Here is a 72,089-nt window from a genome sequence, read left to right on the forward strand (position 1 = left end):
TCAAGAACTGCTTTACTTTGAAAACTTCTAAGAGATGAGGAAAATATTAATATTCCACTATTCTAATACATGGAAATAAAAGGAATGACCAAGCAGTTACATCTCCATGTTCACATGGTCTGAAGTGTCATTTCCTGCCACACAGGTATGATATGTTTCGTCAGTCTAAGTAATAGTACAGTTACTAGTGAACTGGAGAGTTCTTAGCACATAGATGTTTTACAATTAGGCAGGATTGCTTTATCTTTTTTCTATTAATAGTTATCCAAAACAATGTGCGCTTTTTTATCCTGCAAGTTTGCATGGAATGCCGCTATGATTGTGTTGTAAGATTAGAGTACTGGGAAATAAAATATTTGAAAAAATATCTCTTAGGGACCTGAGAGCTGTCCCACATCATGTCACCTTCCTCCTCCTCTGTGAAGCAGAAAAGTCTTTCCTACCCTCCTTATGACTCAGTTTCCTCATCATTAAAAAATGAGGAGAGAAACTGTATCTACCCCAGAAGGTTGTCACAGGTATTAAATGAGAAGGGAGAGAAACAGACCAACAGACATAATGCACTTGGAACTATGCCTGGAACGTGTAGTGTAGCAAACACTATGTAAATATTAGCATTGTTATTATTATTTATTAATGGTATTTTGTACTCTAATAGCGATTTACTATTCTGGGTATTCTTATGCCAAAGCTTTTGTTTTATAGCTATAATGTTACTATTAGGATTTGAAGGCACTAAAGAATGTCACCCTTTTTTCACCACCCACATTTTAAACCACCTGGGAGAAAACATAAGGAGAAATGATTGATATGAAAATTATTTTTGTAATTGCATCAGGAAGAATAAGATACCTAGGAATAAACTTAACGAATGATGTGAAGGACCTATACACTGAATACTACAAGACATTATTAAAAGAAATCGAAGAAGACACAAAGAAATGGAAAGATATTCCATGTTCATGAATTGGAAGAAGCAACATAGTTCAAATGGCCATATTATGCAAAACAATACACAGATTTAATGCAATCTCTATCAAAATCCCAATGGCATTTTTTAAAGAAATAGAACAAAAAGATTTGTATGAGATCACACACACAAAAAAAAACAACCCTGAATAACCAAAGCAATACTGAGAAAATGAGAACAAAGCCAGAGGTATCACACACACTGACTTCAAATTATGCTACAAAGTGACATTAATCAAAACTACACGGTATTAGCAGAAAAACAGACATACAGACCAATGGAACAGAATTGAGATCCTGGAAATACCACATATATATGGGCAAATAATTTTCAACAGAGGAACCAAAAATATACAACGGTGAAATATGACAGGAAAAGTCAAGAACTATATGATTTCACTCATATGTGGGGTATGAAACAAAAGCAACAAACAAACAAAAACTCATAAATACAGACAACAGTTTAGTTGTTACCAGAGGTAAAAGGGGAAGGGGAAGGTAGAAAAGGATAAAGGGGGTCAAATATATGGTGACTGAAAGAGATTTGACTCTGAGTGGTGAACACACAATGCAATGTACTGATGATATATTATAAAATTGTATACTTGAAACCTATATAATTCTATTAACCAATGTCACCCCAACAAATTTAATTTTTTTAAGTGTTTTTATTATCATTAAGTTGACATTGAAAATCCGTGCTCAGCTTGCCCAGTGGACTTAACAGTCCTGGCCTTAGAGTTAGCCAGATGTACTATCATTAGTTACCATCACCAATTAGCTAGTTACCATCACTTGCAGGGCTGGACCACACAGAGTAATCTGGCAAGGACAGAACCTGTCCATGGACATTTGGGTTTTTTCTATATATTGACTACTGAGAATCATGCTGCAATGAGCATGAATGTGAACTTGGCTCATGGTTGAGAGAGGAGAGGACACAGGTCCTCAGGCATGGGATCTGAAAGAAGGGGATGGGCCACACCTGCTCCATAGGTCCTCACATTCATCAACCAACCTAAGGAGTTGCTCCCTTGCCCCTGGGTGCCTGAACACAGCACAGGTTCATTTTTCACTCATTTCACAATGTCCACTGCAAGTCCAGGCGACCATCCAGTACACCTCTCTTCTGCACAGAAGCTCACGGATCCCAGTGAAGGGAGGCTCCACCATTGTATGACTGCCCTGCCTGGAACATGCACTCTCCATAGTGGACTCAGCAGGAGAGGACACTGGAAGGTCAACTATCAAGTGCTGCAGCCCAGAAGTGACACATTAATTCCACCTCAGCCCAGTAGAAAGGACTAGAGATGTGGCCTGCACTACTGGGTCGAATAGCAGCCCCTCAAAATGTGTGTCCTGGAACCTGTCAATTCGATGTTATTTGGAAATGGGGTCTTGGCCTGTTTACAATTTTGGTGAAAGTGGACAAGTTTAGAGAATCCTTTGCTCAATTTCGCTTGGATCACATGGTAGTTCAATTTTTAATTGTTTGAGAAATCTCTATACTGTTTTTCATACTAGTTACACCAATTTACATTCCCACCAACAGTGTACAAGGGTTATAATTTCTCTACAATGTCATTAATATTTGTTATATTGTTTTTTTGTTTTGTTTTGTTTTGTTTTTAGTAATAGCTGTCCCAACAGGTCTGAGGTGATATCTTATTGTGACTTTGGTTTCCATTTCCCTGATAATTAATGCTGTTGAACACCTTTTCATATACCCATTGGCCTATTGTATGTCTTATTCACACAAGTGTTTATTCAAGAAATCAATGCCAAGCCCAATGTCATGAGGCTTTTTCCTACATTTTCTTCTAGGAATTTTACAGTTTCAGGCCTTACATTTAAATCTTTAATCCATTTTGAGTTGTTTTGAGTATGGTTTAAGATAAGGGTCTAATTTCATTCTTTTACATGTGGATATCCAGTCTTCCCAGCACCATTTTTTGAGGACACTCTGTCGTTTCCTCATTGTATATTCTTAGCACCCTTGAAAATGAGGTGACTGCATATGTGTGGGGTTTAGTTCTGGGTTCTCTATTCTGCTCTGTTGGTCTTCTAGGCAAATACCCAAAAGAATTGAAATCAGGATCTCAAAGAGATATCTGCACTCTGAAGTCCATGGCAGTATTATTCACAATAACCACGATATGAAAACAACCCAAATGTCCATGGACAAATGAATGGATAAAGAAAATGTAGTGTACATATACAATGGGATATTATTCAGCCTTAAAAAATGAAGTCCTGTAATTTGTGACAACATGGATGGAACTAGAGGATATTATGCTAAGTGAAATAAGCCAGTCACAAGACAAGTGCTTATATGAGGTATATGAAATAGTCAAAGAATATAACATTAATTATGAGGGTCTGGGTGTGAGGGAAACGGGGAGCTGTTCAACTGGTCCAGTTTCAGTTACACAAAAAAAAGTAAGCTCTAGAGACCTGCTGTACAACGTCGCACCTACCATCTCAAGAAAGGGGAACACACAAGAAAAATTTTGGAGGTGATGGGTATGTTTATTACCTTGACTTGTAACACGGGTATTATTTACACATGTCCTAACTCATCGAATGGTGTACGTTACATACGTGCAGTTTTTTGTCTTTCATTTATACTCAATAAAATTGTATTTATTTATTTGTTTGTTTGTTTGTTTGTTTGCTTGGAATCCTAACATTTCAACCTACAGCAGGGATAGGAGCAGAGAGTGTTAGCAGATGAATCAATGGGAGAGGAAAGTCACTGTAATCAAGGTAAGATAAGGTCATAGTGGGATAGAGGAGACCCTAATTCAATGACTATTGTTCTTATAAGAAATTTGGACACACAAACACACAGAGAGAAGAGCCTCAGAGGAAGCTTAGCCCCGCTGACTCCTTAATTTTGGACTTCTAGCCTCCAGAATTTGGGACAGCAAATTTCTGTGGTGTTAAGCCATCAAATTTGTGTTACTTTGTATGTCAGCCACAGGCAACTAAGCCACGTCTCTACCCAATGTCAAGGGGCTTAGACAGGCCACGTGCACGAAAAAGCTTATCAGTTACCTCTAACGGTGCCCTCTGTTGTACTCTTGGGGGTCCCCTGGCCATCTGGTCACTCTCCTTCTTCCTGGACTCACTGCAGTTCACCCCCCTTCATGTTCACAGGTGCACGTCGGTGCAGCTGGGATGTATGTTCTAAGGTTCAGACCAGTGACAATGACAGATGCTACTCATCCCCACACAGAGATGAGAGCATCACAAGAGTGTCATGGAAAATACAATGTCAAATTAAACATGAATCACAAGCTTTGTCATACACAGCACCAGTGCGCGCGCACACACACACACGCACACCTCCACCAAGTGTCACAGAGAGTGCAATTGCGTTTACACAGGACATGGCCATCAGGTGGGTGCAGAGTCCCCTGATCCAGGTTCACCGGGCATGCCACAAGCTAGTGGCCTCACCCAAAGTCTGCACCCCAGAGGTTGTCTGACCTTCGGGCTTTGGGATGCTGGGTCCACACTGTTGCCACCCGTTGAGCCACGCCTTGCCACAGCAAACTGTGCTGAACTAATGTTTAGTGTAAAGGCTTTATAATTGCAATTCATATTCTATGTCTTGCCATAGAATAATAATTTGAGAAATGCAGAGAAATACACTGTTAACGACTTAGCGTTCACTTTCAACAGATAGGAAGCATTTACAGGGAGCTGCAGCCTGGCATGGAAATCATAATTTGTGCTCTGTGTCAGGAAAAACGACAATGTATTCTCAAGTTTATTGCACTTCTGCCCAGCTACAAATACCCAAAACTCCCTTTGCATTATAGATTCTCATTATGGTACATTAACAAATCTAGCGTAGAAAAATCCTGTTGAACACAGCATGCACCATTTTAAACAAAGATGCCAAAACATGTCAGCCTTTCTTGCAGTGATGGCAGAACTCAAATTGCCCTTCATTTGTACGAGACAACTCTAAATGCTGAAATACAGGTTATGATACATACGAAATGATCCCGTCTGTGCACTTCCCCTGCTAACATATGCCTCCCACAGTTCCTGCTGCAGCTGTTCTCTTCTTCTGAACTTTTCAGAAAATACCAGTATCTGGATCTTGAAATTAAATTGCATAAAATCAACACCACAAATTCCGCACCTTTAAGATCGTCTCCAGCACACGTCTGACATGCATTTATGATCGCCTGCACAGATCTGTCATCTGCTTTGGAATTCAGGCCTAATAAGTCTTCTAAGGTACAGAGGCAGCAGCGGTCTCATTCATCTCATAGGTAAGCAGTAAAAAAAAAAGATGTCAGGTGACATAAATACCAGTATTTCAATGAATAAGAATTAGCGGTGAGGAATGAGTCAGCTGTTTATTTTGTTGGTTAAAGAAACGGCTTTTTCTTACATCCAAGTAAGAAGACATGTCCATGTACCAGCTTTCCATCCAGATAAGAAGTGATATTCAGATACCAGCTGTCACCCACAGAAAGAACAAGTGAATTAAATCTTTAAATGTATCATTGTGCCTACAAAGAAATTCCCAATCAAGTTACAAACACTCTACATTAATGAGGATCTAAAGCGCTTGGGACTTCCTTTCCGATCTTCCAGAGCATACTTTGAGAAATGAAATAAAAATATGTAAAAAACAATGAATTCCCTGTCGAGGAAAATAGTTATTTTACATTTCCTCACAGTTTAGAGATAAAAGGGTAATACGAGAGAAAACAGAAAAAGCTTCATTTATTTAATTCCCGAGTCAATAGGCACATAGCATTTCTGTACCTTGATATTGTAGTGAAAATACCATTTCATTTGTCAAATTCCCTTAAAAATGCGAAATTGAGGACTAGGGGTTTGTACGTCCTTGCTAATGTCTACACCATTAACTCATGATCAGGTGAATCTGTACACTTACTTCCTGTCACAGTTGAGATTGTGACGTCTTCCCCAGTGGGATGCAAAGAACAGCGCTAGAAAGTAAGAAGTGAAACAGGCACGGAACTTCGGAGGGTCTGGGCCAAGGGACGGGCCAGCAGGGGAGGCCAGGATAAGACTTTTTACTTCTTGGTTTAAAGATGATGACCTTGAATTTGGCTTTGTCCTCTTGAATCTGTACTCTCCTTCTGTGCTTACCATAAATTGAAATGACAGGACTCCAAGCAATTTTATACAAAGGCTACTCTCTCTTGTCCATGTTCACCAAAATTTTCTGAATTCACAGCTCCGTTGGAACGTTGGTCTGTCTGTTCAGCCCAGTTGATGAGCAATGGAGGAGAAAGCCTGAGGAAGGGGTCTCAAACCCTGTCACTAAAATCTGCCCAGCTGTTATGTAATGGGGAGTGGTATTATTCTGTGTGATTATAAAAGCCGAACAGCCATTGACAAGAGGCAATTACAGGCAGGACAAGGTCAGCTGGCCATGAAGGAGCTTCCTCATGCTGAGAGCTGCTGACCCTAGAGCTGTTGAAGGCGGAATTGGGTCCTCTGGCTTCAGATGCGTGGAGTGGAGGCTGGGTGATAGCATCCCCACGTTTGGTGTGACGTGAGTTCCAGGAACTTCTGAATGTTGACAAGCACTGTGGGGGTGGTGGGGATCCCAAGATGGCCTGAATCGGATGTTGGTTTACAAAGTTGGATGTACCAAGAAATGGAGCAGGAATATCCACTGGCAACAAATGGCGTCTCTTGGGTGAAAGAAAAAGGGAATTGTTCTTTTTGTTGTTTTTGGTTTATATACCACATATCAGTGAAATCACATGGTTCTCTGCTTTTTCTGTCTGACTTGTTTCGCTCAGCATTACTCTCTCAAGATCCATCCATGTTGTCACAAATGTTCCTATATCATCTTTTCTTACTGCCGAATAGTATTCCATTGTGTATATATACCACAACTTCTTTATCCATTCATCTATCGAAGGACATTTTGGTTGTTTCCATGTCTTGGCCACTGTAAACAAAGCTGCAATGAACATTGGAGCACACGTGTCTTTATCTCTAAATGTTTTCAGATTTTTTGGGTAGATACCCAGAAGAGGGATTGCTGGGTCATATGGCAATTCTATTCGTAATTTTTTGAGGAACCTCCACACTGCCTTCCATAACGGCTGCACCAGTCTGCATTCCCACCAACAGTGTATGAGGGTTCCTTTTTCTCCACAGCCTCTCCAACATTTGTTATTGTTTGTCTTGTTGATGATAGCCATTCTGACTGGGGTGAGGTGATATCTCATTGTGGTTTTGATTTGCATTTCTCTGATGATTAGTGATGAGGGTAAGGGGGATCGAATATATGGTGATGGAAGGAGAACTGACTCTGGGTGGTGAACACACAATGGGATTTATAGATGATGTAATACAGAATTGTACACCTGAAATCTATGTAATTTTACTAACAACTGTCACCCCAATAAATTTAATTTAAAAAAAAAAGGAATTGACTTTAACATTTGGCTCCATCCCCACTGTGTCATCACTGCACAGACTTCTAATTGCTCAAGCAGGCCCTTCTGGAAGATGGTCAATGAAATCTGCTGGGTGGCCTACCAAATGCTGGGTGTCTGGGCTGATATTTCCCCGTGCTGAGTCCAAACAGGGTGAAAACTACAGGAAACGCACTGAAAATAGCATTGGCCTTGAAGCCAGCCCAACGAGGATAGAAATCCCCATTTTTATTTGAGACCTTAGGAAAGTCACCCCGTCTTGCTGAGCACCCCTTCTTCATTTGTAAGAGTGGGGATGGTACTTTCCTGCAGAGTTGTTATAAAACTAAATCTCCCGCAAGCAGGAGGCATCCAGAACAGCCACTATAATGAGGTTAATTGAGAATGCTCTATATTCCATGTAATGGAAGTCTGCACAGAAAAATCTTTCTACGCACTTCCTGGGTGTCACGTGGTTTAATGTCAGCCACTCACAGCAATCACAGGAGAAACCATTCACTCCCCACCGAGAGAAGATTCCCCAGATGCACTCCCTTCTTAGAGTTTGAGATTTCACAGTCATCTTTCTTCAAAATCCTGCTGACCAGCCCAAGAACACTGTGTCGTCATCCGACCAGAGCACACATCCGCATTCTAGTTCGTCCAGCAGCCTCACAAGAGGGTAAGAGAAGCTGGCTGCCCAGTTCAGTCCCCACCCGCATGTGCATCCGTCTCACGCAGTGGGCAAAGCCTCCACTGGCTCTGTGCAAACAGCCACGAATTTGCAGCTATAGGTGATTAAAGGGAATGAGTCTCAATCATCTCAAAGTGTCCACTGTACTTTTGCTCGTTCGCATGCCTTTTCTCGTATGGATTATCTTTTTAATAAACAAATTTAGTTGTTAAGAGCAATTTTAGGTTCACAACAAAATTGTGTGGGATGCAGAGAGAGCTCCCATACATCCCCTGCCCCGACATGTGCACAGCCTCCCCGATCACCAAGCCCCCACCAGATGGTACAGTTGTTACAATAACAAACCTACAAAGACTCTGCATCATTAACACCCAGAGTCCATGGCTTACACGTGGTTCACTCTTGGTGTTGGACATTCCATGGGTTTGGACAAACATCTAATGACAGGTATCCACCATCATAGCCTCATACAGAGTAGTCTCACTGCCCTAAAACTTCTCTGTGCTTGCCTATTCCTCTCTCCCCGCCCTCAACACCTGGGAACCACTGATTTTACTGTCTCCATAATTTAACCTTTTCCAGAATGTCATATAGTTGGAATCACACAGTGTGTAGCCTTTTCAGATTGACTTCTTTCACTTAGCAATATGCATCTAAGTTTCCTGCATGTCTTTTCGTGGCTTGAGAGCTCATTTATTTTTAGTGCTGAATAATATGCTATTGTCTGGATGGACCACAGTTTAGTTATTCATTCACCTACTGAAGGACATTTCAGCTGCTTCCAACTTTTGGCAATTAGGAATAAAACTGCTATAAACATCTGTGTGCAGGTTTTATGGGGACATACATTTTCACCTTTTTTGGCTGGATCCCAAGGGCCATGAGTGCTGGAATGTATGTTAAGAGCATGTTTTGCTTTGTAAGAAATTGCAAACCGTGGCTGCATTCCCACCAGCGACGAGTGCAAGCTCCTGCTGCTCTGCAACCTTGTCAGCATGTGGTGCTGGCAGCGCTCTGGATTTGGGCCTTTCTGACAGGGTGTCGTGGTGTCTCAGGGTTGTTTCAGTTTATATTTTCCTGGTGACGTATGAGGTGGAGCATCTTTTCACATGCTTGTTAGCCATCTGTGTATCTTCTTTGGTGTGGTGTCTGTTCAGGTGTTTTGCCCATTTTTTAATGGAGCTGTTCACTTTCTTAGTGTTGAACTTTAAGAGTTCTTTGTATATTTTGGAGAGTAGTCCTTTATCAGATGTGTCTTCTGCAAATGTTTTCTCCTGTTATGTAGCTTTTCTTCTCATTCTCTTGACAGTTTCTTTCACAGAACAGAAGTTTGAAAATTTATCAGCCCTTCCCTTCAAGCAATACTGGCCCACTGGAAATTGTAAAATATGGCTTTGGTTTTCCACCTTCTACAGTCTTGACCAACTAGGGTCTTCAACTGTGACAATCACTGTCAAAGATGCTCCTGCCCCTTACATCCAGGGACTCTAGTGGAGAGGGCACCCAGACTGGCAGTGTCCTCAGGACCAGCAGATGCTCATTGAGAGTGGCTTCCTGCAGGTGCCCTGCTGACACCCAGCCCACATTCATCTGGATTTGGAGGATCCGACATGCTGATGGGAATGCAGCCTCCAGCTGTTAGACCACATTAGGCTGAGAGAAAGAACGGTAGTGTGTCATTACCAGCTCAGAACCTCAGTGATTACCCCTGTCCTCTAAATGACAGCACTGATTAAATAGTAATTAATTCCACAACAGCCTGAATTAAATAATCAAGTGAGCTGCAGGTAACACAATTACAGTAGTTATTTAATACTTAATGAATACTCTCATAAGTACCGACGTAGCAAGGCTTCCCTCTCCCTTGAAGTAGCCCCGTTACCATGGGACGACTTTCGCAGGGGGACCGAGGGACCCAAATGGCCATCTATGGTCCCCTCGTGGGACTAAATCATTAGGTGAAGCGGAGCCCGTCTCTCACCCCGGCCCAGACTTCACTACGTGTTGGCACAAGTCCAGCCCTGCCAACCAGCACCTGGTAGAACTCTGGGGACCCAAGACCCAAGTGACCTGAAGAGAGAGAAAGGTGCCAAAACCAGAGCAGTGCCGCTCTCTATAGAAACATGACCAGCAGGTGAACACACAGGACCCTGAAGAGGACCCATCTCAGGCTCAGTTGGACTGGGGAAAAAGGAACAAAAGACGAGGGCCAGAAGAGATGGTATCGTTAGCAACCATCTTGCTGGCTTCTGGGGCTTCAGGCTTCTGGGCTCAGGCTCCTGGGACAAAGTGCTCAAGACCACGTTCAAGTTGTACTTGAATTTTCCTGAGACCAGCACCCATTTCTCCTCTTCTGGAACTACCTGAAGAACGGGTGTCAGAGGCCTTTTTCATGGCCAGAGTGGCTACCCTCAGACGGGTTCATCCTGAAATGTCCTCACAAGAAGGTGTAAGCGTGTTCTTAAGGCCAGGATGGCCAACGCTACTGAGAAGAGTATTCATTACATGTTGATGGGTCTCGGGTTTTTAGTCACATTGCCTTGTGACCCAGTATTACTAAACAAATGGGTTGGGCAAGGCAATATTACCTGTTAGAAAACATATCCTATATTCCTTCTACTTCCAGGGGAAGGTTGATGTTGATGAGTCAAAACACAACGGTGAGGAGTGTTCACACTTCCCGGGGAATTTTTCTAGAGTTTGGTACTTTTGCTCCAGTTTTAGCCTTAAGATAAACAAGCTTTTCTTCTCTACCCCGCACAGCGTAATGCTGCCTGTGAATAATAAAACTCATTGACAATGCAGTTTCTAACCTCATGGTCTTATCATGAATATTTACTATCTGGCAGGAAGCTGGCACAGGCTGCCTGCCTCTCTGCTTCTCTCCTTCCTGCCGCCTAATCCATTGTTAGGAGAGTGTCACCATGGCAACAGAAGGCCTCAGAAAGCAAAGAAACTGATAGTCACCCACACAAAGCTCGCTGGATCTGTGGGCTAATTAAAAGGTTCTGTGCTCAGGGTCACCTTGTAAATGAGAAATGTCAGTCAGAAAGCTATGGTCACAAAGGACACTGCCGAGAAGCTCCGGGAACTCCCAACCCCGCTGCAGGTGCCGGCTATCCCCAAAGCCCTCCCAGCTGCTCTCTGGGTGAGGAACTCACAGGTCATCCTGATGCTTTGGCTGGGCCATCTTATTAAATGGATTGAATCTATTTTTTGCCAGTAGGCACATAAAGCAGTGAACTTGAGTGATTGATTAAAAGGACGCTGCTTCCTCAGATCCTGATTTAGATCTGATGTCATTTGTAATTGGATTGTTTTTGAAAGCTTATGGGCTGAAAGATGGTGTGTGGGGCATTGGGCCATTTGAAGCTGGCTCTCAGGGTCTTAGAATATGGTAGAATACCATCGGTCCAAACAAGGCTGGAATGGTGCTTTCCTTGGACTTTAGTCACATGCATTATAGTAGGTCTTTGGGACAGGTTGACTCTAGACATCTCCAGTACACCAAGCAGCTTCAAGAACATGGGGTCAGACATCCTGAGGTCCTGAGAGTTATGACTTCAACATATTTTTGTTGGGGGGTGGGGAGACACAGCTCAACCAGTAGCCATTGGTAATAAGACCTTGTAATTCTGTGTCATATACTATTTTCTTTCATTGGGTTCGGTTCTCCTCTGAACATAAATATGAAATTATTAAAATCTCAAAGATGACAAAGTTTGTAGTGTCCTTGCTATAGACTGGTGATAGTATAATAATGACCTGAGGCCTTAAAAAGCTTTGCCCATGTCTGCTGTTGAGAGTCCATGAGGCAGAGAACCTACAGAAACCAAGATGTTGTTACATTGATATTGTTACATGATTTCATTTCAAGGTAACTTGATGTAATAAAATGTGCATTTCTTAAAAAAAAAAAAAAAAACATGGGGTCAGAATCTTGCCCCAAAATGGCCTGTAGCCACCCATTGACCTTTGGCTGTTCGTCATCCAGCTCCAACATACTCTGCAGCCATAACCTCCCACTATGCCCCATATGGTGCACTCACCTCCAAATAAAATGGTTTCACTACCAACCTAGAAGAGCCTGGATTCCTACACAAAAGCTGAACTCTGGCCTTGTAGTAACGTGTAGACACGATGCAGGAACAGAAAGTGATGTCCCCAGAGAAACCAAGGCAGCCACAAGGAGGGGCCAGAATTTTACACAAGAATCCAACACTCGAAAAGTAAATCCCACAGTCACAGGAAGCAGTCAGACTCTGAAAACCAAAAAGTTCACTGTGACTTGTATGAGGCTCCCAAAATACTGACCCATGAAGTCCTGGTTCACCCACCTCTGTATAATCCTGATATTGGAATCTCCCAGTGGCCTTGCAGAGCAAAGCAGTTCCATGTCATAAGTCATCTGGGGAATATTTGGTGTGGCTAAGATCTCCCAGAGACAGCCCCATTCATGTGTTCCTCTTCTTCCCAATAGGGAATGCTTTTCTGAGAGATGGAAAAGACGGCAAGTTGCAGGTCTGGATTCAGACTTGTACATCTGGCTCACTCATAACACATGTCTGGTCTGGAGCAGATCCCCTCCTACTTCTGCACCCCTGTTTCATCACCCTAGGAAGAGACAGCAACAGTACCTCCTTCATAAAGCCACGGTGATAATTACATAAGGTAATCTATGTAAGTGCTTGGAAAGACGACTGGAGTACAGTAAGCCCTCAATAAACACTGGTGTGTGTTATGGGTTGAATTGTGTCTCCCAAAAACATATGTTTAAGTCTCAACCTCCAGCACCTCAGAACGTGACCTCATTTGGAAATAAGGTCTTTACAGAGGTAATCAAGTTAAGATGAGGTCATTAGGGTGGGTTCCAAATCAATATGACTAGTGTCCATATAAAAAGGGGAAATGTGGACACAGAGGCAGACTGTATAGAGAGAAGACAATGTGAAGACATAGAGGCAGCCCCGGAGATCGCCGGCAGACCACCAGAATCTGCAAAGAGGCAAGAAATTGTCCCCTACAGGTTTCAGAAAATCATGGCCATGCTGGCACTTTGATTTCAGATTTTTCACCTCCAGAACTATGAGATAATGAGACTCTGTTTAAGCCACCCATTTGGCGTTACTTTGTTACAGAAACCTTCAGAACTAATGCAGTGTGTTCATTAGAGTACATGTTATTAAGTTCAGTTCTAACCTGAGAAACCCAAAAATACAGTACCTTTGAAAAGAAGTTTCATATTAACCAGTCACATTGGGTTCAGTCCTAGGCAGGGAGAACCACTCTGCTCCATGAGCTGATGCAGGAACCCAGGATCTTTCTATCTATGGCTCCACCAGCTGCATTCCAGTCAGTGAGAAGGGACAGGACTGAGTCTGGGGCACGTGATGTTGGGGATTCAGAGCTCAGGACTTACGTCGGAGGTTCGGGCATCACTCCCACCCCCTTCCCAGTAGCACCATCTAAGTCACATGCCACACCTGGCTACATGGGGCCTGGGAAACGGCGTCTCCACTGCACCCTGTTGTGATTTTTCTATTACTGTTTAGCAAATGGGAAACCCGATAGTATATTTAATGAGAAAACAACACAAGGATTGGCTCATATCAAAACCAAGAGCATAGAAACGTACCACATAGTTAAGGTTATACAGAATCATCCCATTCAGAGGAAGGGGCCTCCCTATAGTAGCGGGGGCAGATGTCCCAAGAGAGACTCCCTGGGGACACTCATGACTGAGCAGGCGATGGCTACACTGGACTTTGGGTTCTCTATTAAAGAATTAGGCCTTCCAGCACTGGGTTTAATTGCTCCCTGCAGCCTCTAGCAGCTAAATTGTCATTTCTTTAGCTGCTACAAGGTTTGGGTCATCTGTCTGGTGGTTTTATTAGTATCCATTTTACTCTTAACCAAGAATAAAGGCAAAGATTTTATGATTGATGCAAACATCTGTGTTAAAAATAGCCATTCATCCCTGACTACCTTAGAAATTACAGCCGAACCATGCACCTTCTGAAATAATTTGAAGCATAAAGATGCAACCACTTACCAATTAATTTAAACTCCAGTGAGAGTTTTGCATACACAGGGACTTCAGGGTTTGCTCTAATGGATTGAATTTAGACTTCTCCGTAAATGAATTCTGCAATCTGGGTTATATATATTCACAAAGCTGAGACTTTGTGAAGTTTTCTTGGCAGAGTGAAAGCATATATTAAGATCTGGACTCCTTATGTGTTTCCCAGAAGAAATCAGCAGTCAGTTTCTTCTACCATAAAATTAATCCAGAAAGTAAATGAGTATAATGTAAGGAATAATTCTATTGGGACACGCAGGTACTTTAATGGCAACAATACCTAACAAAGCTTTGGCCCTGTCATTCTAGGACCTTTGAAAAATATGTCAAATCTTTTGGAATCGAATTTGAAACAGACCATACAGGATTTCCAGGAAGCTCTTGTGGGGATCGAAATGAAGATTTATAGCAACCAAAATAAATTTGATTTCTAAAATGACTTTTGGTAACATTGTGTTAATGACCTTTAGGGAAATTCTTCTCAGGAGGAATATTACATCACGGAGTATTCAATCAGTGAAGTAATGCTGAAGTAGGGAACTGGCAAATTAAAGATAGCTCTATTTGTCTCCAATCGATAAGCGGCAAGACTACAGGAATAAAGTTCCCAAAATATAAAGCAGAAAATCAAGACTGATTTGGTATGATTTATGTTACCCGGCCTCATGATAATCTAAATACCACGAGACCTTATTTTAAAGATTCTATAAGTGAATTAGTGGCTAGAGAAAAGAGGTAAATGATTCTACAGAAGGGGGGGGGAAGAAGGAGTGCAACCACTGAATTTGTCTCCCCCCTCCCCAAAAAAATGGTTAAAAATAGTCTCCAGTGACTTGGAAATTGGGTTTCGGTCAGGACTGGAAACTGGCAGAAATACTCATCCTGATTTGTACATAACAACCCTCAGCCCAGAAGCTGCAAAGGACCCTGGACACCTGCGCCAACAGCAGAGCTAGTGACTCACTGTCCCCGCCTGCAGTGACCTTGGGCTGCCAGACACGCACACTGCAGAGCCAGAAGCAGAGAGAGGGGTCTCCACCCAGAGGTGATCAGAGAGCACCCAGCCCAGAGACACGAGGCAGTAGGCTCCTCTGGCCCTGGAGGGACAGGTACCTCACCTTGGCACCTGAACTCCAGGTCTGCCCCAGAGTCCCTGCACCAGCCACACCTGAATAATGGGTCCCCTGGCCCAGGCACACAAAGAAGACTCCGGTAGGTTGTAGGTGCCAGTCTCATGACTGCTGTTCCATTCTTTTTAAAGGGAGACACTGAATGTGGGCTCATCACACCCGACAAGGTTACAGATCCGGAAATTGGCAGCCATCTGCTGGAATCCACAATCTAGTATGTGTCTGTGTAACGTACAAGGAGCCCAGCGTGGCTCCTGAGGGAGGATCAATGGTTACATCACAGCAGGAGGGAAAGCTGACATCCAGGAACCCAGCCATTAAAACGTGGCCAACTGCTGACCAGGGAGGTCACAGGCCGCTCCTGTCATCTCGGTTGTCCTGAGAGCTAAGAGGTATTTTACAATAAATATGGGTCGCAGTTATACAAGTAACTACAGGTAACCCCCGTATACCACGGCACTTCTATAACACAATTTCGCTCTAACACAGTTCGAGAAATTGGGGGGAAACCCTCGTACAACACGGCATCCTAGAACATGGCTTCATTCTAACATGGTTTGAGAATTAGAGCAAACGATATCTCATTTGAAATTAGGGAAATCCCCAAACAACACAGAACATAATAAAAGCTCAGTAGTGATGATGAAGAGAACATTATTTAATACATATTAATATGTTATACTTATTGATGAAAATTGGTTTAATAAAGATATTTCTCTTAATTATAAAATTATAATAGTATGTTTTTTTAATTTTTGGAAACTAACCCCCTTTTTTGTACTAGTCCTTTGTTTTGTATAACACGGCATTTTATGACTCTAACAACCATGCTTTATGGGGGTTACATGTACATGTGTGCCATGAAAACAGAAGGGAGGCAGCTTAGGGAACACACTGGCTGCCTCTAGGAATTTCCCCAAGCCTCGCTTACCTCGCAGGTCCTGTGGTAAAACCCAGAGGTCTCCACACAGAATCAGACAGCGTTAGGACAATATGGACCGAGTTGGGCGGTCCATCCAGAGAGGAGACTATTTCCTAAGATAACGGCAAAAAGGCTCGTTGGAGAAGCAGGTGGCCATGGCAGCCAAAGGCAGAATATTAATGGCATGAAAAGAGAGTCCTTTGGGCTACATCCAGCCAGTCTCAGTATTTCCCAAAGATCTAACAGCCTCTTTAGCAGTTAGGCAAGACCACTTGGGAGGCAGGGCTGGGGCACAGATCTCTAGCAGGAACTTTTTACTCCCTTGTGTGCTGATGTGTATAGCAAGACCAGGCATCTCCTCACTCTCACAGGCATTGGAAGGACAAAGGATGGAGGAACCAACAGAATTAATAGACACATCTGGGTCTCCTTTGCATTCATTTCAACCTCAGTTACCTGAATAATTATGTGTGGGTGCAGCCAGGAAGGAGGGAGACAGACCTGCAATCCAAGATGTCCTCCCGTGCTCCAAAGGCAGAGTAAATGAAGGTGACTTCAGCAACGGCATTCGAGTTTTGGGACCCTCTCCTTCCTTCAGATGTCCGCTGTGTCCCAGGCTGCCCACAGACTCCACCTCTCACCTCAGGAGCAGACGGACAGCCAGCCTCTCCTTGACATCTCCACTGGAGGTCGAGAGGGGCATCTCCTGTCCCAGGGGATCTCAAACATGGCACACCCCTCCCCAAAGCTTGCTGTTCCTCCAGTCCCCCCCACTTTGTGCATTGGAGCCCTGGAGTCCCAGCTGCTCAGACAAAATCATCTAAGAATCATTCTTGATTTCTATCTTTTTGTCACATCCCACGTCCAATACTTTAGCAAATCCCATTAACTCCATCTGCAAAACATAACCCAAAGCCATGCTCTTCTCACAATTGCCACTTTTGCCAAGGGTCCCAAACTACCCCATATATTACCTGGGTTATCAAATTGTATCATATCCAGTCTCCCGGCTCCAATGACACGCTCTCTGACCCACTCACTGCATAGCAGTCATAGTGACCTTCAAGAGACGCAAATTCACCTTTTCACTCTTCCCCTTAGGCTCTCATTCACATAAATGCTGGGTCCAATAGCACTGGTAACTAAAAACATTAATCTGGTGTTGATAAACGGCAGTGCCATCCTCCAAAGGTCCCCAGGTGTATTTTTAGGTGCAGACCTCCTACAGAGTTTTAGACCCTCATATCCAAGTGCTTACTCAGTGTCTTCACTTGGCTGTCTCAACACAATCTCGAGCTCTACACGTCAGACGATGAACTCATCTCCACCCACACCACTCCTACCACAAACATGGTCCCCAAATGCTCCCCTCCTCAGGAGCTGGCACCACCAGCCACCTCACTGCTCAAGTCATAGCCTTGGCATGATCCTTGCCTCTCGCTCTCCTCTCCCACGGTCAACTTAGCACCAACTCCTGTCGGTCTCACTCCTGAGTGTCTCTTGAATGAATGCACTCCTCACCGCTGCCACACACCCCCACTGGTCCATGAGAGCCTTATCTTTCACCTAATTGGTCTTTCTGAATCCACTGTGACCTCCCAGTTCAATCCATGTCCACAGTGGAGACATCTCAACAGGTGGACTTGCCCCTGGTCCCAGGGAACCCCAGTTCTGTGCTACATGTTTTCAGGGCAGTGTCTTCTGCTTCTTCAAGGAATGTATCTAATCTATTCTTCAATGAGATTCTTTTTAAGGACTGTCTCCTCACCAAAGTGTGAGCTCCAAGATGGCAAGGACCACCCCCAACCTGCTCATCGTTACATCCAAGGCCCAGCACAGTATCTGTCTCAATGACTGATTCTTGAATGAATGTCTTCTTATTGGCAATATGTGTTCCTAGAGAATCAAAAACCTGAGCCCAAGAACTCTTGCTAATCCTACAGGACTGGGGCAGCTTGGGAAGTTGACATTTTGGTGCAGGTGAGCCTTCTCTTTATGAAGAGGAGTTTGTGGTTCTGATACCAATAGCATCTGACAAAATTCCCCAATGGCCGCAGTCAGTTAGAATAATAGTGATAATAATTACTACTGGTGTTATTCCAGAGCTGTAGAGTCCCCAAGATATTTTTCAGCCATTACTGAATGCTGCTAAGATATCTGAGCGAAGGCACAGCCACCAGGCAGAGCTGACACAGCCCTACCCTCTAATATATTTGCAATACTGGTTGGGTGAGGAGTAGAGATGGCCCAAGGAATGCACTGAGCTGACACATGCTCAACACAGCCTCAGATGAGCAGAGAATGAACTGAAAAAGTTTTATGGTTCTGTGAAAGATGACACTACCCTCCAAAAATGGATTAGAGCCAATCCAGAGAATGGCAATAGCTTCTTCTCCACATAGTCTCACCTGCATTTGCATGCTCTTGTGTCCTATATCATCCAGATGTCACTGCCAGGACCCTCCTTATATCATTGTCCAAGTCCTAATCACGGCCCCTTTATAGATGGCCCCTGGATAAAGCATACATTACAGATGCACGTGCCTTGTGTCTGTGCGAGGAAGCAGAGTCGGGAGAGGTAAACTATTGCCAAGCAACACATCACATGCTGTGCATTGTGAATGACGTTCTGAACCCTCCACAGCCTTCATGCAAACATCGTCATAAAAACAGGGGACCTGACACAGAGGGCTACCTCCCAGCAAAGTCAGATAAAGTGTCCTCATTCCACCTGAACGCAGACCCTCCCCACGAGAGAGCCGTTTCTCTACCTCTTATAGAAATTAGGAAAAGGCTCTGACATGTGTCCTGCATGTCTGCTTTTAACGTTAGAAGACTATAAATTAGCCTTGCCGAAATGTCTTGTTAATCCAAACTGCTCTGCTATTCTTATTTTATTTGAGCTGGGTTTTTTTTTTTCTTTCATTTTTCTCCCCCTGTGAAGCAGTGTTGTTTTCATGTATCAGATGCTCAAGGGTTTCATAAGAAATGGTCTTATGCACGCACACATATACTAGAGCTATGGCATATAATCCTGCCCTGTGAAACAACTGAGGCATTGTTCTACTTAGAAAAAGGCCAAAAGCAACAAACAGCGAAAAAGAGACAGGGCAGGGGGGGTCTTTGCCAGCAGCTTCCACGTTATTCTCCAGCAGACACTTGATCAGCGGTTCCTAATACCCCGTGAGTCTCTGGATGGCTTGGAGAGCTTGTGAAAAGTTTACATTCCTAGATCCCACCCCAGAAAGTCTGATCTAGTAGGCTGTATGTGGCTATAAATCAGATTTTTAGCCAGCACCTCGTTTGATTCAGAGCTGTTGGTCCAAGGAGCTAACTGGGATCTGACCTTGAACTCACTATTCTACTTAATGCCTTTCAATCATCCTCTGAAAAGACAGATAAAACACTCAGACCAGGCCTTGGGTGTTCAGGCCCTGCCTGGTGTCTCTCCGCCTCCCACCCCACCCCCGACTCCCCAGGTGCATCTCATGTTCCAGGCACAGGGAACAGCATATGATGAGCGCCTTCTGCCTGCCCTTAAACCACCTCTAGACGGCCTCTCCCTCTAGGAAGTCACCCCCACCTCTCAGGAGACCATGTTGTGATCTGCTCACAGCTTCCTTTCCATCGGGGCCTTGTCCTGCATCCAGAATGATGCCTCCACATTCGCGTGGTTACCCCCGCACAGCCCTTCCTAACCTCCACCACTCAAGGTGAGTCAACACAGGCCCCACCCTAGAGAAATTCGAAACTTAATCCGGGTCAAGGATGTCAGTGTTTTCTCTGAGTGACTAAGGGTCCAGCTGCAAAGCCTGGGGCTTTCCAAAGACTGTTTCCTCTGTGTGACTAGAGAAGGGGAGCAAGGGGCTGAGGGCGAGAAGTGAAGGAGCTGGGTACCAGCGGACTCTACTCCTTCTTGTCCCCTACCCACGCCGGAGCCTGTGACTCTCTGAGGCCAGCTCGTTCTCATCTTCATGTCCCCATGGCACTGCCTGGTCTCATTTCCTAGAGCTGCCATAACTCAGAGCCACAGTCTGGGTGCTTCAGCAACAGAAATGTATTTGTTTTCTCACTATTCTGGAAGCTGAAGTCCCAGATCAAGGTGTCAGTGGGGTCGGTTCCCTCTCAGGGCTTTCTCCTCGACTTATAGATGAATATCAGCTCCCTGTGTCTTTACGCCACCTGTCCTCTGGACCTTTCTGTGTCCAAGTCTCCTTTTCAATATGACCCCAGTCATATTGGGTTAGGACCCATCCTAAGGACTTCACTGTAAATTAATTACCTCTGTAAAGACCCTACCTCCACTTACAGTCACATTCTGAGGTGCTGGGGGTTAGGATTTCAACATGTGAATTGTGGGGTGACACAATTCAGCCATCAACACATCTCAATATTGTATTAAGTCCTGCTTTTTGAATAAGACCCTCTAACTTAGAAGATCCTCTAACTTAACTGCAAACCACAGCCATCTTCACCTTCTCTCTATCTTACGTGTGTCCCCAAGTAGGGGACTGCTGATTTGGTGTCCTTTGCCTGCCCTCCGCCCTGGACCGGGAGAACCTTATCGCCTGGACTGACTCTCCCCAGGGAGGAAGCACTGACACACGCTCCGTGACATCCGGGAAAACACATGAATGCACAGCACACCCCCACCCTCCTGTCACAGGAAACACAGAGAAGAAATCCTTGCTCAGATATGCACATCCACTTTTGCATCTGGCCCAATTCCTGGTGTTCTTCAGCCAAGAAAAAGTACTGTTAAGAATGATCGCTCAGATATTTAGGGTTGTTGTTTTTTTTATTGGAGTTCTAGTGAGTCAGGGTTTACTGAGTAGCATGTGAGTCACGGGAAAGAAATTTGATTAAATCACAGGCAGGACTTGATGACGAATCAGTGTCATATGTCATGGTTTACGGCTTCCTTTGACGCTATTTCAGGGCTATTCAGGTGTGCCCTCGCCAGAGACGTGCATGGGTAGGGACGAGCATCCCCGCCTGTCTCTCTGTCTGGCCCTGAGCCTACATGCACTGTTTCCAGCAGCCCGAGCCCTGTAAGCACCCTGGCTTCCCGGGTGCGAGCACACCTAAAGAACTGTAATTACGGGAAGCCTCTCCTTTCCCTAATCGGATCAGTACAGACTAGTCTAATAGTGCCGAGCAGTGGCAAAGAGGTAAAAAGGGAGCAGTCACACTTCTGGTGGCACAGTCAGGTGGGCACAGTTTGGGGAGCGCTTTCTTCTGCCTGGCAAAGTGGAAGCCATACACACACCAGGGGGTCCTGCCAAGAAGGCATCAGAAGAACGTCATTGTAGTATTATTTGCACCATGAAAAAGAGGGAGCAACTTCAACGTTCATCCACAGAATACCACAAAAATCCAGTGAAGGAACCAGAGCTACGTGTATCAGATGGATGAATTTTAAAATCATAATGTTGCATGTACAAAGGTGTAATACGTACACTGTGCAGAAAAGAGTTAACATGGCAGGGCTGAGCCTGCCATCATTAGAATGGCCCACACTCAAGGTGGCCCTCGGCTGGCACCTTTGAACTTGGATTTCAGGAAGGTTTCCACCACTCCCTAAATGATGAAAGAGGCTCAATGTGACTAAACTATTTGTGCAATGTGGTTTATGTTTATGCTGAGCATGTGCTTTCCTCTTGGGAGTCCAGAGTTTTCGTGCCATACCAGGGAGAGGGAGCCTTCGTGACCAGCCCCCACTGAAAACCCTGACCTGAGTCTCTCTTGAGCTTGAGTGGACTATACGTCCCACTTGTTACCCCTGTGAGAGACTAAGAGCAATCTCTGTGACTCCAGGGGGAAGGGCTCCCGGAAGCGGGTGCCTGGCTTCCCTCTGACTCTGCCCCAAGATCCTGTGCCCCTTACTGGTCCTGTTCTGCAGCCTTCACTGTAATAAGTCACAGGTGTGTGTCCACCTGCGTGCCGAGCCCTGCAAGCCCTCCTGGGGAATCACTGAACCCAGGGGTGATTCTAGGAACCCCCACCATAGACACCAACAAAATGATATCATTTATTTTAAGTGTAAGAGCATGAAAAACAATATTATTCCCTGTTTATGGAGACACATGTGTGACGGTAAAATATAAAAGTCTGTCAGGAGAGGTAAGCAGTGGATGGGCTTATGGGGGTCCACAGACTCAGCTGTGATACTTATGCCTTTGAAGGAATGAAGCAAATATGGTGAAATATTAAGATCTGATGTAGCCTAGTCTTCATGGTGGTCTCTTATCTTTTTCCCTATTTTTCTGTCAATTTTAAATACTTTTATAATGAAAAACATGGGAAAGGGATGAACTGGAACTATAAAGAAGGCAGCTCCAAGGAAATTCATATGAGTGAGCTTTGATTGTAGTTCACCTTTCCCTGACATTGATTGTGGAGATTTCCTGCAAGCAGACCTGGGAGAGAAAGCCCAGAGACTGGAATTCAGGAAGTGGCCTGATGTCCTATTGTTTCCTGAGCAGGGATTTTGTTCTGGGAGAAGGGAGTAGGTGTCCGTACCCTTCATACCTGAGGAAGGTTTTGCAGGCAAATGGCACAGACAAAGGGAAAGGCTCAAGTCAGTAAGAGCAGGGCAAGGAGACCCAGGAGAAGGAAAAAGTTCTGTCCTTCATTCTGTCATCAGCAGCCACTCGTCATCTGAACATGTGCACTGGGCTCAGAGCGACCCTCACATGTGACAGGCAGATTCTCCTTTCCCTCAAAAGGATTCCCAGGGAGAAAGGATACAGGATGGACATTGGGCTTGGGGCCAATTGTGATGGCGAGAATGATAAGGATTACTATAATTTCTCAACATTTCCTCGTCTGCAACAATAACAAGTCTGCTAGGTGCCTACTGGTTACCGTGCACGGGAAACACAGAGAAATGGTGTCATTGTCACCGTCTTGTCTGAGCTGAAATTGGATAGGTCCAAAGGCACTTGAGTTTGTGTGTGGGAAGGACAGCAATGATGGCCCCACGTCTGTCTTGTTTACTCATGTCCTGACCCCGTCCCTTGGTGCTGGGACACCATATGCCCTCAACAAGCACATGCTGAGTTACACTGAAGCACTTGATTCTCAATAATGATCATGTACCGTTGCACCAACTCAGTCTCTTTACTGGTCAAGTATTAGTTCCACAAATCACACAAATGTGTGTTTCCCGCTGACTTACACGGGAACTCTGGAGGTGCCCCCATGGAGAATCCACACACTCTGCATCCCACACATGCTGCAAGTTTCCTAAAATTGCAGACTGGGTCTTGGTGGAGGTGATTGTGGCCACCAGGAAGGTGCAGGCTCTGCTGTCTTGCTATAGGGAGCGGTACTGACTGACGGGCCCAATGTCGGTCCCTCTGGACCCATGGCTGCACTCACACCGAGGCCACGCCTCCCCTGTACGCTTCTAGACAGTGCCTGAGCATGGCAGGTACACGTGCCTACCATTCCTGCTGAACCTGGGACTCTCCAGAGCAGCTTTGGTGAGCGGATGCCTCATGGGCCTGGCCAAATCCACCCGAGACGTGCACTGTGGTACAAAACTTTTCTAGCCAACCCTTCCTTCTCTCCGTATACAAGCGGCAGACCTGTCTCACAGTCTGAAAGCCATCCCTGCCTCCCTCTGCTCCCCTCTTGTCTCCTTCAGAGGAATTTCCCCGATAATCTCTCACATGTCTAACTCTACCTTAGTATCTGCTTCTCAGAGGGCCCAAGATGGCACAGTTATATTTCCAACACCAGCAAAGGACAAGCATGTAGTAGGAGCTACATCGTTACTTCTCAAGGAGTGTAAATTATATATGGAGAAAAAATAATGCTGATAAAAATTAAGACGTTCTCTACAAGGAAAATGTAAACTAGTCACTCGTGTCTATAGTTGAAAAACCACTTTAGTCTAAAATGTGTTTTGCAATCAGTGCATTGTGAATTATTTCTTGTCAGCAACATTCTTTTATTCATGAATGATCACCAAGCAACAAAAAATCAGACTTGAAACTCCCAAGTGATAGAAACAATTTATAACAACTTCTGCTTCCTTCATGTAGTCATTCTGGGTGCACCGGGGTCCTTTCTCACGCCAGCAGGGGCTGAAGGCTACCCTTCGAAAGCTCAGCTCTAAGAAAGAGACGGGCCACATTTTTGTCAGCCTGCGCTCAGAGTGGCATTATTTGGAAGCTACATGTTTTCACACATGCAATTGTCAGCCTCTGTGGGTTCCCAGTTTTCACCCTGCTCGTCCTGTGTGTGAACTTTCTAACCTCCAATGAGCACACTAGGTCAGTTCAGTGTTGGTGATGCCACAGTGGGTCTCGAGCACAGGAATTGCATCCTGCTCTCCAGGAAATCTTCAGGAAAGGACCCGGGGCAATAGGTAGCCACTTAGATAGTCCAACAAACCTACTGGTGTGACTCTGATTTTGTATTAGCCTGGTTTACCAGTTGTACACTATGCTAAGAAACAAAAACACTGAGCATGTTTTCTCTTCAATGCCATTGTCCAGCATTCTTTTCTGAAGCTAAGATTGTTCTCATTCTCTACCATAAAATATGACAATTACCACCAAAACATCTACTGAACCTTTGTAATGTGCTAATGTTAACTTTTATATTTCTCACAGGAACCAAATGAGGCAGGAACTATTGTTATTGCCATTTTCAGATGAAAAAATGGAGACTCAGAAGTGCTAAGTAACTTGCCCAAGGTCACACAGCAAAAACAGCCAAGACAGCACGTGAAACCAAGCAAACTACAGAGCATCTTAACAACTCTTCTGTTATTTCAAATTTATTTTTAAAAGGTCAGTAACCTGACACATTACTTCTAATTTAGTTTCATTATTTCACAGAGGAAAAAAAATGCTTTTTGGTATAATTCCAGTCTAGATGATGTCATCATGGAAAAAAGAGAGCTGCCAACACATGCCCTTTAAGCACGTTGATGCCTTCACAATAATGCTTTCGTCCTTTCACAGAGATTTTTTTCCTATAAGCAGACAGCCTGCTGCTCAGAATTTATTAAAAGCATATTTGTTATTCTGCTCAAATCCTTTTTCCAAATCCAAATGTGAAAATATTTTTATTGCCTTGTACGATTGCCCGATCGATGACCAAGCTTGAGGTCAGGGAGAAGTGATCAAGATTTACTTTCTTTTCTTGGCAACAATAAGTGACATTTGGAAAGCTTAGCAAAGCGAATAACTTGTATAATTCAATGTAGGACCTGTAACATGTAATCGATATGGTCATCAATCAACTCCTTATATCACAAATTGTAATGGGAGGAGGCGGTAATATTTTTAGGGATCTAAGGGTTTTTTTAATTAAATTATTTGACAGCACACCTATCGGTCATGGCGTATTTGTCCAGCTTGCCAGGGCTCTTGAGCTCTTCCTTCTATTTGCTCTTGCCTGCCCCAGCTGGGGAGCACTTCATCGGCAAGACACAGTGGAGAGAGAGGACTGTATCTCTCCAAAGGCGCCAGCTTCAATTAACTTTGGATTTCAATGTTTCGTCTTCATTAAGTGATCGAGCTTTGGAGAATGAGGTGCAGCAATGACTCAAACATCTCCACGTTGTGTCCCCAAAATCTCAGTCTAGGATTGATCCGGACTCTGTGAGTTGAGTCCTGGAAAGTCTTTTAAACTCCTAGAAAATCAGTTTACTCTTCTGTGAAATGGGACAACTGAATCCTAGGGGGTTAAACTAGGTAACAGATGTGACGTGAGTAACACAAAGCCTGGACAAGAACCCGTGTTTAAAAGACATCGGATCTGCCCATTGGAGAGCGGCTTGGGAGGATGCTTGGACGGTGTGACGGGCACACTGGTGGGCTGTTTCTGTTCCCTGTTTCTGAGGTAGTTGGCATTTCACAGTTTTTACTTAATGGGGAAAAAGAGTGTCCACTGATAATTATTCTGTTCTCAATGTTTTGGAAGAGGAATAGCTTGATAAGTAAGTTTATGTCTTTCTCAAAATGATATCTAAAAGTGAAGGCAAAAGCTTGGTGGGAGAAATAAAGATTCAGGAGCATCTGGTGAAGGCAGCAGCCATGGGCCGGGCCCCTGGGCTATTTCTGATGGTCCCGGACAGGGGCTCGCTGAGAAAGATGCTCAGGGTCCAGTACTCACTGTGGAGATGTTAAAAAAAAATCACTGAATTTCACGCTAAAGAATCACGAGTTAAAAAACACTCTTATTTTACAGATAAAGAGGCCAAAGTTCAGAGAAATCCAAAAGCTTTCTCAAGGTCATGCAGCCATTCGGAAAGGAAAATACACATCCCGTGCACTCCGTGCCAGGCTTCCTGCCGAACCCCACTAGTGACTTTATTGGGATACCCCACGCAGACTGGAGCAGGAAATTCTAAAACGGTGTATTAGCTTAGCCTAGATGTATTTTTTAATTAATTTTAAATACATCCAATTGAAAAAAGTGAAAATTATGATTTTCGCCAACAGAAATATTTGTGTAAATCAAATTCATTCTGCTGCTAAGCTTGCTTAACTACGTATGAGTTAGATACAGAGAAAACAATGTAAGCATTTTAACTGAATTGGCCAACTTTATATGAGATGTTAAAGCTGAGTCCAGAGGCAGCATTCAAAATACAGCGTCATGAAAAAGTACAGAAGACTTTGAAATGAGCAGATATAATTACCGTCCAGGGCGCGCTCCCAGGCAATCGCGGCCTTTCACTGTCTTTGAACCACCACACAACTGTGTCTGTTGTAGAATACTGACAGAATTCAAATGATTCTTGCCCGTAGAAAAGCAAAGCGTGTCTGGTGGAGACACATTTGATTGCTACTTTGTGGACATTGATCAATTTTTGTACCTATTTTTAAATGCATTTCTACATTCCTATATCCCTGATGGTCTATACGTGTGTGTGTGTGTTTTCATTTTCCTTTGAACCAGTTATAGCATCATACTGATTCCCTCATTAATTAAAAAGTTAAATAAAAGCTTTGATGTACGTTAATTTTATATGTTTATGAGAACCATTATTTTACTGTTTCTTAAAATTCTCATGTATTAGCACATACTAAAGAGAATGGACAGTTTTCACTCAAAAGCTAGAATCCAAGCCTTATCTCTCATACATAAATGACGCACCACCTTCCCCCATCACTTCCACGGCTTAAAGCTGTTTCAGGTGCTTCAGCTGTTTCATATGCTCCCCAAAGACGCAGCCTTCCACACACAGGGCAGGGGGCTCTGGACAAAGGGGCTGACGGGTCGGCATAGTTTGTGACATTCTAGTTGAGGGAATCTGGAATTGAAACATGCTACAATGCAAAGAAAACAAAACCCTGGGTAGAGTAGAGTAGCCCAGTTTCCGCTCAGGCCCCACTGGCTAGTGCCAGAGAAACTCAGGCCCCTAGACTGGCTCCCTTCCTGTTTTCTCCCCCATCGCTTCCTTCCTGCACAGCACAAAATGCCATCTTCATCACCAGAAAGGACTCTGCTGCATGTGAAACGCTGTATGAAACGGATGAAAATACAGTCGTGAGGTTGTGGGTGGTTGTTTAACCTCTCAAGTCCTTAAGTGCTCCGTCTTAAAAATAATCTCAAACAAAATGATCTCAAAGGTGACTGGCAACGCTAACCATTCATAATTATTTCTATGGTTATGTATAAATGGCCATGGTCATGCATGTGTTATTGTCTTGTTTCAAATCTTTTAAAAAAAGTGTCTGATGTGAACACAGATTAATCCAATTTCATTGCAATGCATGAATTCGTTCTAACAAGTAGTTGAAAAATGTACCTCTGCATGGAAGCTACATGAAATGATTTTTGATCTAACGTTCACTTTTGAGAGTATTTTTAATGGAAATAGAAGGTTAAGCTAAAATAATGAAATTCAGAGGATGGAAGTAATAATACTTCTGATTGGCATTTCCATGGAGCTTCACATCTCCCTGGGAGGCAGGTACACTCTCTCTTTCATCCCATGTTTAAAGGTGGTAAATGTCACTCGTTCAGATAGAGGAAACAGGAAGTTGACAGCAGAAGTTCCCTGAGAGCTGGCAAAGATAATGATTGTCTCGAACTGTGTTTATATATAGTGTTGGCTCTATGTTTAAACAATTAGGGTGTCATTTTGACCTCCCTTGAAATCTTATTGATACGTTTTATTTGGAATATGAAAATACTTTCTGGTTTTACCTTAGTCTGTTTGAGTGTGACTTGATGTGCTAAGCAGAAGGAATCAAGTCTGACAGCAAATTACTTATCTGAATCTAAATGAGGCTGGGTGTTCCTGCTGCAAGAGAGCTAGCTCGAGGATGGAGATTCCAAGACTCTTACTCTTGGGTTCCTGACTTGGGATCTTTAAGGTTACTGAAAAGACCCCAAGACCATCTTCCCCTTAAATACCTTCAATCCCCTTGTAGGACCTGAAACTCAGAGCCACCAGAACGGACTGACCTGACACGGTCACTGTTTCTAGGCACGTGGGGACCGAAATCTGGCAGAAGCAGAGGAGCTGATCTGCCCATAGGGGCACGTACTCGGGGACATGAAAGTCTACTGAAACTGAACTGGTGGGATGCCACTCCTTTAAGTTAAGCCATTGAACCTCTTTTAAAGGATAATGATTTTTAAGAGTGACAGCCTAACTTTGATTTGTCCGCCATTTTTACCTTAATGGACTGGTTGTTATTGTTGTTGTTACTTTCAAATTTCCAATTGTGACCCTGCCCTGAGTTAAACCTGCCCCCCCCAAACAAAAAATTCTAACCCCTGATATCTGTGAATGTGACCTTATTTAGAAATAGGGTCTTTGTAGACGTAGCCAGGTGACCCTGAAATCATTCGGGTGAGCTCTAATCCGGTATGACTGATGACCCCATAAGAAAGAAGAAAAGGCACACAGAGAGAAGGCCACGTGATGACAGACGCAGGGACTGGAATGGTGCATCCACAGCCCGAGGATTGCTGGACCTGCCTGAAGCTGGAAGAGTTAGGCAAGCGTTCTCCCCCACAGCCTTCAAAGAGATGGCGACCCAGGCCCCCACTTCCACCTGGGGAGTCACCCCAGCCTGTTTTCTGAGATGCCCCCTGTTAGATTTCTCTGGTCCTGTTTCACCCTTACTGATGTGACAAAAACCAGGAAACCTTATTTTAAATATTTTCCTTAAGAGAAGTTAGACTGGGTACATCTCATTCCCCTTTTATACCTGAAGGTGTTGGCACTTCTCCAGCTTTACCATCCCACCTCCCAGACCCCTGCTTGTGTCCACCAGCTCCTGCTCTGATTGTAAGTCTGAAAATGGGTTAAATGTCACTGCAGTTCCTCCCTGATTCCCAAGACAATGGACTATGGGCATGTCAGCAGTTTCCCAGCCTTTGCTTTCACTATAACTTTATTCCATTTTTTCCTCCATCTTCACCCAGGTTGATGGCATATTCTCTTTATAATCAGGACCCTATTTTTTTATTTGTACATTAAAATTTACCACCTTGTGTAGGTAAAGCCTTCATTTAAGTTTAAGGCTCTGAAACCCAAAGCCACAATCAAGGCTTGTGGAAGGTACAAAACTTGAGACACCCAGAGCATCGCTCCATCTGTACTTTCTCCGTGATCCCTTCTAGCCCGAGGCTTTAAACACCAGCCTCAGAGTGACAATGCTCAAATTAATATTTCACCTGAGCGGGAAACTAGGTCTGCCTCTCAACATCTCTACAAGGATTTCTAATCAGCATCGCAAAGTTAATACATCCAAGATCAACCCGCCACCCCCACTGCACACTGGGACCTCCCGTACCTCTCCCTCCTCAGTAAGCCATCCCCAACTCGGTGGATCAAGCCAAAAACTTCGATCTCGTACTTGATTTCTACCATTGTATAGCACCCCGTGTCATCAACAAATCCTACCATGTGCCTCCAAAATGTCTTCCATGCATGTCCCTTCTCTTCATACACCCCTCGACCGCCCTATTCCAACCCTCATCACCTCTCACCTGTTGACTTTCTGCTTCTGCTACTGCCTTTCTACAATCCTAAGGCCACAGAAGTTAAAGTGATTTTTTTTAAATCATCAATCATATCCTGTTTGTCCTCTAAGTGAAACTTCTAATGGCTTCCCATTCCAACTAAAACATAGCCCATCTTCCTATGGCTGACCAGTCCATCCATAATGTGGCCTTTAATCCCGCATTCTCCTCTCTCCCTCTCAATCCACCATTTTCAGCCACATGAATTCTCTCTCTGTTCCTAAAACCTGGACCCAAGTTCAGCCTCTTGTTGGTGATCAGGCACTATCCAGTCTTCTGTCTGGAATGTTCATTCCTCGGATCATTATAAGGCTAACTCTTTCAGTCAGATCTTCGCTCAGATGTCCCCTTTAATGGGACGTTCATTGTTCACTAAATCAAATTCACTCACTCCCCCATTCTCAGTCCCTTTTCATCACATCGACACAATTTATGTCCTGTATCACACTTACCCCACTAACTGGAATAATCTGGATTGTTTACTTATTCACTTGTTTTTTACATGTCCTAGGCTTACCAGCTTCATGAGAGTAGTTACTTTAACTGTGATATGCATCCCCCTATTCCTACAGTGGTACCTGGCGGAGCACGAAAGAACGTCATCCTTCTCAAAAGAAAGGGCTGCCCGAGCAGTGCCCCACGTGCAAGAAGTGAGGTGATTCACATACATCGGGGGTGTCCAAACTGCGGCCCGCGGGCCAACTGCGACCCGCGATCCATTATTAATTGGCCCGCAGCAAATTCCAAAATACATTTAGTTTACTTAAATAAACCAGGTGAGGCAATACGTACTTCACCTCTAGTGAGTGGCCCGGCTGTTTGTATATTTTACCACATATGGCCCTTGGTGAAAACTGTTGAAAAAGTTTGGATGCCCTTGACTTAAGTCCTGATAGGAAAGGAGGAGCCAGAGAACTAAGGAGACGGCACAGGAAGAAACCCGATTTCTCTCCACCAAACAACCCACAGGAAAAGAGCTGAGAGCTTGTCCAATAAAAATGTTTGCTGGAAGCCAAAATAGCTGAATGAAGCCAAGCCCCCTCCTGTGTTTCCAGTCCCACGGACGTCACATCCACCTGTCACCACAGAAACCTGCACATGGAACCCCACCCCTCCTTGCTGTCCAAACAGCAGTAACACCTATAGACATACTTCTTTAACCACCTACCCGTTCTGCCCTTTCCCCATCGCTGCTGCCATGGCCTTGGTTCTGTTTCAGCTTCTCCAGCTTGATCATGCAGCAGTGACCCCCTACACACCCATCCATCTTCCACAAAGTGGATTTTCCCAAACATGTCTCTTGGCATGCCTCTTTCTGTTTAAAAACAAGGTTAGCTAGAGGCAGGGAAATACAAGATGGGTCTGGAGCATTTTGTGGTGCCACAAAGTAAGGAAGGGCTCAAAAATAGAAGGGAAAGAGGAAAGAAGGAAGAAAAAAAGGAAGGAAAGACGGAAGGTCAAAAGGACACAAGCGCCAACCTAAAAGCTCTCAGTGGCCAAAGTTGAAAGGATTTGAGCAACACAATCCATAATGATGATGGTATTGTATTGTAACCCGAAGCATCAAATAAGTATTCATGAGTGCATACTGATATAAATAAATGATTGAATAATTAAAGTGGTAAATCTTCCTTCCAGGTAAATTCTAACTAATAAGTGTAGAAGGAGTGAGGGAAATAGGAAATCACCATTAGAAGAGTGGAATATAAATTCTTGTAGGTAAGGCCCACCAATGAATGCCCACATTTATGGGCAAAAAAAAAAAAAAAAAAAAAAGAAGAGAGAGAGAGAGAGAGAACAAGAACATTTACATAGCCTCAAAGTAGTTCCCTCAAAATGATAAAGGGGAAGATACACATGAAAAACCCACAGAAAACAGCTTAACGAAGTGACAAAGGTTAATACCAGCAGCCCAGTGCCCCGATTTCACACGCTGAGTACGGGGTCTGTGGCACTCACTCTCCCTAAAAACTTATGATCTAAACTTGATCATGAGAAAACATCACCATGGAAATCCACACTGAGGGGCATTTTACAAAATATCTGACCAGTAGTCTTCACACTTGTCAGAGCAATGAAAGATTTAGGAAATACGGAGAAACACATTGGCACAGGAGGACGAAGGAGACAGGAGGACGAAGTGCATCGTGGAACCTGGATTGGATCCTGGCACAGAAAAGGATATTAGTGGGAAGGTATGAAGTCTTAATCGTCTATAGTTTAGCTAATAATATGATACCAGTATTAATTTCCTAGTTCTGACAAACGCACCATGGTAATATGTTAATGTTGGAGGAAGTTGGATAAAGGGCATACAGGAACTGTCTGTGCTATCTTTGCAACTCCTCTGTAAATCTAAAATTATTTCAAAATAAACTGTAAAAAAATGTAAAAGGCCATTAACTAGCTTCCCATCGTCACTAAAATAAACTGTAAATTCTTCGCCGTGGCACTGAAATCCCTCATGATCTTAGCTCCTGTCACGACTTGTCTGTTCCATCTGTCACGGTCCTTGAGGAAAGGTGGCCTCCAGCCCCACACAGATCCACTCCCATGCCATCACTATCCAACCACAGTAAGCTGCTCACAGCCCCCAAAGGCAGCACACACTTCATTCCCGCGGTGCTGGTCCTTCATCACCCCTTCATCTTGGACTCTCTTTCTCAACCGACTTCTTTCTCAAAATTGGAACCAAAAGTCGCTTCTGCAAAACTTTCCTGATTCCCCACTTCCACCCCAGGCAGAATTAACTACTCCCTCTCTGTGCCCCCTCCCCACACGTGCCCTGTGCTTACCTCTATCTCGGCCCCTACTGCATTGTCTGCACAAGGCCCCCCACCAGCTAGACTCTGATGCCCAAGGACAGGTGTATATTATCTTCACAGCCCTCAGTCAGGGCAGACTCTGTGTGGGATTCTTCAGGAAGGAGGTATTCTGGTGCTGCATACAGCTGTCTGGTTAATGAAGGTCTGTGCACAGAGCCTACAGAGGGCCTGGCAGCATACATCCCGGGATGTACCTAGTGGTGTTCATCCATCACTGTCCTCACCGTCCACGGCGTGGGGCCTGCCAGCCGCCATCTGCAAAGGACAGCTGCCAAATGGCACTTCCTTGAGTTTTGTGAAAAAGCAGTATCTAAGCTAAAATGTATAACGAGTGTGAAGAAGAGGTGACTGCTCAAGAAAATGAACTGCTTTTAGCTGTATCTGGACTAACCTCAATGTAAGCAGGGCCACTGAACTGTGAGCAGGAACTGGAGGGATTCTTCACAAAATCAGGCATTCGATAGGCAGCACCTCTCATGACCAGCTTGAGTTTAACACACAATGTGATATACCGATGATGGATTACAGAATTGTACACTTGAAACCTATGTAATTTTACTAACCATTGTCACCCCAATCAACTTTAATTTAAAAAGAAAAGAAAAAGCTATAAAAAAAAGTAATAAACCTGCATTCTTTTATAAAAGTCTAAACTTCACGTTTTCAGAATGTTGCTCCTTCATGCGCCCGTGAACCCCTGTGAGTGCAGATTCTGGGCCGGTAGTGCTCACCCGCAGCTCCCTACTTGGGAATCCGGAAAGGAAGACGTCTGTCTTGCGATTTAGGGCAACTTCACTCTTCTGTGACATCGGCACTTCTCCTAGACCACGAATCAACCGATGTGAACCTTCTGAGACTTGCTTTTCTAAGTCAGTGGAGACATTGTTTTTTAAGTTGTTCCTGGCATATACTTTTCCATATTGATTTCTCACAGTTCCAAAATAGAGTTCAAATAGCAGTGCCTCAATAGGGCCAGGATTTCAAACCCGCTCTTGATGTGTGGTACTTAATGTTTCATTCATGGGGCTCTTACACGACTCTGCATGTCCACCTTGGTATTGATTGCCCTACATTCACCTTCAATATTTGATCACAAGGGTGGGAACAACCCAATATGTAACAGCAGCTTTTGGAGCTAGACTCCAACTTAATTCTTTTTCCTGTTAGTGCAGAAAAAAAGAGAAAGAAAGAAAGAAAGAAAGAAAGAAAGAAAGAAAGAAAGAAAGAAAGAAAGAAAGAAAGAAAGAAAGAAAGAAAGAAAGAAAGAAAGAAAGAGAGAAAGAAAGAAGCATTTATTTCTCAGAAGAGAAGCCTACTTTTTTTTAATGATGATTTTATTGAGTTTCTTTTCGAAGCAAAGCACTGAAAGGAGTTCTATGAACAATCCTCGTTGTTTCTTTCCATCTCCTTATGTGCCTCAGGAATAGGCTGAGAGGGCAGCAACATGAGGCTGTCTGCTCTAGCTCTCTGCCAGGAGAAGTGGGACAAGAGAAGCCTGGCGTCTTTCTGCCCTTAAAATATCTCCCCGTGACCTACCATGATGGGTCCTTTTCCTACCCTCCCAAGCTCCCACTGCAAAAGCACAGAGATGATCCAGCAAAATTTCTATTTTAGCTGCAGTGGCCCTTGTGATTTTTCCATCATCATGGTAAGATCTATCCATTTTTGAAATATGTTCAGACCATACTTATTCAATGATTAATCCACCCAGTCAACCAGCTTAAAAATTGTGAAATCCTGACTCTCACCTCCATTTACGTCACCCCTGCCCCACCAATCCTCATCCCACCCCCCAGTCACCACGTCCTGTGGCTGCTCCTCAGGAAGACCTCTTTGATGCATTCCCTTTTTCCATCTTCAGTACATTAGGGAAGGATCAGCTTTGATATTTGTACCCTGGACCTACAGCTAAGAATGCCTTTCACATACCCTTCCAAGGCTACAAGGGAGAAGGGACTACAGAGAGGAAACAGATAAGCCCCAGTCCCCGAAGCAGAAGTGAGCCAGTGGGAGATTCATATCAAGGATGAATGGGAGCACGAGACACACAGGCTGGCCTCATTGCCATCACACCTAAGATCCAGTGTAAAAAGTAGCCCAGATTTGCTAAATGGACAACTCTCTCCATTGTTGACTACTGAGCTATGCTTTTTGCTTCTTTGTACTGAAAAAGTAGTTGGCCCTTAGAACTTCGCAGAAGGTTTTGTGCTGTTGTACCTGTGTTGGAATGCAGCAAGGAATGGAGTGAATGGGGGCAAAGGGACAGGGGATGTTAAGAAGGAAACATTGCAAATATACGTGTATCTTTTTTCCATATTGGACTACGTAGAAAATCTACTAAGTAGAAAATCTTAAATATGGGAAGCAATTTTTAAGTTAATGATACTTAAACATGTACAAACATATTAATAAAACTAAATATGAAACTTTTATGCTTGTAATTTTTACACAGCTATAAAACAAATAAGTTGAAAAATTGTCATTTTTAGCTTTAATTTATTAGTTATATACTTTTGTTGAATTTAATACTATGAATTAGGTTATTTTACCAAAACTACATTGTTGTTCACCCCATGAGTTTGGTATATAGCTGCTACAGTGCAGATTCTAACTCACTTGACAAGTTCCAGAGTGTAAATTACCATGTGTCCTGTGGTAACGTTGGTCCTGATGGCTATGAAGCCACAGAGAACAGGACGTGCACAGACGGGTTTGGAATAACAAGAAATGGAGAAAGCACAATATTTGACAAGACAATGGTTCGGAACTTTATTACACTGATGAAGGACATTGCCAAAAGATACACAAATCCCTAAAATCCAAAGTAAGATGAATTGTTAAAAAAAGGTATTTCTCGATTGAGAAATGGTACAGAAGCTTATATCTATTTATCTCTCAAGATGATAAAAATTACCAACTCTATGGGGAAAAAACAACTTTTAAGGGCACTGGAGATCAACCTATGGAAGAAGGAAACTGAAGGTGATACCATCCTTGTAAAAGGGAAGCAAACACATAAGGCTGGTAACCCTTGTGAGGGGCTGTGCAGGGTGATTTCCTCCCAAGGAGTACGGTACAAAAAGGGGAGGGGGAACGTACAGTAAAGAGACTGACAGGCATGGCTTCACACAGGTGTTGTTTCAGGTTACCACCCACAGCAGTAAGTCACGTTGATGGTGTGTACCCTCGGTACGACATGATGAGAAAGGCACTTTATACCTGTCGTCTTTCTCCCCAAAACCTATAACCCCAGAATAATCATGAGAAACACATCAGACAAATCCCAATCGAAGGACATTCTACAAAATACCTGAACATTATTCCTCGAAACTGCCAAGGTCATCAAAACAAAGAAAGTGTGAAAAAACAAAAAACAAAGTGTGAAAAAGCAGCACTGCCTAGCAGAGCCTAAGGAAACAAGATGACTAAATGTAATGTGGTATCCTGGATGGAATCTTAGAACAGAAAAACTAGGTCAAATCTAAGGCAACCTGAGTAAAGTATGGCCTCTTGTTAATAATAATGTATCAAGACTGATTCATTAATCATGAGAAATATACCATATTAGCATAAGATGTTAATAATAGGGAAACTGCATGTGGGGGTACATGGAATTCTCTGTATTATCTTCACAACTTTTCTGTAAATCTAAAACTATTTTACAATTAAAGTTTATTTTAAAAAAATAAATTATAAAATGACATACAATCAATGAATTCCTTAATTCTTCATTTGCTTAATTTACTTAATTCTTAACTGAATTTCTTAAGTTCTTCTTTTAACTTGTTCAATTCTGGAACATTATAAAGAAAACCAAAACTGTCAGAATGCTTCTCAATCTAGTCAAATCCCTCTTCAGTTGAGACCCTACCTTGATTCACAATGGATGCGATGAGTTCCACAAACAGTGATGCACAATCTTCTACATAGTCATGCGAGTGTTGTCATTTCCTGGTTCTAAGTTTTCAAATTTGATTGGTATGTCACCTTCCATGCAAGTTTCACATGAGCAGCACCCACTTCTCTCTAAAAAAAAAAAATTCAAAATTATTTGAATCCTAAAGCAAAATACCTAGACTTATGAGTAGGTTTGGTTTCTTTGTAAGTTTTTTGCTACATGTTATTAGCATACAGTAGTTCAGACCCCCATAATTGTGTACAGTACAAATTCAACATTATTTCATTGGCATACTAAAGACCATATTAACCTTTAATTCGAGGATCATTTGCTGATTTACTTCACTCTTCTAGTACATTTTTTATCCTGTCTAACAAACCTAATTTCTCTAACAGCATCTATTTGGTACTCCCTTTCATGTGTTTGGCAATGGTTTAAAGGTCAAACTTGATATGAGATTCTATCTTTGGGAAGATCCAGAAAATAGCATGTATAACTATTGCATTCATTGCTCCAAAAATGTTACCACTATGGGTAATAATGGAGTTGTGACTTAGTAACAAGTGGATTTTCAGCCAAAATTCTGGCTCATACGCTCTTCTCGTCACGAGCCTTTACGGTGGACACTCAACTATCTTTTAAATCGATGCCTAAATCTGAAAGTTGTTCATCCTATCTTTATTTAAGCCAAAACCTATACATTTTACACGAAATTTGAAACCAATGGTATATAGCCACTAATTTTGATGGTCCTGTGTTCTTTCTTTTGGTAGCTAACATTACATATCATAAGTGTTAGTTGTTCAACACAATATTTGTCCTTGGTACAATCTACTAGAAATAGGTACTATTTACTTTTTAAACATTTAATATAATTTCTTTAGTATTCATTAAAATATGGGTCTAATTTGAATATCCAGTCCCTGGTAATGTTCATATGCTTCGTTTTTTGTCTATATTCCAAGTTCAGTCATTCTAGCATCTAATTTTGAATTCATTTCTATAAAACTAGGAAATTTCTATTATTTTCTCTAAATATTGTACTAGTGGCATCACATACAAAAAAAACCACACATCATCTTGCTTGCTAAATATTGGACATATAATATCACTCTTTGAAAACATTACATTCACATGCTTTCATGTTCATGTGCCTTTCTTGAACACTATTGATTGTTTGCTATTTATTCAGACTTTTCCCCACAGTATTAGTTACACAGGTGTGATTTTTATGTTCCAGGGATGTTTTATGTCCTTACAATTAAGTACTTGGATGTTTTCAGCCATAGATACCATCTTAGCCAAAACTAAGTTATAAAATATGAAAAACACAGTTACAAAATACTTTGCCTTTAAACTTAAAATATAAAAGTTGGTTTCTGTAATCTTTTTCCACTTGAAATAATTTTGATGTAAGATACTAAATTTTCTGTCGGGTTTGCCAAGGGAAAATCAGACTCATCAATTTGAATCAGAGTGCATTTGCTAGAAACAGGCCCACACTATCAAAACGATGTGATGAGGTTTCATCTTTCTTGCCCAATTTACCAATTCCATGAATATCATTTCCTTCATCTTCTAACAGCAGGCCGGAGCGGTGTCAGTTGCTTCTTGTTGTGGGTTTAATAAGAATGATTCTTTCCATTCTTATTGTTTGATCAAAAATTCAATCTTCCATTAGTAATTAATATGAAGAGATTTTATCTAACCTGTTTACGTTTTACATTTGGTGAGAAAAATTTTCTTGCACACTGTCATTATTTTTTTCAGTAACTAAATCTGACTAATTACGAAATGTATAATATCCTGTTTGCAAAGTTCATCATTCACAATTGACAGAAGTCTGCTCAATTTCATTGTTTCCAGATTATTTTTTAATTTAAGCAGAACTCCCTCTTTGAAGATGGTCTTATTTCCTTTCCAGCTTTTCATTTATGAGTTCTACTTCCATATTTTCTATTTCTACCAAAAAATTGACTTACATTTATTCTCCTTGATTAAAAACAGTCCTTTAGTGTATAATATATATTTCAGATTAAAATATACAATGAAACATTAGAACTGCATCAATTTAAATATGTTTCTATCAAAAATATAAGTTATGTACCTGAAATATAGAAGTCTATAAATATATAAATTAAAATAATATTTAAAATTGACAACTTAAAAAAACTTTTCATGATTTTCTTTTAAAAAGTTATTTTTCTTCTAAAAGAAACTATTTTTTAAAATTAAAAGTCAAACACAAATTATAATTCATATATTCAAAATTGAATCAAAGTTATATAAAAAAAGCTGTATTAAGAAATTTTTGAAAAACTATAACTTAATCTAATTAAATATTTTCATAGAAATGAAGCTATTCACTGTTTTCATGCTGAAACCCTTCTAGATGCCAATGTGAAGAATAAGCGTCATGCTTCACGTCATGGCTCAGCACATCTAGACTCCACAAGCACCTCTGCTCCTCGCAGCCCCCACACTGTAAAGTCCGGGTGACCTGCACCCCTCCCAGCATTCAGAGCTGTTTCCTCCACTGTGGGAACATGGGGCAGGTGTGGAGAAGTTTGTCTTGGGGCCTGAATGGTGTCAGCCACAAGGTAAGAGGCCAAGGGTTAAGAGCCATGCTGTGTCCGTGCAAGTGACAGGTGTTAAGTGGTCCCTAAATACCTAACTACATGTGTGTTTGCCTGTTGCTGTATGCACAGCCCGAGGCAGGGCCCTCCTGCCGGCCCCAGGCGCAGCACAGCCTCCGTGGACCTCCCCACAGAGCCACATGCACAGGTGAAAAGGGGCCACGTACAGCGATGCTCAGGAGGCTTCTCCGTAAGCACGTCCACGGCCCAGATGTCCACTACTGGCAGAACAGTCAGATAAAGCGGGTACATTCACACAATGGAGCTAAACTGCCAAGACAATTATAGCACTACAGCAACACGCAGCAATGCAAGCGAACGTCACACACAGAGAAGCGGGGCCTGAAAGCAAACATAGTGAGTAGTTCCATTTGCACAAACCAGCTCTTGGGTTAGGGCTAGTGCCTGCCAGGTGTGGTTGTAAAGAGCAGCCAGGGAGGGGTCGTTATGAAAGTTGGGAGGCTGGTGGCCTTTAAGGGGACAGTGACTGGGAGGGACCTAGGGGGCTTCTAGAGTGCCGGAAATGTTCTTGTCACGGTCTGCATGTTTGTATCCCCCCAAATTCGCACAGGGAAAACCTAATGTCAAGGTGGTGGTATTAAGAGGCGAGGCCTTTGGGATGTGCCTAGGTCATGAGGGTGGTGCTCTCGTGAGTGAGGTGAGTTTCTTCTAAAAGAGGCCCCGAGAACTCCCTCCCCCTTCCCACCAGGTGAGGGCACAGAGAGACCTGTCACCTGGAAGAGGGCCCTCTCCTGATCACGCTGGCACTCTGCTGTCAGACTTCCAACCTCCAGAAGTGTGAGAAATAAATCTTTTTTTAAAGCAGCCCAAAGGGTCCTCTGTTACAGCAGGCTGAGTGAGCTAAGACAGTTCCCTTTCCGAATTTGATGGGCAGTTACGTGGTGTTTCATTGTTATGTTTCACAGTATAATGTACTAAACTTTATATGTGTGCTTGTGTGCTTTTCTATGTGCACATTATACTCCAAAAGAAAAAGGTTATAAGTGAATGGAGGGTAAGAAAAAAGCAAACGGAGCAATGCTAGACAATGTATTTAATTATTTATCCAGCAAATATTTATCAACACTGTGAACCAGGCTCCTCACAAAACGTTCAGAAGCAAATTCAATATTTGAGACTCCATGTTGTCCTCTCAGCAGGTGTCCGTAAATGGTCCCATCACTTCCTCTCAGTTTGTGGGCAGAAATACTACAAAGAATAAGACACGTGAGTATATTGTCTGTCACCTGGCCCCTGCCCTTCCTGAGATCATGTCAGATTCAGCGCTCTTTTCTAATGATAACCCTGAAAAGAAAATGTAGGCATGTTTCATGGACATTCATCAACATCCTTTATTAAATAACCTTCAACCTCCCTCTGCTCCACTTGCCGTAGGGCCACCCTAGCACTGGCCTTGGTCCTGAAGCTCACAGAGGAAGGAGCACTGGATCTTTCAAAACTCCCTGATTCTTAAAAGTCTATCAGCTTAAATGTAAGACCTGAAACCATAAAACTCCTAGAAGAAAACATGTGCATAAAACTCTGACATCACTCTTAGCGTTTGGGGCAGGGGGTGGGGATGAATGTGTCTCCCTGGGCAACAGCAGTGAAAACAAAAATAAACAAATGGCACTACATCAAACTAAAAACCTTTTGCACAGCTAAGAAAATCATAAACCAAATGAAGAGACAACATACTGAATGGGAGAAGATACTTGCAAATGATATACCCAATAAAGGGCTATTATCCAAAATATACAAAGAATCCATACAACACAACATCAAAAAAATGATCCAATTAAAAAATGGGCAGAGGCCCTCAACACACATTTCTTCCAAAGAAAACACACAGATGGTCAATGGACATATGAAAAGATGCTCAATATCGGTAACCATTAGGGAAATGCACATCAAAACCACAATGAGATATCACCTCACACCTGTCGGAATGGCTGTCACCAATAAATAAACAAACAGCAAGTGCTGGAGAGGATGTGGAAAAAAGGAAATCTTCACGCACTGTTGTTAGGAGTGTAAATAGGTACAGCCACTATGGAAAACAGTATGGAGGGTTCTCAAAAAATTAAAAATAGAACTACCATATGACTCAGCAATTCTACTTCTGGATATTTATCCAAAGAAAATGAAAACACTAATTCAAAAAGATATCTGCACCCCTGTGTTCAATGTAGCACTATTTACAATAGCAGAGATATGGAAGCAATCTAGGTATCCGCTGATAGGTGAATGGATAAAGATAGATAGATAGATAGATAGATAGATAGATAGATAGATAGATAGATAGATAGATAGATATAGATAGATAGATAATTCTGAATATTACTCAGAAAAAAAAGAATGAATTGCCATTTCTGACAATATGGATGGGCTTAGATGGTATTATACTAAGTGAAATAAGTCAGACAGAGAAATACAAATACTGTATGATTTTCTTGTATGTGGAATCAAAACAAAATAAAGAGAAAAAAACAGAGTCTCATAGATACAGGGTATAAACAAACTGGTAGTTGCCAGAGGGGAGGTAGGTGAGGGATGGGTGAAAAAGATGAAAGGAAAAAGAGGTACAAACTTCCAGTTATAAAATAAATAAGCCGTGGGGATGTAACGTGCAGCACAGGGAATGCAGTCAATAATATCATAATAGCTTTGTATGGTGGCAGATGAGTGACTAGACTTATTAAGTGATCGCATTATAATGTATATCATTGTCAAATTCCTGTTATACACCTAAAACTAATAGAATATTTATGTCAACTGTATTTTAATAAAGAAAAACTGTCAGCTTTGGGTTGGTTTTCTACCATCTTACTTTTGAATTTATTGTTAACAAGTGATCATGGTGCAGGAATTTAAAACACAAATATAAAAAATTCTTCCTTACATTACATTTTCTAGTGGGACAAAACATCACACATCAATTATTCTTAAATCAATATGATGGACAGCTTATTTCCTAATGGACCAAGCTTCTTGATAATCCCAAATGGACACTAATGACCAGGCTCAAATGCGTGTTTAGCTGGTAATTCCCACAATCCTATCACAGTCAGGAAATACTGTTTCTTGAAATAGATACTGTTTGTAGACTATGTGTAGCAGAAATTCATAGACCAGCATCCCAGCAAGGGTGGACAGAGGCCAGACTGCCTCTGAGAAACAGATGAGATGGATTCAAATTCCCCAAAGTGCCACGGGCCAGTCAGCTCTGCACTCCTGATAAGCAACCGCAGTCGTGAACAACTGTCTTTGGGGTTGGAGCAGTGAAATCATGTACATACAGTACTTCCACTCAGGAAATTCCAAATAAGTAGAGAATTAACATAAACGAACCACATTTGAATCTTAGTAGACTGTCTGGTGTTACGAATTTTTTTCTTGTAATGCTCAATTACAAGAAAGCTTTCTCAATTTCTCAAAATCTTTTTATGGGATTTGGAGAACACTTTCAAAGCCCCCTTGTAGCTAATTTAGTACTATGAATTCCCCAAGGATATTATAGAAAGATTGTGCAGCCTGGGGGATTAAGTACTTTACATTATATTACAAAGGTACAGGCTCAAAATATATAAAGGAGTTATTATCTGGCAAATACTTTTCATGTGTAAAACTCAGTACATATAATGGGTTATTTTAGAAGAGAAAATTATTATGTTAAAGCATGTCACCATCAATAAAATAATGTGTTTAAATACAATTGAAAGATTTAAAAGTCAAGAAAATTCAGAGGAAAGTTCTACTTCCAGGATAATACTACCCTGTAGTTACAGAAAAACCCTTTTTGTGGAATTATTATCCACATAATCTTGAAATTCTTTCATTACTGTTCACTAATATTATCCCAATTGCGAGCACTGCTCTTGCTCTTTCATATTAGTTAAAGCCACTCTTCAGAGGAACTCAAAGTAAGTAAGTTTAATTAAAACTAATCCTCACAATCCCCAAAGTGGCCATTATGCCTCACTTGTGTGTGACGATGTGCACCCACGTCCACGAGAGGAAGGCCAGGTGAAGATGGTGACGTCAGCTGGGTGAGCATGCCGACGTGTTTGTGACTAATGTCGCTGGGTGCTGCGTTAATGCTCCCTGTTTCCGTGTCTGCAGTCCACGGGCAAGCACACCTTAACCCCGGGATGACACTTAGATCAGCACTTCCTCTCACACGTCACCTCCCAGAGCCATGCACTAGACCAGCCCAGCTCACGGGTGTCCAGGGGGAGGAGGGCAGGAGGGGAGGGGAGGGCGAGAGATGGAGGGGGAGGAGGAGGAGTGGAGGAGAGAGAAGCTGTCCTTCCATCCTGCTCGTTTCCAGCGGTTCCAAAAGCCCAATCCAAGAAAATAGTCCGCTTAACGGGCAGCAAGCCAGTCTCATAGAAACGCAGAAATGTTCCGTGTCAGTGGTTTCTGTTTCTTCACCAATCCATCATTTACTTAAGTGACAAACAGGACCCATTTTTAAGAGCCAAGGAACATTTAGAGCTTTCAAAATGCAAAGTGGCCATGCTTGATATCTTAAGTCATCTCTTTTAAAAGTCCTGTTTATGGTATATGATACCTAAAGCGAGTGCAAAAGAAAATCAAAACCTTAGTAAAACACCATGAATTGAACACCAAGGGAACCACCAAAGAGGTTAAGAAATTGCCAGTCCCTCAGGACCTTCTCAAAGCTCATAGAAAGTTGAATATTCAAAGGAAAAAGCTGTTCACACCTTCTTTTTCATGAGCGTCTTGGCATAACATTCTGTATTAATTTTAGAATCAGCTTTTCAGGTTCACACACACACACACACACACACACACACACTCGTTATCGTTTTGACTGGGATTCACTGAACCTGTAGATCAGTTTGGAAGAGCTCACGCCCTTAATACTGAGTCTTTGCACCTACAAATGTGATATATACTTTCACTTAAGTTTTCAATTCCTCTCATTAATAGAGCTCTGCATAAAGTTTTGCATGTTTCGTGTTATTTATTCTTAGATATTTGATGCTTTAAGTTATTTAAAATATTTCTGAATTTAATTTTCTACATGTATGTTGCTTATACACAATATATAGAGCAATGGTTTTAATTTGTATACGTTAATTTAACAACCTGGCTTTCCTTATTATAAATTCCTACTCATGCACACTGTGATCACGTAATCTGTGAGGAAAGTATTGTTTTCCCAATCTTTATACTTTTAAATGTCTCATTATGAATGCTACTTTTAATACCGTTGTTATTAAAATTCAAATGCAACGGTGTATATAAAATCTCTAATGTGGTCCTTGGTGGAAGGCGTTCAATGTTGATGAACGAATTGTCAGTGAGTGGCGGATTCACTTGGTCAGTCAGGGCCAGTCACTCGTCCCCTGGAGACCCAGTGAGTTTCACGATGCTCCATAGCCAGTGGCTGTTCTCCCAACCCCAGGAAGTTACAACACAAAGGTGATCCCCGAGGACCAGGTAATGCTGGGGAGCACTTATCTAACGTTATGCACTTACCCGGTACATTATAATTTGAGAAGGCTCCACGGAGTTACCACTTCTAGTCACAGAAAAGAGGTGCCACCGCATACCAATAGCATGACTTGGCACTGTAGGAAATAGGGTTTATGAGGAAAACTGACTACAGGGGAGTGATGGAACACACGTGACCCTCCAAGCTCTCCTTACCTGCAGAGAAGTATGCCCTTGCCACGCAGTAGGCAGCGACCGTGTCTCTAGAAGCCTCCAGGTACTTGCCAGAGAGGGCCTGGGGACGTTGATGCCACTGTAACGTTGGAAGCAACCTGCTCAAGGAAGCGTGAACCCTCCCAGGACGCAAAGGCTTGTGGGAAGGCTTTACAGACACACCTGCCACAGCGGCTCTCTGTAAGCTCCCAAAGCAGGAGGCCCCAGCTCACCCAGATTTAATGGGTGAGAGGTGGTAAAGAGAGACAAATGTTTTCCATCAACAATGCTTTCTCCTAAGTGGAGTTTCTTCCTGCAGCTTAAGGCATGATGTCTCCCAATGTCCTGTTTGGAAAAACAAAATGCCCCTTGGAGCACTGACGTGGTGACCAGAAACACTTGGAAAAGAACCTTCCCAGGATTCTGTGCCAAGGAAATAGTCAAAAATGCAGACAAACATTTAGTACAAAGATGATTACAATGGGATTGCTTATGAAAGGGACAGATTAGAAAAAGTTGGAATGTGTAAGGCTGGGTGTGAAGCACTGCAATTTATCCTCAGGATGGGTCAGGCAGCCATGGTATTCTCAAACATGGATGGATCTTGAGAGTGTAATGCTGAGCGAAATAAGTCAAACAGAAAAAGCAGAGAACCATGTGATTTCACTGATATGTGGTATATAAACCAAAAGCAACAAAAGAACAAGACAAACAAATGAGAAACAGAAACTCATAGACACAGACAATGGTTTGGTGGTTGCCAGAGGGTAACGGGGGTCGGGGGTGGGGGGTGGGAGATGAGGGTAAGGGGGATCGAATATATGGTGATGGAAGGAGAACTGACTCTCGGTGATGAACACACAATGGGATTTATAGATGATGTAATACAGAATTGTACACCTGAAATCTATGTAATTTTACTAACAATTGTCACCCCAATAAATTTAATTAAAAAAAAATGAACAGTGCTCGTAATGAATTAAGTGGGAAAATGGAAAACAAAATAAACTCGTGTGAAATGATCTCGCATACACTTTGGCAAGGTATACTGAGACGTTTAGGAGAAACAATCTATCAATAATGATTTCAGGGGTGGGAAATAGTTGGTGTTTACATTCTTTTATGTACCCTTGCATGTTTTCCAAATTTTCAATAATGGGCATTATAATTTTATTACCAAGAAAGTGTTATTTCTCAAAGGCTATGTGAGGTAATGAACTAACTGCTCCACGTGAAGGGAGAAGGCAATTACCCTGGATCCAGTCTCTGTCGACCCGGGCTCAAATCCTGGTCCAGTCCCTCAGCGGGAGTCTTAGCCCCACACGAACCCACTGTGCTGCAGACGATAAAGCAGGAAAGAAATCATTCCACCCCCAGCATGCTAAGAGGGGTACGAAGTGATGTACAGGAATGCGGTGGGCACTCAGCCGTGTACTCTGAGTATGAGTGAATTCTTTTTACAAAGAAGAATAAGTCTTTTTTTTTCCAGCAACACCTTAACAATGGAACCCAATCAATAATTCTAAACACATAATGTTTTACTGAATGTGCATGGGACCATCAAGTTTTCCTGAGGATGTGAAGAGGAGCCAGGGCAAGAAGAGTCCTGGGGCCTCGGGCACTTCATGGAAAGAAGGGAGAAGCAAGTCCTAGAGAGGGGACTAGAGAGGGGCAAACCTCCACCCAGTTTGTCCTGAGTCAGATCCCAGTGGGGCTGTGAGCCTTTCAGGAGTTGTACGCAGTGTCAAGTGTGTCCTGTTGATAACGCGTGGCATTTCTCCTCCTCTCCTGCTCCCCTTGGGTTCTTGGATGGAAATGCCAATCCCTGGAGGAGCAGCCAGAGGGAGAACCTCAGGGAAGGAGAGTCAGTTCTCAACCACCACTCTGAGAATGCCACCCAGGACCTTGCCATCTGGAAGCTCTGCCCCCTCTGTGCGGGTCACTTCAAGAAACTTTTATTTCCTGCAAGTCTTCCGATGTCTGTGTGTGAATGTCTGCTTGGATACGACTTTGCTTATAAGTTGAGAAGGGTCTGGATTTAGTCAGCAGGTATCTTTGAGTGTTCAGGTGTTCAGTCACTTCTTGATATTTTGTCCACTTTATGTGTGAATGAAGAAGCAATTTCGCATGGTGCGCCGCCGTAATACTTTGGGGAGAGATGGGTGTGTTCTTCACCCAGGGCTGGTCACTGGGTGGTCAGCCCCAAGCTGGTGCCACACCTGGGAGGGAGGAATGGGTGGTGGGCACAAGAGGGAGCCAGGAGCCCGTGAGGTGTGTGCACCCCGTCCCTCAGCTTCCGCCCCTCCTCCATCCATGCAGCTCAGATGATGCATCTCATCCCTGTGAACACACACCTGCTCAGACCACCAGCCCAGCTAAAATGCTCCGTGTCCCGCATCAAGGCACCCCTCACTCTCAAGCTTCTAGGGTAGGGAGGGCACAGCCGCCCCCAGACCTGCTCAGGGAGAATCAGTTCCAGGCCTCCCTCCCAGCTTCCGGTGGCAATCATTGTGGATCCATCACTTTATTCTCTGTGTCCATCTTCACATGGACTTCATTCCCTCTCTGTGTCTCTGGCTCTTCTCTCTCTTATGAGGGTCATGTCATTGGTGTCAGGGTCCATTCTAATTCACATGATCTCATTTTGAGACTCTTATTTTAATGACATTGTCAAAGACCTTTATTCCAAATAAGGTCACATTCTGAGGTTCCATTTGGCCAAGAATTTTTTTATTTTTTTTTTTGGTGGGGGACTACATTTAACTCACTGCACCTGAGAAACACTAGTGCTTTAAGTGAAGGCAGACAAGTGCTGGCCATGAAGACCCTTGGAAGTAGAGACAGGGACATGTCATTCACTGCCTGCTCTGCATGTCTGCACTGACCTCCAGCACATCTGCACTGGCCCTTGACCACTGGCCACTGTACCTGGCCTTGATTCTGCTCTCACACCCCTCCTCCAGTGCAGCTCAAGCGGGCCATCCCAGCCCTGACCTCAGCCCCAGCCCCGACAGCTTCCCTCTTCTTCTGGGCCGAGCTCCACATGAACATTCCAGCTAATCCTTCCATTTATTGATCTAGCCTCCGGAACCCTCCTTGCATACTGTTCTCCCGAAGACAGCTCCCAGGCCCTAAATTCGCCCCAGACTCATCCATCTGGGGCAGAGGAGGAGAGCTGAAGCCAGCGAGAGAGAGTACAGCATGGAGGCAGGACATATCTTGCTTCCTGGGCAGTGCGGTTCACCTTTCCTGTGTCTCACCTGTGTCTGTCACACAGGCTGAACAGCATTTACTGAAAATGCAGGGCCAGAGTTGACTTCACTGTAACTCTATCTACTGTGCAGCCAAGTTGGGGAATGGCACAGCTTCCCGAATTAAAGCATTTTACCCCATAAGGGCCTTTTGTTAACTTTTCTGGATTCCTTTGGCTTTATCTCCAAGCACAATGTTAGAATCCTATTCTTCAAGGTCAAAATATTAAATAATGAAGTTTGGAAACCTCTGTTGACCCAAAGGTGTATTCTCTCATCATCATAAATGCAATTATTTTTCCTGGACATACTTCTGCAAAATGGGGGATGGTTCCAAGGCGTTAAAATGAACGATTTTAGTGTTGGAGCTTCAAGAACATGGCTGAGGGAGCTTGTGCTGCAGGAAGCTGAAATCATCCAAACAGATCGATGAGGCTCAGTGCCAGGGACCCAAACCCTCACTGCTCCCTCAGAAGCAAACCCAATCTCCAACAATAACGCTGATATCCAAGCCTCAGGACTGAATCACAGGAAAGCTTCCAGGCAGCACTTCCAGCTGCTGCTTCTATGCAGGGCAGGCCATCCTCAGAGGTTGGCTTCAGTCTGGCTTCTCACCAGGCACACATGTCTTTCAAAAATCTTTTGATTTTCCCAACTGTATGTTAAAAAGGATTTTTTAAAATAGAATTTTTTCTATGGTTACTCTTCATTCATTAAGGGTAAATAAAAATATATGACAATAATTAATAATTAGTGATGACACACCGTTGGTAATCGAACTGAGCATATTAGGGAAAGATGTTTTTTGGAGTCTTCTTTTAAGAGGTCGCTGCCTTTCTGAGATGAAAGTGACTTGATGCCACATGTTGAAAGCAAAAGTTGAATAGATTTGATATTTCATGCTAAAAAGTAGCAGGTGCTCTAAAGGAAAGTAGGTCAGCCTGCCCCCTGCACCTTTCGAATTAATTGTAGTTGAATAAAAATTTTATAATTTGAATAGCTTGCACCAGACTCTTTTCAAAAGGGAAGTGTGTTTAGGAAAACGTGCTGATAAGGTACTTGGAAGAAATGTAAGACTTTGAGGACAAAAGGCATTAGGGGACACAGCAGACATAAGCAGGAAGTTGGGGCTCAGAGCAAGAGGATGACGGGAAGAAAGAAGAAAAAGCGAAGATTGGAGACAACATGGTAGAAAGATGGCGAATGAGGTGAAGAACTGGAGAGGAGCCCTGGTGACGAGCATTATCTAAAATTAAGTTTGCATTGATGCGATATTAACTCTATCATGTCCCTACAGGTTTCCATAAAGTCTTCTCCATATTTAAATGCTTGTATAAATGGTAAATTCCATGTCAGGATCAAAGCCATGCAGACTGAGGATCACACATACTGACTTGTAGGATAATTACTACGCTCACCTAAGTCAGTAGAAGCAGGTTCTTACTGGTCCAAAGGCAACCTGAAGATGTACACCACTAGAAAATTTATCAAAGTTTTGGCGAAAGCACTGCACTTCCACAAGGGTGAAATAAGGATGGACACAAGTCAATCCAGGTTTTAAGGGTCAAGGACATTCTAGCAGATATATTTGGCAAAATGATGGTGATAGCGATGATGGTCGTCATGATGGTGAAAATGGTGATGATAATGAGGAGATGTTGGTGATGAGGATGGAAACAGTGATGATGATGATAATGGTGACGGTGAAAGTGACTGTGGAGGTGAAGGTGATGATGAGGAGGGGGAGGATATGATGACGGAGAGGGGAGATGATGATGGTGATGATGACCGTGATAAAGATGATGATGATGGTGGTGGTGATTTTGACAATGACGATAAAATGATGGAGACGTTGGTGATAATGATGGTTATGATGAAGACGATGATGATGGTGATGGAGACGATCATGATGATGGTGGAGACGGGAGATAATGATGACGACTGTGATGATGGTGACGTCATTGATGATGGTGGTGGTGATGAAGATGATGATAATTACAGCTAACATCTTGGAATGCTAATTGTATACTGTATTCATGGCACCTTGGTTAATTTATTCAATTTAATCCTTAAAATGTATGAAGTTGACCTATTTCTAGTGCCATTTTGTAGGTAAGAATTACAATAGGCTTAGTCACCCAGTTAGAGACAGAGGATATTCAAACCCTGATTGGCCTTGAGTCTGGAGAATTTGCAGTCTTCCACAAACAATGAGAGGTCAGTCACAGTGGAAACATGCCTTGGGAGTCACAGGGTGAGCCCTGGGCCTCGGACGTGCGGCCAGTTACCTGCAGAAAGAGGTTGCTGCAGAAAACGCTGCAACTTTTAAGGCAGCATTTAGTATAAGCACTGTGTACGCATGCACTGTTTACTGTCTAAGGAAGACTCCTGCCTTACAGGAAGCAAAGGAGAGGCAGAAAGAGAGGAAATGGTATAAAAGGAGAGGGGTAGGGGCAAGTGGATCTGTCGGAACCTAAGTAAGAGGAGCTGAGTGAAAGACAGAAAATAGCCGCAACACCCCTACCGGGAGCTGGTCTCGCCTCTCCTCAGAGTCCCCTGCTCGTCAACCTCCAGAGAAAGGTGCCTGCAACTTTCAGTAATCTAGTGCACCAGAGTCAGGTTGCCAGACAAAATACAGAGTCTCAGTTAAGTTTGTGTTTCAGGTAAACTATACATAGTTGTAAGTATGTCCCATGAGGTATTTGGGAAATTCACATTTAGCTAGGCTTTCTGTATTTTCATTTGCTAAATCTGCAAACCTACTGTTTACTAAGACAAAGCTCTTTCTATTGTCCCACCTATCTCTACTATTCATTAATCTGGCAGAGAGGAGGGAAGATAATAGCAAATTCACTACATATTTCCACAAACTTGAATTCTCAAACATTGGAAGTAGAAAATAAAAGCAGGACAGACTGGTGATCTGCTTGATTCTTGTGTGGTTGGGGCCATCTCAAGATACCTGTGAGCAGTTGTTATTGTAAAGGCTGTCACACGTGCATGAGAACAGGGTAAACTGAGAACATTGTAAAGGCTGTCACACGTGCATGAGAACAGGGTAAACTGAGAACATTGTAAAGGCTGTCACATGTGCATGAGAAGGTAAACTGATCTTAGATACTCAACTTTCATTCATTCATTCAACAATAGTCATTATGCCCTCCCTCTGGGCCAGGCAGCATGCTAGGCTTGGCGGTTACCCTGAAAGTGACAATAAACAAGTTCTCTGCCTTCATGGAGGTGACACACTATCAGTTGACTTGTGTCCTCTAAAAGTTCATATGTTGACATCCTAACCCCCGTACCTCAGAACGTGGTAATGAAGTTAAAATGAATCCATTGGGTTTAGGCCCTAATTCAATATGACTAGTGTCCCTATAAAAAGGGGGAAATTGGACCAAGAGACAGACAAGCATGCAAAGAAGTCCATGTGAAGACACAGGCAGTGTCATGTGAAGACAACGGGTGGCATGACACATCTACAAGTCCCACAGAACACCTGAAGTTTCTAGAAGTTAAGAGAGAGGCTGGAACAGATCCTTCCCTAGTGCCTTCGGAGGGACGGCAGCCCTGCTGAGACCTTGATTTCACACTTCTGGCCTCCATAACCAGGAGACAATACATTTCTGCAGCCACCCGGTGATACTGTGTTATAACAGCCCTGGGAAATTAATATGCACGTTAATCAAATAAAACCCCAAATGTGGATGGAATGATCACTCTGATGTGTGGGCGACAACAGCAGGGGGACTTTCCTGGTCAGAAACTACCTCAGAGACCACCTCCCTAAGGAAGCTCCACTTGCCTGGGCAGCTGACAGGCAGAGGGGCCGGGGCTGGGGGGCCTGTGACCCCAGAGGCAACAGATGACTTGACCCCAACCAGGCTGTGAAATGGGGTCAGCAATTGTCACTTGCCATTGGAAAATTCAGGTGGTCAGATTCACTCATGAGCAAAAATCTTCCGAGAAGCAATCTGTGAGGTGATAAGATCTGTAACTGCATCTCTGGTGAGATTAAGCCCCCCCAAAAAAATCTCATCAGGAAGCAAGTGATGCAAATGGAACTAATGAAAGATGAGATGCAACCTTGAAGCCTGTAACGCATGGTGCTGTAATCGCTGCAGCCTTTGGTGAATGACAGGAATATTTTTAAAGAAGGAGGAGAGGGAGATGTGCATTCATGCCCTTCCAGCCCCATCGGGGAGGATGGATGCCCCAATTTCAGGTGTCTCCTCCCAGGTCTTTTTCTGGAAATAGCCCCAGAGTTGAAAAGGACACTGTATCTTGCTACCACAGCACATCGGAAACATCCCTTAAGACTATCCAGCTCTCCTTGCTCCAATTTTATGCTCACTAAGCAGCCTTCTGAGTTGTAATTTGCTGTTCTGACTAGGTGACTTTTTTCCAGGCCCAGAGCCAGAACTATTCTCAGAACCAGGGTTCAGGCTGCAAAGCAGATGCAGGCCTCTGACACCAGACAGGGCCGTGCGAGCCAGAAAAGGAGGAGAGGAGAACTGGTCAATTTTGAAGAGCGGAGGAGCCAGAGGAACTCCCCGACACAGAGGTCCTGTCAGCCCAGCCAGCAGCCACAAGGGAGGCTTGGACGATATGCCTGGCCATGGGAAGGGGCCTATGGAGTCCAGAGGAAGCAGGTAGAGTGGCCCCAGGAGACGGGAAGGCTGACAGAAGGCAAGGCATTGTCTTCAATCAAGGAGGATGTACCCCTTCAAAAAAAGAAACAGAGAAGGATGCGGCCCTATGGTAACAGGGCCCTGAAGACAACCTGGGCACCTGCCAAGCCCTGCCAGGCTGCTTCCAGAAGACTCATGGACGTCCCCGCTCCCCACTTCCAAAGCCCCTCCTCCTTCAGTACCCGAGACTTCGGGCTGTAATACCAGGTACAGTGCATTTCTGTAGCATACAGTTTGGGTACGTTGTACAACCATGGAGGATTGGATAAAAGGTGAAATCTGTTTTGGGTTACTTTCCCCTACATGTGTTTCTTTTCCTTAAGCCAAGTCCCATCGATGTCCATATTAAGTACTCTTGATGCACAATATGTCATAAATCAAAGCTAGTTAAGAATTGCCCTGCAATACTCAGTTGGGAGACTCTCTGATTTATTGAAAATCTTGTCCAATGGCAAATAAGGTAGTTGTGACAATTAGCAACATGGTAAGTTTAAAATGTGTGGTCACAAACTTAGAAGCTCACAAACGGATGGTTCTAGGTCTAAGATGGACTTGAATTTACGTTTTCCCAATCCACTTATGTAGCCCATTCTATCCATCCCTTTCCACCCACATCGCCTTCCTTCCCATGTGAGTGACACCTGGGCTCAGGGAAACTGATGTAATAACATCATGGCATCAAGGAAAAGGGACGACTTGGCCAGTGGCTCCTTTGTGTCGTGCTGGTGTCTGTGGAGGAGTTCTCATCCCACGTGTGCCTTCTGCAACAATGGCAGAAGTGCCCCGTGCTATTGCCATGACCACTGGTCCTCCCTCTTCAGCATTCCCACAGCCTCTGGTTGTGAGACCCACACGCCTGACATGGACCGTTCTCCGTCAGCACCTGCGTCTCCCCAGGATGGGGATGCTCTTGGTGAACTTGCAGATGCTCCTCTGTGCCCTATCTGAGGTCTTGAGAGCCGGGTTCGGAGGAAGGTGTGACATCATCTGTCTCTGCTTAGACCTGCCTGTTCAGTGGTGGTTGCCACCCATCGATGAGGGACCCCTCCAGCTCTCTGTGGGCTCCTTGTGCCCCCTCTCCATCCAGGATTCCCCCTTGAGGAGGTGAGAGCATGGTGCCCTCATTCCAGCCCAGCTCTCTTTTCCTAGTCCCCTCCAATCTCCCCTCGGCCCTGAGTGGCAACTGCTCTTGCACCCTCCACATGCCTGCCCCAATGTGGTTACAGTGTAGCCGGAATGATAAATCTTCTGGACTGTGCTCCTAATACTAAAGACCAAGATTTGCAATTTAAAACCCCAAATGCAATAATGAGTGAGCACATGAGATGTTTCCCTCTCCTCACGATCTCTTGTGATCTAAAGCTAGAGCTCTGAAGACCATTTTGGAGCACAACACCAAGCTCGGCAAAGGATGGAAACACAGGTACATGACGTAAATCTGCTCCCTCCGTTCCAGGCAATGAGCCCCAGCGTCCAGGCTAATGGTGGGAGAGTCACAGGGAGGAAGGGAGGGCATTTCACAGACAACCGCACCGAGGTCTGAGGTCTCAGGGCGGGTGTTCATGTCCAACACGAATGAAGGCCGGGCTTCAGGAAGACCTGGGTTTTATTCTTTTTGACAAGGGCTGGTGGGACAGCAGATTGTCTGAGCCTGAGACAGAAGGCCTGCAGCTGCTACAGGTGGCGTCACATCTGCCCCCCACCTCTTCGTCCCCCTCAGGATGGGAAAAAGGGCACCTAAAGACTGTCCCCTAAGAAGGCTGGCTGCCGCTGCCTCCATCCACCCAGAAACAGACCCCTGGCCCCCTGGGCACAGTGGAACCGCCTCTTTGCTCACACTTCCCTCTAACTGATTCCTTCATAATTTGTCCCCACTGCGGCGGCGACAAGGAGAGTGAACCAAATCTTCACGCCCTGTGCTCTTAACTCACATTCCCAGCAAGGCAGCCCCTGACAGGCAGCTCCTCCCCCGCCTCTCCTTTCCATTGCCAGCCCTTCGCCCGCGACCCCCAAAACTCTGAGCTGCTATGCAGTTAAAAATAAAGAGAACATTTTATGAAGAAACAGAGAGGTGAGTGGACGGTTCAATGTGAAATAAAGAAACCACGCAGAGTACTTTGGCTGATGAGAACGAATGCCCTCTGAACCCTCAGGAAGGGATTATGTTTGATAAAAATGGCTTAGCACCGTCCGTCTGACGGAGCCCGCAGAAATCCCCGTTACGGGCTCTCCCAGACCTCTGCGACCTAGGCACACACTGTCTTAAATTAAAAAGTGACTGCTATGTGGAGAGCCACCTGGCAGGCGTGTAGCACTCAAGTCTGGCGCCCTTGAATTCTTTTTCCCTTCCAATTGTGACCCATATATAACAACTCATGGTGAAACTTGGGGAAATGCAAGACTAGCACTTTTACATTTATATGTGGAGTTTTCCCTGGGAGCTTAGAGAATCCATCCTGTGACCTGAGCATAAAACCCCACAACCCTCAAAGGACTGCCAAGGGCGACGTTTGCCTCGCCTCGCCCAGGTCCTAAGCTACACGTCTCCACAAGCCCCATAAATGACAGTTTGCTGCGGTGAAGTCATAGCTGTACTATTATTGCTCTATATTTACAGTCTCATGATTTATTCCTCCCACATTCTTAGAAAGAATAAAGCAACTTCGATATTGCTATAAATTCTTGTGCTTTCATAGAGGGGGCTTTAATCTAGCCACTTCCATCTGTACTTTCTCCCAAGATGCTAACAAAATAATTTTCTGCCTAAAAGAAATAACTTCAGAGGAAATGAAAGCCCTGTGTAAATTCAAAAGCCATTTTAATTGTTTTGTATTTTTGCCAGAAAGAGCTCCACGGCGTATTTAGTTGGTCAGAGGGATTGTGAGCAGTTCTTAATTCTAATGTCGTGAGGGAGGGAGTGACAGATGCCGGCTGAGGACCTGCGTCCCCACCCTTCACCCAGCTCAGGAGCTCATTCTGCACCAGAATTCCCAAGGCCTCCCAAGAGGGCAGTGGTCTGTCAGCCATGTTAGGAGCTCAGGAATAAACCTGATTCAAAGAGAGAAGAATGACGGTAGCACAGAAAAATGAACCTTGCTCCCCAAAGCTCTCCACCCACAGGCCAAGAGACGTTGGGAGCAAGAGATTGTCTGGGGAGGACCTTCCAGGCTCCTGGGCTCTTCATCCTCCTCACCTCAGCACAGCCAGGTGCCCTTGATGACCCAGACGCAGGAATGGGGAGGCAGGTCTTGGCAACTGTGCCTCAGTGTACATTGTACGACCGTTCCAGACTCCAGGGTGTGTGTGTGTGTGTGTGTGTGTGTGTGTGTGTGTGTGTGTGTGTGTGTGTGTCTGGATTAAAGTTGTCCCTGCTTCTTATTTCCTCCAAGACTCATATTTCCTTTTCTATCTAACGCATAAGCTGCACTCACTTTTGTCCAGGAATATCTTAGCTTCACTTTACCCCTAAGTGTTATTTATCATCTAAGCAACGCTATTTTCCTGGCCAGTTGTTGGTAGACATGAGATGGGCGCTGAGCAACGGCGTCTCTGTGGAAATACCTGGTTACGTCAGGAATGCTCAGGTCACATGGGCAGAGAACCACAAATGCCAAGACACACCAGCCCACACCTCATGGTCAAGAGGGAAGTTCCCAGGAACAAGCTGGTCTCCCCCATCTCTCCCTGTGTTTCCTGGACCCAGTGTCACCAGATGTAGGCTGTTATGGCATTGGGAGGAAGTAGAAGTGGGGGGTGGGAAGAAGTGGGGGTGGGAAGCAGACACGGGGGGTGGGCAGCAGAGGTGGGGGGTGGGCAGCAGAGGTGGGGGGTGGGCAGCAGAGGTGGGGGTGGGCAGCAGAGGTGGGGGTGGGCAGCAGAGGTGGGGGTGGGCAGCAGAGGTGGGGGGTGGGCAGCAGAGGTGGAGGTGTTGCAGCATTTTAAGGGTGTGCTGTCTTTCTTAATTCAGGAGGTTCTTTTTTGAGTCAAACCAGAGATGACAACTTCCCAGCTCCGATGGAGTCCCAATAAACAAAAGTAAAATATTCTAGAGCTGGTGTGTGTCTTCCTTTGGTCGCCCATGGGGCCACGTGTGACAGATGATGGCATTAATCAAAGATAGACCTTCTCAGAGTGAGTGAGAGCAGAAGGACAGGTGGACGAGACGGAGGAGCCCTGATGGGTGACAGGCTTGGAAATTAATATACAAGTGCCACTCCATTCTTAAAGGACACAGAAGCGCGCCAGGTGACAGGGCAGCTCAGCTGGCCGCACAACTGCAGCTGGGGACATGCTTGGTGGAATCCCAGGGTGGCCTGCTCCTTGCTGGGTGAGTATGTTGCAGGGCAATTCAATTTCTTCTTTAAAAATTCCAGAGTAATTTGCATTCCGCTTTCACAGGAAGACAACCTGAGCCAGCGCACCTGTCTGTGTCTTCAGTGGAGAGAGGCAGCTCACGCCCTGGGGGAAGCAACACATCCAGAGAACAACACTCACCCTGATGATGGATGTGTGGTGATTGGCAAGTTTCTGCCTTCAGAATAGATCAATTCCAGCGGACTCACGGGCGTGCCTATGCTGACAGAGCTGTTTTTATTAATTAATGCATCTTTGAAAAGTGTCCCAAGTGGGAGAAAGCATTACACCATCACACACCGATTAAAATGAGCCCTCTGCCAAAGAAAGCATCACATTATCTGCGCACTTAGAGTTTCCGACAGTGTTTCTTCTGTATCAGGAAGTTCCTCTCCTTTCTTCTCCTTCCTTGTTTGTTTTTTTTTCCTTTCTTTCCTCTTTTTTTAAGCACAACAAAGTGTTTTACAAGTTTTCGGTTGCTTAGGGGGGAAACATGGCCCATTTAACAAGTTGATTTCTTCCAAAGCTGTGCAATCTCTTTTCGTTTATGAACAATTTTTGTCATCAAAAGGATGACAGCAAATATTGGTTACAATGTAATCAGATAGATAGAGCCAGGGGTAGAAAAATAAATCCTTTGAATTATTGTCACAGCCTCACCATAGACCTTGTGGTTTGCAGCAATTTGTGAGCCTGTGATGGGTAAAGGTCAAACTAATCTGTAGTAAAGAAAAATAGAAAATTCAGAAACTGCACCTCTGCGTTTTTGTTGCCTTTCCAATCTAATTATGGGAATAAATGACTTGTCCGCAAGTACATAGGGTCCTTACTTATTGAATGAATGTCAGCTGATCTTACTATGTATGGTGTATTAGTCAGCCCAGGCAGCCATAACAAATACCACTGACTGGGTGTCTAAAAGGACAGGCATTTATTTCTCACAATTCCAGAGACTGGAAAGTCCAAGATTAGGGTGCCAGCGGGGTAGTGTGGTGGGGGCACTTGGCTTGGAGATGGCCGCCTCCTTGCTGTGTCCTCACATGGCCTTTCCTTGGTGCATGCATGGAGAGACAGAGAGACAGAGACAGACAGAGAGACAGAGAGACAGAGACAGACAGAGAGACAGAGAGACAGAGACAGACAGAGAGACAGAGAGACAGAGACAGACAGAGAGACAGAGACAGACAGAGAGACAGAGACAGACAGAGAGAGAGACAGAGAGACAGAGACAGACAGACAGACAGAGAGACAGAGAGAGAGACAGAGACAGACAGACAGACAGAGAGACAGACAGAGAGAATGCTTTCTCTTCCTCTTGTAAGGCCACCAGTCCTCTTGGAGTAGGACCCCACCCTATGACTCCATTTAAACTTCATCACCTCTTAAAAGCCCAACCTCCAAATACATTGACATGTGAAGCCTGGAGGTTAGGATTTCAATATATGAATTTGGGGAGGACACAATTCAGTTTATAGCTATGGTCACTCCGTGTAATGCCCAGAACTTTGTGCTTAATAACTTTAAAATATATATATATATACACACGTATGTATGCAGATCGATATGGATGAAACAGCTGGAGCTAGAGATGATACAGATACGGAGGATACAGGTATAGATATAAAGGACATAGACATACGGGAAGAAGCTGAGTGAAGCCTAACAGCACAGTCATGGGATCCCATGGAGAATGAGCTGGCACGTGGCATATAGTGTCATCACTGCAGGCAGATGGAAGAAGGCGTTGGGCCTTCTCAGTGACTCTCCAGGAATCAGCAGGGTTGAGGCGGGGCGGAGGAGGAGAGCGTCCAGGTGCTGGCCGAGGCACTCAGGGACCTGAGGACACGCCCAGATGGGAGGAAGTGCTGAGTCCCTGGGGGGAGGGTGCAGAGGGCAGATGGGTGGGCGTGAGGACTGGAGTTCTAAGCTAAGGGTTTGGGGAAGAACCGCTGCTGTGAATTAGGGCACTATCCCCATCCTGGGGGCGGCCCGCATGTGGTCAGAGAGGCGCTTGGAGGTCCTGGATCTGCCAGAAGCTAGGAGAATGAGTGGGCTGGAAGGGAGCCCCTCTGAACCACCCTAACAACCCAGGTGGAAGGGAGGAGGTGGGGGAAGGCTAGGGCGATGCGGATGGACGTGTTCGTTGACGTGTTTTATGTTTGGGTTCACCACTTTAAATTTCACACCAGGGTGTCTGACTCAGAGGAAAAACAAGTTTTCATGCATTAACATTCTAAAATCCTTCTGAAAGCATCAATGTGAGGGTAGAAGAGCAAACAGAAATATAACTTAGGTATCTGAAGTTTGCCTTTGTAGCAAATGTCACAGGTAATTAAATATTCAGTTATGGCCAATCCATGATGTGGATTCTTGGACCAAATAAGTTAACTGGTATGATTCTACACAGATAAATAACACTTGCTGGACTAAGGAAATTGGCTGCAAGTGCAGGGAGTTTGAAAGGGCTAAGTGTAGCTACTATGATACACTAATGATTTTACATCAAGAGTAAAAGAGTAGAAAGAGTTTTTACTCCTGTATTCACAATGTTTGCAAAGGCTGTGTTATAATCTTAAATATTTCATTATTTATCACTATAGAAATGAAAATGAAAATAGAAGTGCTTTCTCAGAACTTTTGGTATGTATCAAAAGCTATTATTAAGATATAATTTTCACTGAAGTTTTAGAAGCTAAAAGGCTGGTTAAGAACTAGAGACCCCTCCCCCCCCTCCAATACCAGCAGCTCCATCGTTCATCCTGCCCCCTGCAGAGTAAATGAAGCAGACCCCTGTTACCGGGTTTTGTTTCTTAAGGAGGGGGAGAAGGGTGGTGGAAGGGAAATTAATCTTTGCTAAGTTGAAACAAAAAACAATTTTATAAGAAAAGGCATGTGCTCATTAAAGTGTTTGCAGGGCTGGTACAAATGATTTAAAGAGAGAAACACTGGACTCCTAAAAAAAAAAAAAATCAAAAGCACAGTGGTGCCTGGCCTGGTTAAGGAATTCCTGGGATAGTGAGACACTGTTTCATTTCTGTCTTAGATGGAAAATGCGACAGATGTGAAATAACCTATCAGATCATTGCAAGTCACGATAATGATGACCAGTGACATCACTTAAGGCCCCCCTTCTGGGTACATCCCAAGCAATAGTGAATAGAGACACCTCCCTCAGGGCACGGGGAGCAAACGTGCTTTGTACGGCATGCAATTCAGGAGAGAAAAAAAAGAGTGTGTGCGAACCACTTCTTTTTTTAATTGAAAATGAAATTATCTTTGTGGAGGCATCCAACAAAGGTAGAAACAGATCCCCTCCAAATCAGATTACCTAATCTAATGAGTGGCAGAATATCAAAGAAAAAATTAAAATGGGGTTTTAATGACGAAAGATAATCATCTGAGCACATTTGAGAAGTCCCAAAACCCAGTCAGCTTTCTCCAAGCTAACCCCTGTCACCTGGTCACCTGACTGACACTCGGTGTCTTCCTGGATCCCTCAGGCAGCTTCCGCCAGGACCGGCGAGAAGCCCCTGGGGCCACCTCCCTGGAGGCCTTCACCTCTCCTGTGAAGCCCCAGTCCTTTTCCCTGTAGCTCTGGCTCATGAGCAAGCCCGTGGCTGTGCTATCCGGACTCGCAATTATTTTCAAACAGCACTGCAAGGGAGGACAGTGTCCCCTAGGAAAGGGAAATTGTCCAGGAATAGCCACCATGCACACGGCGCTCAATGCTTGTTGCATTTTGCACACGTACGTCTTCACAGGGACTCCCAGCCCCAGGTCTGGTTCATGTTCCCTGAGAGAACTTCTTTTAACTGGACAGTCTCCCCAATAACTGAGAAACTGGAAGGCCCTTGAGGCCTAGCCCATGAGGCCTTGAGACCTGCAATGAAGGGAGCAAAGAGACTGCAATCACCTTGAAAAGCAGAAGCTCCTGGCCAGGAGCCTGCAGGAGCCAACTCAGCAAGGGGAGCAGATGTGACAAGGAAAACACATGCCCACCAGAGGGAGGGGAGAGGCAAGGCAGGGGCAGAGAGACCCAGAGAGAAGCGAGTCACCTCAATGGCGGCCCCGGCAGGTGGTGGGGACTCCCCCAGTGGCAAGAGGATCCCCATTATAAATGGGTATGGGTGCTGAGCCTGGCCCCGTTAAACCACTCAGCCCAGCCAGCTTTGCATCCCACAGCCTGTGCACAGAAAGTGTGCTGATCCCACCGACTTGGACCATCCACGCACTGTACCAGCTATGCCAGAGTTTCCACTGTTAAGTTGAACAATCAGTCTGCCACCTTTATCCATCTGTCTTACTAGCTTGGCTAATGTGAATCCACCTGTTGGATCCTGGGAGGTTTCCTGGGAGACTGAACACCTGGCCAAAAGAAAGGCCAGTCAACCATGCCCCAACAGGCTGCAGGGACAAAAGCAGGCGTCTCCTTGAGACGTCACCGGAGCTCTGCTCTGAGGCTTCAGACTAGAAGAAGATTTACACGTAGAATAAACAGGGCCTCCACCCTCGGGATGGTAAATCAGCCAAGGACCCTTCTCCTCTCTGAGCTCCTTCCCACCCACGGAAACACCCCCAACCACAACGGCACCAGAAAGCTCAAAACTCTGGAGATGCCACTCTGGGAGCATGTGCAAGAAAAAGGAGGTGTGTCAAAGGTTAAACAAAGCCCCCAACTCATCCCTATGGGAACAGGGTTCTGTCAATTGGCCAAATCACAGCCTGGCATTATCCAAATAGAAACAGGCCCGGAATGATCGCACACACCAGCGTTGCAGTCTTCAGAGGGTGCAGGCCCAAGAGTTTCTTCATCTGATGGCTCAGACACTTCGGTATTAAGGTAGATGTAGACACCTGGGATCATAGAATAATGGGAGGAAATAATACCATGATATTTTTATTGAATGAAATACACTATGCATCAATCAGAGTATGGAGAAACAGGCAAGCAGGTAGGAGTATAAATTTTTGCAAGCTACATAAGGACAACTTAGCAATATCCATTAAATTGTTGAAATCATGTGCCTTTGGACCTAGTCATACGACCTCTAGGAACTTCTGGAGACATTTTCAAAGTTTACGAGAAATAAATCACTTTAGCTTTTTTTATAATAAAGAAAAACACAAACTGGAAACAACCAAAATGCACAGCCAGTAAATAAGTTTTGTACATCCATATACTGGAATATTATACGAGGTCGGACAATGAAGTTCGTGAACTCATCCTAAAAAAAGTGCCACATACCTCATTGCTGAATATCACTATGGTCACCTTCGAAGTACTCCCCTTAGGAAGCTCTGCACCAACGCCAGCGCCTAGTCCACCCTTCAAAGCAATTTTGGAATTTTTTCTGGAATGGCTATCAGAGCTGTCGTCGTATTACCCTTGATGTCCTGAATGTCATCAAAATGTCTTCCTTTAATATTTCCTTTATCTTCAGGTAAAGAAAGAAGTCATTGGGGGCCAGATCAGGTGAGCAGGGAGGGTATTCCAATCCAGTGATTTGTTTACTGGCTAACAACTCCCTCACAGACACAGTGCTGTGTGAGCTGGTTCATTGTCATGATGTGAGAACCATGAATTGTTGGCAAAAAGTTCAGGTCGTGTAACTTTTTCATGCAGTCTTTTCAGCACTTCCAAATAGTAAACCTGGTTAACTGTTTGTCCAGTTGGTACAAATTCATAACGAATAATCCCTCTGACATAAAAAAGGGTTAGCAACATCATTGCAACAAGTTCGCAAACTTAATTGTCAGACGTCGTGCAGCTTTTGAAAAGGTTAAGAAAGGCCCCATGTACTGGCGTGAAAAGCTATCCCAGGGGTACTTTTAAGTAACTAAGGGCAAGTCGCACAAACTGCACGTCTATTACACACGTGCTTGCACAAGCATACAGGGTTCCGGTTTAGGTCATTATCCACAGACGTTGTTTCTGGGGAGCAGCCTGCAGAGCGCCCTGTGACCGTGGGCACGCGCAGAGCTCTGTGGCCCCACAGGCACGAGCACAGCTTCACTTCCTCAGGGTGCAGCGGGGACCACCTGAGCTAAAGCACATGAAGCAAGTGAAACAACAGCTGGCACATCGTAGGAGCGATGTGTATCCTATTTTCATTTATCACTGTTAGAAAACATTTTCCATGAGTTTGAACAACTTTTGTAATAAGAAACAAATTAATATAAGAATCAACCACATTTTAGCAGTACCGAAGGTCTCCACCAGTGATGGTTACTTGGGCCTGTGCATCTGCTGTTCTCAGAGTGTCTCTGCTGAGACGCTGGAGCTCGTACCCCCTTTAGCATAAGACTTGCTCAGTCTGGAAGCCACAGATACTCTGCCACTGGAACAAGAATACAACAGAATATCCCTTCTGGCCGGAGCAGCTTTCTCTTTCCCATTTGCTCTCCTGTCTCCCTGAAGCAATCTGATTCATCACTTATGGTCCAGAGGGCTTGTCCCGGGTCACTCCTAGCTGGTGGAAGGGAGGCAGCTGCAGCAGCAGTGGTGGGAGTGCCCCCTTTGCATGGTCACTTTAGAGAAATCACCACCCCAGACTTGGGTTAAAACTAAAAACTCCAAGCCAAGAAGGAGTGCAGACTCGGGGGCAGTAGAGGAGGTTTGGGGGTAATTTCACAGACGTTCAAGCTGATACCCAAACAGGCAAGCATGGGAGCCCTGGTCTGCGTTTATCGAAACTGTACCACTAAGCCGGACAGACAGTTTCTGTGACCCTGGGAAGTGCAGCCCACGTAGCCGCCCATGCATCCGTTTCCACGCTGGCCCCCACAGACCTCTGAGTCCAGTTCTTTATTCAACTACAGCACGTCTGCCTCGCCGTATCCTCACAGGTCTGTCCCCACTTCCCGGCCTGCACAGGTGCCCTGGTGCCCTGTCCTGGAAGAGTAGCTGATCTTGCCAGCCCTTGGGGGTTCTTACTACACAAAATGGGTTCTCCTCCTGTCCCCTCATGGAAAATGGAAAATGTGAGCATCGGGGAGAAGCAAGCCTGTAACACAGCAGGCACTCACTGTTGAAGTGATGAGGGAGGAAGGCAGGAGTGAATGAACGACGGATGAATGAAGGCTACCCAGCTGCTCTAAGGCACGGGTGTCTGCCTCGCGTCCACATGGATGCGTCAGTAACGTTGCAGAGGATTCCACCTCCTCCCTGGGTGAATTGTCCTGGGGCCATGGGGGCGCATCCAGAGACAGCAGCGTGCAAGTCAGGAAGGGAAAAGTTCTCATTCACCTACTGCCCCTCTGTCTCTGCCTGACAAGCCAGGTGGAAGTTTGTGCAATCTTAAACTTCATAGTAGCAGTGGCAATAACGATAGAGATAAAAATAAAAATAACAATAAGAACAGGTGCTCTAGGTCGGAAGGCACTTCATAGCTTAAAGCGTGATATCAAATGCATTTGCTCCTCTTTTCCACACGTCCAGTGACCCTGCAAATACACAGGGAATCACTACTGTGGCCACATCTTTAAAAGTTCCTGTGGTTTTTAAATCAAGATTCAAGGGTGCAGGGGAAAAGAAGATTTATGCAAACTGGCTGGATTTTTCCAGGAAGGGTGGGCACCATGCTTTGTGGCAATGGCCCCCGAGTGTACCCCTATTGTCCACAACTGCTGTGGGGTGCTCAGGAAGCAAACTGATAACAATCAACAATGTGAGACTTCGTAGGCTCAGTACTGCCAGGGAACGAGTGACCTTCTAACACTGTGTCACAATCTCATCTCTTTTCCTTCTCACTGGAATTTTAATCAGTCTGAGCATCAGTTAATGATTCTTTCTTATCCATTTGATTAAAACACAAAGTCACTGAGGCGGTAGCAAATTGGATTTTTTTTCCCTTGGCCCTTAACGCACTGCAGTAATGAAACCCATGACTTCCAACCTCTGCTGGTGACAAGCCGACATGTACAGTATGAGAGCCAGAAAGGCTCATTTGTCTCCTGGCTGATTTCCCTTCCCAAGGAAGGCCCTCCAGGAGCCCAGCATCAGTGAAACAGAGCACCTGTGCTGGCAGAGCGGAAGGCTGAACGTGCAATACGACTTCATTTCTTTTAAAGTAGCTGCAACTTTTATTGCTTGGATAAAATCATATTCCGCGTACTAATATAATAAACTCCTTTAAGCTTACACAAAGTTCTTTCCTGGAAAAGGATGCATTTTTATCCCACTGGTCAGTGCACTGAAAAATGTCTATGTACAACCCAAGGGAGAGAGAGTAGTGAAGATTAAAAACAAGGCAAAGCCACTCCCATTCATATTCTGATTGAACTTTACAGACTCTGAATATCACAAAATTGGATCATAAAAGTGAAACATCAAGGTGAGCATCCAACCCCTTATCACTCAGAGATATGAAGAAAGTGGCCCCCACGCCCCTCGCTTAGGCCCTTCTAATGATCCGCTCATGTCCGGTATCTCGTTGCCTCAGGCCCCAAGATCACCAACCCTGGGCAAAGACTGTCTAATCAGAGCTCAGCACTAGTCCTGCCAGTGAGGGTGGCTTAGAGTAGTTGCTCTCAGGTGGGCAGAAGGGCCTGTGGCCCACCTGTCACTTCATTTCTTCCCCTAGGAGAAAAGAAAGTACATCAAAGAATTGGAGAGAAACAAACTGTTGCAGTAGACTTCTTCTTAGAAACATATGTAAAAGCCTTATTATTTACTTTATAAGATGATTATGAGAGCTCATACACCCTATTTTATATTTATTCATTCAACAAAATGTATTGTTTTCTTCTATGTATCGGGCACTGGAGATACAACCATAAACAAAATAGACAAAAACCTATGTCTTCACAGATCTTTCCGTTGTATTATAAAACCATGCTTTATAATTTAAAACACTAGCCCCGTGGTTTTGTTACTCTCCTGTAGTAAGTAGATCCTCGGGGTGGCTAGCACCCCTCCCCGTCCACACAATGTCAGCACCCCGGGGAGGACAGCTCCACTCACCACTTCCTGGCCCGCCCACCACTTGATTCTCCACCTCCTGAAGCTGCACAAGGCTGCTGAGCTGCATGCAGACATAACCTGCAAGGGGTGAAGTCAATGCCCCAGGGCGACCCTTGGGAGTTAGGAATCCATGAATGGATGTCCTAGTGTTACAATCCTCCAGTGAGACAACTCAAGCACAGTTCCTTGGGTCTCCAGTGGGTTAAGATCAAGTGTTTTTCAGTGGTAACCCTCACAGTAATGGAACCCTTATCCATGTTTCTCCTTTCCCTGAAACACATTCCCAGTCTTTTACTTCTGCTTCCAGAGATTGCCTCTTGTGTTAGTCAGGGTCCTCCAGAGAAAATGAACCCATAGGAGAGACAGATATATGACAGATGATAGATAATTGATAGATAGATATAGATAGGTAGATAGAAAGAAAGAAAGAAAGAAAGAAAGAAAGAAAGAAAAAGAAAGAAAGAAAGAAAGAAAGAAAGAAAGAAAGATAGGTAGATAGATAGATAGAAAGAAAGAAAGAAAGAAAGAAAGAAAGAAAGAAAGAAAGAAAGAAAGAAAGATAGATAGATAGGAAATAGATACATACATACATACACACATAGACGTGTAATAACAAATTGGTTTATGTGATTATGGAGGCTGAGAAGTCCCATATGTAGTCAGCAAGCTCAAGACCCAAAGCAGCTAGTAGTGTAGCCCTAGTAAAGTCTGAAGGCCTGAGAACAAGGAGAGCTGATGGTGTAAATTCCAGTCCCAGAGGAGAGGAAAACCAATATCCAGCTCAAACAGTCCGGCCAGTGTAAGGGCTCAGCTACTTAACCTTTTTGTTCTATGCAGAAATTCACTTGGTTGGATGAGGCTGCCCATATTAGGGAAGGCAATTAAATTTACTCAGTCTACCTATCCAAATGTTAATGTCATCTGAAACCAGCCTCACAGACACATCCATAACAAGATTGGACCAAATGTCTTGGGTCTCCACCGTCAAGAGAAAGTGGAGAATCATACTTAAACCATAATGCATGTGCCCTTAAGTTTCCATATTGGATTTTAAGAAAAAAATACATAATTAATTCAAAGGCCAACATTACACACCAAAGGGTTAACAAAGAGAACTCTGAGGGGGAAGTCTATATTCATAAGGATGAAGCTGAATTAATAGCAGTTTATCATTAAAGTCAAGAAGAGCAGCCAGTGAAAACACTGAGCAAGTCAAGAAAGAAAGAATGCAGCATCCGTCTGGAACATTTCATCCGTAGTAAGAGCTTGGCCAAGGCGCCCAGTTCTGTGGGGCAGCCAGACTTCTCAAACAACCTGAACTAATCCTCAGCAAGCTAGGTAAAAGCCTCGCGTTTGGCCAAAATCTGCCATTTGACTCAATGTTTGGCCTTTGGAAGGAAATTAGCCAAATGCCTGTATCCACGTCATTGCTGTCGTCCCAAACTTGTGAATGCTCCAAAGTCACATGATTCACAGGCTACCATCATGCCCCATGTGCATAAAAGTGCCACAGTATGGACAAATTATGTCACTTTAATGTATTCTCCGTATCGGAATAATGACTTTCAAAATCATATATTAGAGACGTAAGTTGGAGTGAAAGCCTCCTACAGATTTTTATATGTTAAAATTTTGTCAGTTGGTTGAAGCATAAATTTACATTTATTATCACAAAATATAACGCTGGCGATCTCACCATCCCCGCAGTGGTCATGGCCAGGAACACTCCACGCTGCTCCTGCTTCTGCTCTAACGTCATCAGTGGAAGGAGAGCAAGTATTTTATACCAGAATGTACACCGGAGGATGACCACAGACGCAACCTAGAAAACTTAAAATCTGGCCACCAAAAAATAATGATCACGCTGTTAACAAAATTCATATTTATTCTTATCCCTAGCAATGTATTCTATGATGGCGGTGCTCAGCTGACAGCTGAGTTTCACCATTTGACATGTCATTTGGTGCATCTCTGATTGAAATGCCAGTTTTATTGGCCCTTAATAACTTGGTAGGGTACCTGTAAGTAGGCCTTAATCACATGTAAACAGAAGTCTGAGGAATGACATTCCCTTCATCTATAGCAGCAAAGCAATGTCTTGTGTTCGGGGGTGAGTACACAGCTCATGGCACAGGCTGAGTATCACTGCTGAGCAACCCACCCAGGTAACAGGCCACTCACCTGCCATTTGTTAAGAGACAGTTGGCCATGAGACAGTTTGTTAAGAGACAGTTTCATGTTTCCAACTGCCTTGTGAGCAGAGGCACTGACTGCCCCTTGTGCGAAGGGTGCCCTTTCTTCTCAAGGATGTTTGTATAGTGAATACATGTTTGCATATGCTATAGAACAGTGGTTCTTAGTCAGCAGAGATTTGGGCAAAGTCTGGAGACATTTCTGTTTGTCGTGATTGGGGTAGGGATACTAATGGTATTTGGTGTGGACGAAGATACTGCCAAACATCCCACAATGGACAGGAACACCCCCAACAGTGAAGAGTTATTTGTCCCAAAATGTCCCCAGTACCTAGGCATAGAACCCTTCTATAGAAATAGTCTCTCCCTTAGAGCAAAGGACAGACATGCTCACTGCCCATTATTAAGAAATTCAGGTCCCCTAAGTTCAAGTTGTCTCAGATAAAACAAACCTACTGTGTGTGCAGGCATCTCTCCAGGCCTATCTGTTTTACACCTTGAGACTTGGGGCCAAGAAGAAATGCTGTGCTGCATTTAATGAACTCCTTTGTCTCTGAGCCAAGAGTGTTGTGCCTTCTACCGGCCTCCAGGAAACTGAGACTAACTCATGAGCTTGCCAGTAGGGTAAAACTCATGCTCTCCACAGTCTTGACACCTTTCTAGGGACACCTGTGGCCCTTTGGATCCAATTTGTTGATGTCTGAGGCCTGAGATGCTTTTAAGTGCTGGTAGAGCGATCACAGAACAAACAAGCTGTCCCCAGGGTCAACAGGAACAAGAGGAGAGCCTTGTGCCAGCAATCCTCTGCCCTGCCTCACATCTAACATTTCCCAGGGTGTGGAGGGTGGCAGCTCTCCGGGCCAAGGAGCAGTCCCTGGCGCAGGAGGGACCCTGTTACAGCTCTGCCCAAAGCCGATAAGCAGACAAAGTGAAAGCTGTGTCTTCCGGGTGTGACTGTATTAGGCTCTGAAGTCCATCAAAACAATTCAATAACTCATGTGATATTGCTGGGTCCAATTCATTTTTCCAGCGGGCATCTGTGCCTATTTGATCTGAGCAGAGGGAATTGGGCACGGCAAGCTGCAGCCTCCACATGCCCAGCAGAGGCTGCCTATGGAGGGGTCCACGCAGAAAGGAGGCTGGGAGTGAGGAGGAAGGAAGTGAGACTGAATCTGGGTCACTGAATCCCAGGCACTGGAACCACTTGTGAGCCATCAGAGCCCATGTAATTCCCAGAACAACGGAATCTGAAACCATTGCGTGGTGATTCCAAAGTCAGGATTCTCACACCCCTCGCTCACTGACTCCCAAATGGGCCACCACTGGCGGACCATCGTGTTACTCAGGGTACCACGTCCAAACTGGCTCCCATCCATTTACACCCACTGGCCCCTACTGGCTGGCTAGGAGTCAAGATCCTGTGCCCTGGGATTCAGGTTCAGGGGCAGCTTCCAATCTCTGGATGAAATCAAAGATACATCAAGCTCTGTAGTTTACTATCCAGACTTGTGCCTGGGAGGGCACATAAAAACTGGTGAACGTTCGAGTGCTGTGAAGGAACCCATGATGCCAGTGGCTGGGGAAGGTGGAGGCAGGCCGAGGATGCACAGGCCCTAAGGCCTCTTCTTGTCTCCTCTACCAACAGGAGAGGGACCCTTCCAGCTCAGAAAGAGAGTAGTTCCTCGATGTTTCCTTATCAGGCCTCTGCTTCCCAGAGTGTCTGGTCCATCCCCGGTAGCCGAGGTTTGTGACACCACCTGATAGGGAGAGCATGCTTACATCGCAGACCATCCGACGCCAGGCACAGGATGAGCCCCCAGCAGCCCAGGAGGGGGAGGGAGGTCCACATGAGGGATTTCCCATCTCAGAGCCAGGGCTCCTTTTTATAAGGCCTCTTGAAAACCCAAATACTGATAAACAAGAGACTTAAAGCCTGTGTTTTGTTGTAAGAACTGCCCTTCTTGGAAATTCATCTACCTTTGGAGAGCGCATTTTTTATTCCACCTCTGGACCACTTTTGTAAAAGTATTTTTATTCCTGGCTCCTTTTGTTGAAAAAAGTCCAAACTGTAGGAAAGATTGTTTCTGTCCCATCCCTGAACTCTCTGTCTCCCTTTCCTCTTGTCTGAGACAAAGACTTGTCTGAGAACAATTACCAATTTCTTATCTATTTGGGTCAGTTCTGAAAAGAAACCAAAAAAAGAAAAACTCCATCATCGCCTGGGGGTGGGGTGTGAGGTTAGGGGAGGAGAAAGGAACCGACATTTGTTGAGGCCAGCTCTCCATCAAGGGCCTCACCAGCCACTTTGCATATCCAACGTCATCCTCAAACATAAGCGTGAGATGGATGCTACTTTCTTTGCAGATAAGAAACTTGAGGTTCTAACCTTTAATTGTATCTGACTACCAAGGCCATGCAGCCTTCACTCCAGTAATGAAAGATCTGGAAAAAAACTGTGGCTTACCTCATTTTATATCAAAATACACATTCACAAAGCAGATTCAGTTATCTATTACTGCAGGACCAGTGACCCCAAAGCTCAGTGACTTAAAACAACACTTATTTATTTTGTTCGCATTTTGTGGAGCAGAGCTCAACAGAGAAGCTTGGATCTGCTCCAAGCTGGATAACTCAACTGGATCCACTTCAAGATGACGCGTCACAGAGCTGGCAAGTCGGCGCTGGCCACTGACTGGGTCCTCTCAGTGTGGGCGTCTCCACAGGTGGCGTGAGCTTCCTCACAGAATGGTAGCTGAGGTCCTAGACTAAGTGTCCCGAGATGCAGGAAGTAGATGGTATCAGTTTCTTGAGATACTGGACAGTCATCCTATTGCATTTTACTGTCCAATCACCAGAGAACCCACATTCAAGGGGCAGGGATGTCACCTCCACCTCTCAATGGAAGGAGTGGTGAAGAATTTTGAAAATGTTTCCAAGCTTCCACAGTTACTCATTTGTTATATTGTTTACTCGTTCATTTATTTGCTCTTTAAAAGCTTTTTTGAGCATAATTTAAAATGCCGTTTATCCCAGGTATCACATTTAATGAAACCATGCTCAAACCTTAGCAAAAGCAGCCCAGAGTTTTGTCTCTGAAGACAGACGCCATTTCTCCAAAAGTCTGTGGCTTGCTGGTGGTCATAAAAACGAAACCAAACCTGTAGAAAATAGTTTCCTCTTCTGAGAAATAAGGAGAGAGAACCGTGTGTGGCACAGGTCAGGGCAGAGCTCACAGCTAAGACCCATGACCTCTGACACATGTCCTTTCCCGGCTCCTACACACAATCGCTTCTTCACAGCCTGAACCTCCCGTCTGATCAGCCCGAGGCCTCTGCCGGCTGACTGGTGGCTCTGTCCTGTTTTCTCCAAGGTTTCT

Source organism: Rhinolophus sinicus, chromosome 3, assembly GCF_057876585.1.
Source record: "Rhinolophus sinicus isolate RSI-liver-muscle chromosome 3, RSI-T2T, whole genome shotgun sequence".
In the NCBI taxonomy this organism is placed as follows: Eukaryota; Metazoa; Chordata; class Mammalia; order Chiroptera; family Rhinolophidae; genus Rhinolophus; species Rhinolophus sinicus.